The sequence below is a fragment of the Lepus europaeus genome, chromosome 3 (genome assembly GCF_033115175.1).
Source record: "Lepus europaeus isolate LE1 chromosome 3, mLepTim1.pri, whole genome shotgun sequence".
NCBI classification, from domain to species: Eukaryota; Metazoa; Chordata; class Mammalia; order Lagomorpha; family Leporidae; genus Lepus; species Lepus europaeus.
Genome location: NC_084829.1, coordinates 121,042,469 through 121,114,557, shown reverse-complemented (window position 1 = coordinate 121,114,557; position 72,089 = coordinate 121,042,469). Strand labels below are relative to the sequence as shown.

The following is a 72,089-nucleotide window of genomic DNA, read 5'->3' as shown; positions in this document are numbered from 1 at the left end:
TTTTCTTGTTACACTATGGCTCTATATTAAGTGGACTGTCTGCTTTCAGTGGAGCCTTAGAGGCTTGAGATGAGTGTGGACTGAGAGCTGTGTTTGGTTCCTCAGGGTTGAGGGTGTGTCAAGGATGACACTCCCAGGTTAGGTGTGGTAAATCTCTCTTTCTTTTTTTGATTCAAAAGGGAAGTAATTCCGCACAGCTGAACGTAATTGGAGGTAGTTAGCAGGCAAATGATATACCCACAGGAGCCAGAGATCGGAAGCTCTTTCCCGAGGGCCACACAGGGAATCTCTTTTGCCCTCAGTGTGGGCTCCAATTCTCCTGCAGTCTCCCACTGGGTTGCCAAGTTAGATGCTAATCTCCTGTTATTTCACCCCTCCCCACAGAGTCAGGTTTTTCTGCTAGGCTCAGGGCTGGTGCAGACCTGAGGTCGCCCTGCTTATGACGTATGTCCAAAATGGCGCCTGCTCTGTCTTGCTCGCCTTTGAGAGGTGAGCGGAGAGAGAGAAACTTGTGTCCGTATCAGTCACTTTTTTTATTTTTTTTTCTCTCTCTTCTAGTTAGCCTGGTGAACTTTTCCCCACGGAGTTTCAAGCCTCGTTCCCTCTAGCCTCCTCTTTCCGCTTGCCTGCTGGTATCTCGGGCTATGGAGGTTCGGCTCACCTCGCGTTCCAGCGCTGGTGCGTTGAGTCTGCCGCTGGTGTCCCGAACTTGGGCTCCCACGCTCTCCACGCAGGTCCACTGTGAATCACTAGTTCCGGAAGAGTTTCCTCTGCTGTTTCATCCGCTACTCTTCCTTGACCCTGCAGTATCTCCACTTATATTGAACTTTCTCTCCCCCCGGACTAAGTGTGCTTCCTGCCTATTCCGCCATCTAGTAGTTATCTGATTTCAATAGCACAAGTTACTTTTGAATTTCAGTGGCCTTTTCCAAATCACTCTTGTTAAAGTAGTTTAAATTGGAGTAATATGAACAAATTAGCAATTCTGACCAAAGCAGGAAATGAGAGTGCTCTGCTAGCAGTATTTAGTTTCTCTCAATTTAATAATTTATAATTGTTTTAATTTGCATTTAATTACTAGTGAAGTTGGATTTTTCCTTGTGCATTTTTCCATCTATATTTCACATTTTTCGTTCACTTGTATAGGCTTTGCCGATTTTATATGTAATTTGTAATTATAACAGCAATACTTGGTCATTGTTTGAAGCCAGTAAAAGTTTGAAAGCAGTATTAGTATTTTGATGTTTTGCTTTTCCAAATGTTTTTGGTTCCAAGCTTTTTTTTTAGGTATCACAAAATATAGCTCACTCTGTATTTACTGTATTATAGCTTTGTAAAATCATTCATGTTTTCTACATATAAAATCCTATTATTCATGACTGTAAATCATTTTACTTCTTCCTATCCAGTTTGAATTTTTTAAATTTCTTTTTATTGATTAATTCTTTGGCCAGGACTGTCAGTACTATATTGAAGAGAGGCTTGAAAGTTGACTTACTTGCTTTGTTTTAATCTCAAGAGATAGGGTCTCAGGATTTTACCATTGAGTATGTCTTCTTTTCTTGGTGAAATTTTATTGCTTGGGGCTATGGTGTGATAGGCTTCAGCCTGAAGTGCTGGCATCCCATCTCCCTCTGCCTATAACTCTACCTCTCAAATAAATAAATAAGTCTTTAAAAAAATATTGATTGCTTTTCATTTTATTTGAAAATCAGAAAGAGAGAGAGAGAGAAAGATAAAGAGAGAGAGGTGTCTTCAATCCATTGATTCCCTCCCCCACCATCACAACAGCTGGAACCAGCACAGGTCAAATCCAGGAATCATGAACTTAATCTGGGTCTTCTCCATGGGTGGCGGGGACCCTAGTGTGCATAAGCAGAAAGATGGATTACAAGCCCAGCTGGGACGTGAACCAGGCACTCCAATATGGGATGCAGGTCTCCCAAGTCACATCTGATCTGCTGTACCAACATCTGCCCAAGTATGATACTTTCAATGGGTGGGTTTTTCATATACGGCTGCCATCATGCTGACAAAATTTCCCTTCTTGTTAAGCTGGTTGGTTGGCCACAGTAAATGCTACTGACTGGGTGACTCAACAAGCAGAATTTTACTTTCTCATAGTTGTGGAATTTGGAAGTCTGATATCAGGGTGCCAGTATAGTGAGCTGCTGATGAGGGCTCTCTTCCTAGCTTGCAGATGACACTTTCTTTTTGGCCTCAGGTCATTAAGATAATGACCAAACTGTCTGGTGCTTTCCATCATGATCTCCTCTGAGTCTAGCTGGTTTTCAGACACCATTTCCCAATGCTACTATGTTGGAAGTTAGGGCTCCAACATATGAATTTCAAGGAAGACACAAATCAGATCATTGTCCCTTTTGTTCCTAATTAGCTGAAGATTTTATCATGAAAAATTGTTGGGATTTATCAAATGTATTTTCTGCATCAATTATGATGACCATGTGCTTTTCCCTTCATTCTGTTAAAGTGCTTTATTACACTGATTGATTTTTTGTATGCTAACCCATCGTTGTGTTCCAGAATAAAGAGTACTTGGTCTGGATGTGTAATCAGCATAATATAATGCAGGATTTGTTTTGCTGGTGCTGAAGAGTCCTACATTAATGATCTTAAGTAATATTGCTGTGTAGGTTTTTTGTTTTGTTTTTTGTTGTGTTGTTTTGTTTTTGAAATGTCTTTGGCTTTTTAACCAGAGTAATGTTGACCTCATAGAGTGAGATAAAAAGTATTTCTTTCTTTCTTTTTTTTTTTTTGAAAAGATTTAAAACTGTTTGTGTTAGCTTTTTAAATGTTTGCTACAATTCACTAGTGTAGCAGTCTGATCCAAGGCTTCTCATTGGTTAGAGACTTTTGATGAACAATTTAATCTCCTTACTAGTATAAAGTCTATTCAGGATTTTTATTTCATGTTTCCTTCTCTGCAAATATTGTATTTCTAGTAATTTGTCTATGTTTTCTAGGTTATCCAACTTGTTGAAATATGTTTACTCATAGCATTCTATTACAAATCTTTTTATTTTTGGAAAGTCAGTAGTAATATCTCCATTGTATGATTTTACTAACTCTAGTCTTCCCTATTTTTATTAGTCTAGCTAACTCTTTGTCAATTTTATTGATTTTCTGAAAATCCAACTTCATTGGTTTCATTAGTCTTCTCTGTTGTTTCTCTATTCTGTACTTCATTTGTCTTTAATTTGTAGAATTTCCTTCATTCTGTCTGCTTTGAATTTTGTGTGTACTTGCAAAGTTAGCTTGCTAATTTGAAATCTTTCATATTTTTTATATATTTATAACTATAAATTTTCCTTTAGCATTGATTTTGCTGCATTCTATAAATTTTACTGTGTTGAAATTTTCACTTTTACTTATCTAAGTATTTTCTAATTTTCATTGCAGTTCTTCTTTGATTCATAGATTGCTTAAGGATATATTGTTTAAGTTCCACAGTTTTGTGATTTTTCCAGTTTTCCTGCTCTTATTACTGTTGTGGTTAGAGAAGAAATGTCATGTAATAGCTATCATTTGAAATCTACTGATATTGAATTTGTGGCTTAAAATATGGTCTATTGCAGAAAATTTCCCATGTACACTTGAAAAGAATGTGCATTCAACTGGTGTTCAGAAGAATGTTTTATATATATATATATATATATATATGATTGATTTAGTAACCTTATTTTTTAAGTTCTAAATTTCCTGACTTATTTTTATTTGGTTATTCTATCCATTATGTAAAGCAGGTTTTGATATCTCTGATGGTTATTACAGAACTATCTGTTTCTCCCACCAATTCTTCCATTTCTTGCTTCATATATGTGCAGGTTTATTATATACAAAAATATTTATAATTGCTATAACTTCTTGTTTATTGAACTTTTTATTAATATATAATGTATTTCTTGAACTCTTGCAAAGTTCTTTACATTTAGTCTTTTTCTTATATTAGTATACACATCTCTGATCTCTTTTGGTTGTTATTTGGATGGAATATATTTTCTATTATTTCATTTTGAACTTATTCACATCTTTGTTCTAAAATGAGTTGTGTAGGTAGCAAATAACTGGGCAATTTTTTTTAACTTTTATTTAATGAATATAAATTTCCAGTGTACAGCTTATGGATTACAATGGCTTCCCCCTCCCATAACTTCCCTCCCACCCACAACCCTCCCCTCTCCTGCTCCCTCTCCCCTTCCATTCACATCAAGATTCATTTTCAATTCTCTTTATATACAGAAGATCAATTTAGTATAAAGATTGCAACAGTTTGCACCCACATAGAAACACAAAGTGAAACATACTGTTTGAGTACTAGTTAGAGCATTAAATCAAAATGTACAGTACATTAAGGACAGAGATCCCACATGAGGAGCAAGTGCACAGTGGCTCCTGTTGTTGACCCACCAAATTGACACTCTAGTTTATGGCGCCAGTAACCACCCTAGGCTGTCTTCATGAGTTGCCAAGGCTATGGAAGCCTTCCAAGTTTGCAGACTCTGCTCATATTTATTGGGCAATTTTTTAAAAAAAAATATTTATTGAAAGAATTGAAGAGAGAGAGAGAGGGACACACACACACACACACACAGATTGATCCTGCATCTGCTGCTCATTCCCCAAAAGGTTGCAACTGCCAGGGCTAGGCTATACCAAAGTCAGGAGCCAGGAGCTTCATCCAGTCTTCCTACATGGATGCAGGGGCTCAGGCACTTGGACCATCCTCTACTGCTTTCTCAGGGACATTAACAAGGAACTGGATCAGAAATGGAGCAGTCAGTACCTGAACTGATACCCATAAGAATACCAGCATTTCAGGCAGCAGCTTAACCCACTATGCCACAAAACGCGCAGTTAGGCCATTTAAAAAATTCATCCATGTCATTTCTGTCTTTTGATTGAAGAGCTTAATCTATTTATGTTTATTTATTTATTTATTTTTATTTTTTATTTTTTGTTTTTGACAGGCAGAGTGGACAGTGAGAGAGAGACAGAGAGAAAGGTCTTCCTTTTGCCGTTGGTTCACCCTCCAATGGCCGCCGCGGTAGGCGTGCTGCGGCCGGCGCACCGCGCTGATCTGATGGCAGGAGCCAGGTGCTTCTCCTGGTCTCCCATGGGGTACAGGGCCCGAGCACTTGGGCCATCCTCCACTGCACTCCCTGGCCACAGCAGAGAGCTGGCCTGGAAGAGGGGCAACCGGGACAGAATCAGTGCCCCGACCGGGACTAGAACCCGGTGTGCCGGCGCCGCAAGGCGGAGGATTAGCCTAGTGAGCCACGGTGCCGGCCTTTATGTTTAAATAAATATTGACCTCTGTCATTATGCTGTTTGTTTTCTGTATGTCTTGTAAGTTTTTTGTTCCTCATTTCCTTCTGAACTGTGTAACATTGTGTTAGCTTTTTTTTTAAAGATTTATTTTATTTATTTGAAAGAAAGAATTACAGAGAGAGGTAGAGACAGAGAGAGAGGTCTTCCATCTGCTGGTTCACGCTCCAGATGACTGCAATGGCTGGAGCTGCGCCGATCCGAAGTCAGGAGCCAGGAGCATCTTCCAGGTCTCCCACGTGGATGCAGGGGCCCAAGGACTTGGGCTATCTTCTATGGCTTTCCCAGGCCTTGGCAGAGAGCTAGATTGGAAGAGAAATAGCCAGGACTAGATCCAGCACCCATCTGGGATGCTGTCACTTCAGGCCAGGGCTTTAACCTGCTTTGCCACAGCACTAGCCCCAGCATTTTTTATGATCAGATAAGATGTTATCTCCCCTCCCATTTTCTTTGTGTATGCTTTTATAACGATTTTCTTTTTTGTCACCTTGAATTTACATTTAATAGCCTAAAGTTATAAATTAAACTTTAAATTTGTGCTGACTTACTTCAATACATACAAACATTCTACTCTTTCCCAGTTCTGTCTCCACCCCTTTTAGTTATTATTAATACAAAATTGCATCTTTATACATTGTTTCAAAAACATGAACTAATAGTTATTGGTTAACATTAATCTCTTAAATTATAAAGGAAATGAAATATAGACTTGCAAACCAAAGTTATAATAGCACTAGCTTTAAACTAATTTTAATGCCTCTTAAATTTTGGACTTATAAATCATTGTTATAACAACACTAGATTTTGTAATTATTCTTGGGTTTACCTTTTCTGAGATCTTTATTTCTTCATATGGCTTTGATTTACTATCTAGTGTCTTTTCATTTCAACTTATTGGACTCCCTTTACTGTTTCTGAGGGACAGGTCTCTAAAAATAAACTGTCTCATTCTGTGCTCATCTGGGAATAAATTAATTTCTTCCCTACTTTTGAAGGACAGTTTTGCTTGGTGCAGGATTTTCAGTTTAATAAATAAATAAAGAAAGAAACAAGCAAGCAAGCAAATTACATTGAGCTGTAAATCCTCTGGAAGTTGCATCAGCCTAAAGTGACAGGGGTGGGAGTGGGGCAGATGCCTACCTCTGTCTGCATCTCTAGGATCAGAGCAGCTGACTTCTGATAGTTGGAGGACGGTGTCCTTATTGCCTACACTGACTTCTGTGGACTATGTAAATTGCTTCAGAAACATGTTTGTGGCTGCTGGCTACAGGGGATAGGTAGCTACTACAGTACTACAGGGGCTAAAGTGGATTGAAATTCACTTTTTTTTTTGTCTAGGCTATCAGTGAAAGTTGTAGGCTCTCATAGACTCCAGGCTTCCAAAATGATGACATCAGAAAGATTCTGTCAGTGGATTTGTTATCCATACTGATTTGTTATCCATACTGTCAGTGGATTTGTTATCCATACTCCTGATGTTTCCTCTTCTAACATCTTTCCACAGCCATCCTCTGTGGCTGGCTTTTTAGCTTTGTCTGCACTATTTGTGGGAGACATTTTTCTAATTTGTTAGTTGTAAGATTTTTGATGCACACAATTTATAAAGTTACTAATATGCAAATTATTCATTTCTTTTTGCCTTCTTTCATTGACTTTAACCTTAAAATGACACTACTCATCTTAAAATTAATCAAATGGTAGCTTACATACTTTTTTTTTCTAATTTCTATACTTTAAAAGAAATTTAGCTATTCAAATCATCTAGAATCATATTCGCATAGGGTGTAAAGTTGAGCTAAACTGATTTTCCCAGTAGCTACCAAATTAACCTTTCACATTTATTGTATAATCCTTCCTTAACAATGCTATTCTTTTTGTCTCACATACACAAATACATACACAAATCTTTTGGAGTATTATTTTTTATTGTACTCAATTTAATGTGGTAATCTCTTATATTATTAATTGATGCACTTCTTATTTCTGTTCTTAGGATGAACAGATTCAAGATGGGAAGTTTGGAATTATGCCTACTGGTTTGAGAACCTTTAATACAAGCACTGCATAGATTTAACATTGAAAGTTGACATCTTGTTGTCCATCAAGGACAATTTTTTGCTTCTTTTCTCATTAGATATTTCTCTCCTTGCTTTTTGAAAAATGTTATTCCATCTTATCTGAAATAGACTTCATTTCAGAATTCTAATTCTGTAACATCTGAGTCTCCCTTTTAGTAGTTTATCCCATACATAATGATTAGGCTTCTTTTTATAAAAGATTTATTTATTTATTTGAGAGATAGAGTTACAGAGAGATGGAGAGACATAGAGAGAGGTCTTCCATCTGCTGGTTCACTCTCCAGATGGGTACAATGGCTGAAGCTGGGCCAATCCAAAGCCAGGAGCCAGGAGCTTCTTCCTGGTCTCCCACGTGGGTACAGATGCCCACACACTTGAGCTGTCTCCCACTACTTTCCCAGGCCATTAGTAGAGAGTTGGATTGGAAGAGGAGCAGCTGGGACATGAACTAGCGCCCATATGGGATGCCAGCACTGCTGGCAGAAGTTTAACCTACTAAGCCACAGTGTCAGCCCCACAATTAGGCTTCTAATACTAGCCTTTGGTGTTTCTTAATACTGCATATATTCTTCCTAAACAAACTTCCTTCTTAATTATCTGATGATCTACTAAACACGCACATTCATTTTCAGCCATATAGCACTTCCCTAAATTTCAAAGTCATATATTTCTTTTTCTTTCTTTCTTTCTTTTTTTTTTTTTTTACAGGCAGAGTGGACAGTGAGAGAGAGACAGAGAGAAAGGTCTTCCTTTTGCCGTTGGTTCACCCTCCAATGGCCGCCGCGGTAGCGCGCTGCGGCCGGCGCACCGCACTGATCCAATGGCAGGAGCCAGGTGCTTCTCCTGGTCTCCCATGGGGTACAGGGCCCAAGGACTCGGGCCATCCTCCACTGCACTCCCTGGCCACAGCAGAGAGCTGGCCTGGAAGAGGGGCAACCGGGACAGGATCGGTGCCCTGACCAGGACTAGAACCCGGTGTGCCGGCGCCGCAAGGCGGAGGATTAGCCTAGTGAGCCGCGGCGCCGGCCCAAAGTCATATATTTCATATAAATACTTCAATTTAGCTTTGCCATAGACACATGAGACTAAACAGTTCAAAGGTCATCTCTCCTTGTTCCTCCAATCCTTAACACCAAAGCAGAAACCTGAGGGACACATTAAATTTCTTCTTTTCCCAGATCCTTTTTCGCTTGTGTTTTAATCCCATCCTGAGAATCCTTCTTCATGGAAGTGCCTCCTGAATTTCTCCCAGTAGGAAACTGGTGTAGTGAGCACAATTAAGGACTGAATACAGTCTCTACTATTAACTTGGAACCTTAGGTTTCTAATCTATGTAATTTCCATCTAATTCTCAAATATAGGTCATAAGAACCCAGACAAAACATAGTGTTTAATAAATATTAGGTGCTCTGGCAATAAGTATATGAATTAAGTGGTTTCTGTTTAAATCTGGAGAGTTCTCACTTGTCTTTTGGCATTTAATTCATTTTTCCCCTTCAAATTTGTGACAAACCCTGTAGGCTCCCAGAAAGGCATTAACAACACAATCCATGAAAGAAACCCTCTTTGTTCATATGGAAACTATCTTCTCTGACCTCTTTATTTACTGAAACCTAATAGGGCTACATCACATCTGAGGCTGTTCTTTGTAAACGGGATGATTTTAATCCCCTTGGTTTCATAGTGTGACCTAAAGTGTTTTTATAACTCACATTGAGAATGGTTTTACTGAATTCTTGTACAACATGAGCCATATAATAGGTTCTATGAGTTCACCAAGAGGTTACTGCTGCCTTTCTGCCATAATTTTTTTTGGTGCCTTTTTTTGGGTGAATTCTATATATGAACTGTAGATAATTTAAAACTAGTTTTTATCATAATTGTGTTTGGTCTCTAGATTCAGACAGTATAGATAAAAACTCAGCCTACCACTTAGTTTTTTGATTTTATATAAGTCACTTTTATTTTCTAAGAATCCATTTTCTGGCCAGCGCCGTGGCTCAACAGACTAATCCTCTGCCTAATGGCGCCGGCACACCGGATTCTGTCCTGGTTGCCCCTCTTCCAGGCCAGCTCTCTGCTATGGCCCGGGAGTGCAGTGGAGGATGGCCCAAGTGCTCGGGCCCTGCACCCATGGGAGACCAGGAGAAGCACCTGGCTCCTGCCTTCGGATCAGCACGGTGTGCTGGCCGTGGCTGCCATTGGAGGATGAACCAAGGGCAAAGGAAGACCTTTCTCTCTGTGTCTCTCTCTCATATAAAGTTGGGATAATAGCAAGATAGTTGGAAGAATTAAAAAATATAATATATATATTAAATATTTAGCCCAGGTAAAGTTACATAGTAGTCAGAAATTACCATTAAACTATTATCTCATTATTAAAAATAAAAATTAGTTTGCATTACTTACTTTTATATACTAATATATAGCAGTAGAAGTGAGAACACTATGTTAAGCTATCTTATTCCATTTTCTTGAGATCTAGATAGCACCATCTAAGGAGAGATTATTTTAGTTATTATTGTTAAACAGCATATTATTGGCACTTAAAAACTTGAAAACCTTTTTGTTTCATTTATATACAGATTTAATTTTCATTTACCATTTATTTTAGATGCAAGCAAACTTATTTCAGTTAGGGAGAACAGCTAGACCAAGATTATTTCTTGTGGATTTTCTAAAGAATTTCTCATGTAGAAAGAAAACAATAATGCATGGACATCTGGTAAAATTCTAAGCCTACAAACACATAATTTAAACATATTTTTTTTCTACAGGGAGCTATAAAATTGCCACACACCCTACATCCTCCCATTTCTCATGCATAATATATTGGAACTTTCTAAAAACCTATTTCACTAAGGACAAAATAAATGAATAGCACATAATGTACTGTTTTCAAAATCCAGGCTTTTCTTTTTCTTTAGTAACTCCAACCCTAAATAGGTACACCCTTTTGTGCCTCTATAAAATATGAAGTTATGGATTTAAGATTTGGGGATATCATGTATCCTTGGCTTGGTTAGATGAGAAACCATTAAAGAAATTGTGGGTGAGGAATGCATACTCTTTAGAAAAGTCTCTCTAATTATAGGGGTCCTAATTATAGGAACTTACAAAATCCTGGTCTGTGGATTGTCTAGAATAGAGAACCAGTGGTAGATGCTGAGTATATAGGAGTATATAGGTGCTTATCAAGAAATCCATGTCTCTAAACCTCTGTGTGATCGGAATCATTTGCAATGAAACAAATTGATTTATGTAAATTATTTAACAGCTACAATCTCAATGGATTGTACTGTGTTCTAGATCACTAGTTCATGAGTATTAATCAAACACAGAAGGTGGAGACTAGTGCTTTAAAAAACACATATTTTGAGGCCAGGCTCTGGAATTCTTAGTGCAATAGTGATGGGATTTGCTTGAGCATTTGTGCCTCTGTTTTGCAGCTCCTTGGGCTACATCTGCTTAAGTCCTCTTCTAGCTGCTTTCTAGTTCTTATTCCTCCAACCTCTTTTTTTGTTTTTTACCATTACTGAAAACACAAATCATATTTACTTGAAAGTCTAAATAAAATCACTGTAAAGAGATTTTCAGAATTTCTCTTTTTTTTTTTTTTTTTTTTTTTTTTAGTTTTTGCATTGTTTGTGTTAATCATTAAAATTTTCTTTCAAACCCAGTGCCGGTGGGTAATGAGGTTTTATGTGGATCTTGCATAACGATGGAGGAAGCAGGGTATCAGCTGTGACTTGTTATCAAGAATCCAGTCTCAATAATTAAAATTTACTTAGACTGATTTATCCTCCTTACCTAACTTCCATTCCTGTCTTCTAACTGTGCTCTAATGTCATTATTTCCATCCACCTCTGGGAACCCCTACACATTATCTGCCTTCACTTTGCCTCTGCAGTGTTGATCCTTTATCTTGGAGACCAGTCCCTCTTGCTGGGTCTATATCATCTGTACTCTCATCTCTTATATCCCTGTACTCTGCCCTCAGTTCAACCAGTTTTTTTTCTCTCTTCTACTTTAGTATAATTTTTTAATGAAATAATCTATATATTCTATCTCAACTATATCACTTCCCATTTACTTCTTGTACAACTAGAATATAATGTCTGTTCTCATCTTCTTATTGAGCTTCTACTCTCAGAAGTCAACAAAATATCTTCAATACAATAAGCAACTGTAGACACATTAATCTCTGTGGCCAATTTGTGAGCTATTTGAGACAAGAAACTATTTCTTATTTGCTTTTACAGCCCAGACACCAAAAACAGTTTCTGACACATGATAATCACTTAGCAAATATTTCTGAATCAAATAATAAGACTTTCTGAGAAATAAAAATTTATGATACTCTAGTGGGAAAGAAAAATAGAACTGAAATTGTTTTTTAAATCCTTAACAAATCTTGTGAAATAAGTACTATTATCTCTGTTAGGAGGTAAAGAAACTTATCAAAAATAAAATTAATATTTCTTGAATGCGTTTGTCAAAGCTCTACACTATGGGGTTTACAGACACTGTCTCATTGATCTTCCCAGCAATCCGTGGTTTCCAGCACTATGATTGTGACCTTACAGATGAGAATCCTAGGACTTACAGGTTAAGCAACATGTTCAAGATCACACAGTCATGATTAGCAGCAGTTCTTGGATTCATATTCATATCTGATTGATTTGAAAGCTGGTATTCTTTCCTCTCTACCTTTCAAACATGATTGGTATCATATGCCAGCAACTTTCAAACATGGGAATGTTATTCCTGGGAGCACCTGTGGACGTCCCAAGGGGCTCATTGGTGGGGAGAGTTATCTCTGGTCAGGGGTGCCATGTGGGTTCTATTTCTGCTTACACTTTCACATCCACTGTTACAGATGGGAAAAAAAAAAACAAATTGTTTTTCCTACTGTCACACAATCCTTAACACAACAATCTGATATGGGAGTATTTCCCCATCTACCAAGCAATTCTGCTGACACCAACTGCGTGTTCTGTAATGTGACTATTTTGCCACTGTTGCCTGGAAATACTCAGATTCCCACAAGTGGAAGGCTCAGTCCAACAAGTCTGCATGCTCCCCCTCCCCCCACTCCTCGACTTCAGATGCCAATTGAAAAACCTAAAACTTCTGACTGATCAGCTATACATTAAGGTTGCACAACTCCTTTGTTAAGTTCAATGACTGTGGCTCACAGAATTCAGGACACACTTTACTTACACTTACACATTGATTACAAAGGATATCACACAAAACACAGGTGAACTGCGCAATGGAAGAGATTATCAGAGCAAGGTCAGGGGAGAGGGTGTGGAGAGTTCATGCCCTCTCCAGGTGTGCTGCTCTTCAGGAACCTGCACATGTTCAATAACTTGAAAAAAATACTCTTGTATCTTTAAATGAATATTCATGTTGAAACACTATAACATATAATTCCATTTTACAAATTAAATGTGAGTATGAGAGGCTGGCACTGTGATACAGTGGGTAAAAGCCCTGGCCTGCAGTGCCAGCATCCCATATGGGCACCAGTTTGAGTCCCAGTTGCCCCACTTCCAATCCAGCTCTCTGCTATGGCCTGGGAAACCAGTAGAAGATGGCCCAAGTCCTTGGGCCCATATACCTGCATGGGAGATCCGAAAGAAGCTCCTGGCTCCTGGCGTCGAATCAACCCACCTCTGGCTGTTGTGGCCAACTGGGGAGTGAACCAGCAGATGGAAGATTCTCTCTCTCTCTCTCTCTGCTTCTGCCTTTCTGTAACTCTGGCTTGCAAATAAATAAACAAATCTTTAAAAAATAAAATGCTGAAAAGATAAAAAAGAAGTATTGAATATTTGACACAAATTAACATGAATGATATATATGTGAATATGAAGCATAATAATGACAATGAAACGTTTATGAGCCCACCACTCAAAATTTTGTTAACAAGAAATCTTTATTAAATATTTTCAAATTTACTTTAAATATTCCATTACTATGCTTCACTAAATAGGTACAAATGTGTTTGTGCAAATTACATTAAAAATCAAAGTACAGCTTAAATGTCATCAATTACTCCTGCATCATAACATATGAGAACACTTGAATAATTATTCTGCCTTAGCCACTATCTTAATTCCAGTGAATACACTGAGCATCTATAGAAATATAAACAAAATTGGTCTGCCACAAATAGGTACAAGTATTGGGGTGCCATTGAAGCAAGTTAACATCTAGTGATTTTGGTAACTACAACAATCACTAATACAATTCAAGAAATAATATCTAAAGGGCTTATCTCTTCCTTTTTCATGCTAGATATATACTGCAGAAAATGTATTTGGGGCCGGTGCCGTGGCTCACTTGGCTAATCTTCCACCTGCGGCGCTGGCACCCCGGGTTCTAGTCCCAGTTGCTCCTCTTCCAGTCCAGCTCTCTGCTGTGGCCCGGGAGGGCAGCAGAGGATGGCCCAAGTGCTTGGGCCCCTGTACCCGCATGAGAGAGCAGGAGGAAGTACCTGGCTCCTGGCTTCAGATCAGTGCAGCGCCAGCCATAGCAGCCATTAGGGGAGTGAACCAACGGAAAGAAGACCTTTCTCTCTGTCTCTCTCTCACTGTCTATAAATCTCTCTCTGTCTCTCTCATTGTCTAACTCTGCCTGATAAAAAAAAATTTAAAAATAAATAAATAAATAAAATGTATTTGGGAGGAATACAGGAAACAGGCACAACTTGCTACGCTCTTCCTGGCACACATAAAAAATGTAATTTTCAAAAACTAGTTCCTTACAAATCCAACAATAGTTTCTTTAAAAATGTGAAGTGTAACCCCTCCTTTAAGAGATCATTATAAGCTGGCGCCATGGCTCAACAGGCTAATCTTCAGCCCAGCGGCGCCGGCACACCAGGTTCTAGTCCCGGTCGGGGTGCCAGATTCTGTCCCGGTTGCCCCTCTTCCAGGCCAGCTCTCTGCTGTGGCCCGGGAGTGCAGTGGAGGATGGCCCAAGTGCTTGGGCCCTGCACCCGCATGGGAGACCAGGAGAAGCACCTGGCTCCTGCCTTCGGATCAGCGCGGTGCACCAGCCACAGCGTGCCGGCCGCGGCGGCCATTGGAGGGTGAACCAACGGCAAAAGGAAGACCTTTCTCTCTCTCTCTCTCTCTCTGTCCACTCTGCCTGTCAAAAATAAAAAAAAAAAGAGAGATCATTATAAAATTTAAAAGGTTAAATACTGCCACAATTAAGAACAAAGTCATTTGTTCCAGTTTAAATATTCAATTTGCTTGCGCAGCAAAATTAAAATATTTCAGAGAAAATCTACTGGTCAACATTCATTGCAAGTCACAAATCAATATATACATTATACTGTAAATCATATCATCACCTTCTAATTTTATTTGCATTGATGACACATACAACATTTACTGATTACAAGTCTACAGATCGGTTTGTTGATAGTGGCCAAGCTTTCCCAATAGGCTTTTCTGGAGGGCTTTGTACCATACCCCTTTCTCTTTCTGATGATTTTCTAAGGATGTTGTTATTTATTCCAGGAAAAAAAATCATATTTATAACAGACCTTAACTTATCACGATTAGACAGGGGCATCCCAGAGAATTTTAATTTGGCAATCAGACGCCACCTCCTTTCTGCAGACTCTAATAGACCCAAGCTAAGCATTCATGGAATCTGGATGCCTCTTCATTTGTGAGATAGATTGAGATGTTAATTCCATGCCTGATGTTGAAACTGCATTGTTTGACAGTCCACATGATGTAGAGTTCTGTTCCCTAGGACCTGACTTGGCACATAAGTAGAAGAACCTTTGGCTGTACTTTTTACACAATGGGAAGGGCATTGTCACAGCTTACCGATTTCAGCAGAGGAGAAGCAGAATCACCCAGATGAATTGCCAACTTAAATCTAACAGCTTCTCTGCTGTACTCCAACAGAGAATTAATTCTTGACAGACTGACGGACAGGAGGACGCTGAAACTCAAGAGGTGACTTCACTCTTGTTGTATTCAGTTTGTTTAAAGAAAGCATGTTAAACCACCGTATGTGATCTGAAATCTTTCCATGCTCTGTCACTTCTAAACTTTCAGAAACCATTTTACCACTTGTGTCTCCCACTGACTGCTGCTTGGGAATTCTAGGTTTTGACATTTGTTCTCTTAGGCATTCTTTACTGTGAAGAAGAGGATTCACCCTATAGGCAGTGTTTTTCTCTTCAATCATATTCTCATTCTCTTTTAACCTTATATTTAGTTTTTCCCTTGGAGATTGCTGTTTCTGTGTTTGTTCATCACTGGTGCATTCTTCTTTACTTAAATTATCTTTTGCTGTGTTTGAATGAATGTCTTTTTCATCTTCTACTTTCATGTGAGTTGAGCAACACTTTACAGCTGCTTCTCTACCAATTTTTTAGTTTGATGTGGTGAGACGTCTCTTTCTGGAAAATGGCTTTCATCTTTACCATTGTGGTATTCATATTTTCCTTTGATTCTCTCAAAGTCACATCATTGGTTTCAAATAGATTTTTCTCTGGATTATGTTCTATGTAAGATGTTTCATGTAATGTTCTTTACATTAGTTATCAATGACTGCCTGAGACTTAACACATTAAGCTTACTTCCAGATTCAGAAAACACTCTGAATTTTCACCAGAGTATCTGTGATCAAATCATTTTCATCCCCACTGAGGAAACTTTCTGCCATTGTGTGTATTGTGTACACACACTGGGACGGGTGGGTTCACATGATGTAGCAGGTGACTTCTCAACTGTAATACTGGGATCCAAAGAAGAGTTTTCCACTTCAAGAGTTCCCACTATTGGAGAAGCTTCTTGTGCACCCATTTCTTGAAAATTTGAATTACTAGGCCCTGTCCAAGACATCCAGTAAGTACTTCCATCTATATACTCTGCAGTTAGTAAATTTTCCTCAGATTTATTGTTTTTTAAGATCATTCTTTGGAAATATTTCCTTAATATCTGGGCAAAAAGGCAGACCTGTTTATACACATTCAATTTTATTTTTAAACTTTATTGATTTGCAAGTCTCTAACCAAAATTTCATATCTGTTGGTACAAGAGTCTCCATTTACATCTTTGCTATTTTTCTCCAGACTAAATTTCAAATGAAGAGATCTTTGAACTTTTTCTTTTCTACTGATTTTAGGAGTCAAGCAGCCTGCACTTCCTGATCCCACCCAGCAGATGTTTTTACCTGCAATCCTTTTAGTTTGCCTTAGTATATCCATACTGATCAAATGGTTTCTACCAACAGTGACAGTAGAGAGTGAATTATGAGATGACTCTCCCGGCCTCGTATCAGGCCTGTGTAGAACTGCTACCAAAGAGATTACTTTGCAACAGCTCAAGTTGTGCTTGATGGACTTCCTTTTCTTAATTGAGAAACCATGAGAAGAATCCACTGGCAATTTATGTTTAGCATGTGGAGTGAGAATCACTGGTGACACAGATAGCTGGGTAATTCTTTCTGGTTGAGGTACGAAAGAGGGTGTTCTGGCAGACTGAAGTTTATTTAATGCCCTATTAACAAAATCTCCCATGCTTTGTCTTTGCTTATACCCATCAGGAGTTTCACATTTACCTTCTTCAAAGCCTTCCAGTGATGAAGTAGCACAAAGAACATCAATATCCAGCATTATTGGTACCTTTTCTATAATAAAATTCCTCCAACATCAGATGTATACCACCCAACTTTAAATGATAGAACACTACTTATCCTGTGTTAGCTTCCCTCACTCCCACCAAAATCTTTCCTACTTTTCTACCTCATCACCTGTCACTCTCAATTTGATTGTTCAACACCTTGTAGAAACTGACCAGGTATTGGTATCTGTGTAGGTGGTGAGGCAAGAGCTGTGCCATGCTCGTCACAGTAGCATTTTAAGAGTGTTTCACAGTCACCTTGAGTACTAACACTGGTTTTACTGCCAGTTTACATCTGATGACCTGTGGCTTGAAGAGGCAAAGTCTCTTAAGGCCACACAGTGGATGAGTAAGTGGGGAAACTGGGCTTGCCTTTAGAGCTCAACTACTTCTAATGCTGCTGTCCCTTTCCCAGACTCCTCATGGGCCTAGTAACAACACTGGTTGAACAGAGTCTCACTCAGTAGACACAGCTATCTCTTTGTCTGAAGGTTACTCCTCAGTGCTAGGTATAATCTGTTCCTGGCCAGACATCTTTTGAATCCGTTCTTCCTCTGTCCAGGCAACACTTTCTTCTTGTTTTACCATTTCCAATTTTTCGTTGAATGACACTGCTTTAAACTCTCATGTTGCGAGGTGAGCATCTGGCACAGTAGTTGAGATTAAGGTGCCCCTTGGAATGTCTGAATTTCATGTTGTAGTGCCTGGATTTGAATGCAGTTTGAATTTCCTGTGTTCCTGGCTTTAGCCTGGCCCATCCCCAGCCGTGGCAGGCATTTGGGGAATAAATCAGTAAATGGACGATCTCTTTCTCTCTCTCTCTTCTGTTCTTATAAATAATAATAAAAGTACAATTACTATGTGTCAGTTAAAATAAAAATACATTTAAAAGGAATAAAACTCACATTTTTATCCTTCTAACCTAAATGGCTGTGTTCTATCGACTCAAATGCATTTATTGTCTTTTAATGAAAAAAAGAATAACTTTCAAATCCCTATTGCTTTCCTAGATTACTTAGACTCCAGTACTGCCTGGAATAGAGTGGAATCTGCTGTCAAATGCAGGTAAAAAGAATGAGATATTATTACTCAACATTTCATCTTTTCCTTCTTGATTCTTTCTTCCTCCCAGATAGCTGGTGTCCTTTTCTTTAAGTCCAGATAAAATCAGCCTTACCTGGCACGACAGAGGAAAAACTCTTCCCCAGAGGAAAACTGAAGTCTCCACTGACATAAACTTAAAATTTGCATACCCTGAGTTCTGTTTCAAGGGATACTGGTTTTTCCATGCTGAAATGACAGTGAGTGCTAGAGTTTTCATGCATCTTTTGAAATACATATGTACATTTAAAAACATTTGTAATATTTATAACTTAATTTAATTATGAAAATAAACAGGTAACTAAAAGAATATGGAAAATTTTGGAAACAATTTCCTTCCTTCTTATCTTTTTCTCATTTTACTTTTATTTTTATAAAATGGGGATCATATTTAATATTTTTGGAGAGACTGTTAAAGGGAAAAGAAGTCCCATAGAGATACATTAATAAATGTGCCATGTAAACTTAAAATTCTTTGAATGAAAAGAAGTTTTGAAAATGTAAGAAGACAAATAAACAACAGACAACTTCTTAAATCTTACAGATAAGAGTCATAACCCAAATATGTTAAGAGCTCTCACAAACATGTACAACCTAGTTCAAACCAGCAAGAAACATGAGCAAACATTTCATTATAAAACCATATTTTAATAATATTGCATAGCTTCTATTTTTAAATTATTGTCAGTTAAGTCTTAAAAAGATAGTATTTAATTTGTAATTCAGTTTTTAAAAATGTATCAATTTATTTGAAAGGCAGAGTTACAGAGAGACAGGGATAGGCAGAGAGAAAGTGAGATCTTCCATCTGCTAGTTAACTCCCCAAATGGCTGCTATGAATAGTGCTGGGCCTGGCAGAAGCCAGGAGTCTGGCTACTGAGTGACAGGGTCTTAAGTACTTGGGCCATCTTCTGCTGTTGTCTCTGGTGCATTAGAAGGGACCTGGATCAGAAGTAGAGCAGCTGGGACTCAAGTAGACAAACATATGGGATGCCAGGGTCACAGGTGGTGGCTTAACCCTCTGCGCCACAATGCTGACCATAATTTATAACTCTATTATTATAGTGATATCTTTTAATATAGTTTTTTAAAAGTTGCATTAGCGACTGAAATTTCAAAATAAGTGAAAAGAAGCTATTAGTTGGTAATAACCATTGAATTACACCATTTGAGCAGTTAACTGCTGAGTGCAAGTTGACAAGTTCCTTGATATCATGACTTTTTTTTTTGTCATCAGCATCTGGTTCATGTTTTGCAGATAATATGTCAGAGAAAATGTAGAAAACTTAAGTTTATCTTTCTTTTCATTAGTATTATGTAAACCAAAGTGTATTTTATAAAATCAATTTGTAACGCTGTCACCATGGAAATAGTTGCTGTTTTACTCTTTGCTCAAAGGAATTTCATATTTCAGCCATAGCACACCAGGCAGGGAGTGCATTCAGCAGTATCTGGAAGTAGGGCATGATGCTGCTTACGGGTTATCTGATCAGACTTTTGCTAGCTCATAAGTAATATGTAAGAGTACACCAGGGAATAGGAAAGTTATGAAACGAGGCAGAGTAAGAAAAGAATAATGGAAAGGGAAGGAATGACCAGAAATTCATTTAAAATGGGGAAAAAATTAGCAAAGCAAGCAAAAAGAAAGAATGAGAGCCAGGGAGGAATATTAAACTGTACAACTTTGGCATCTGCTCTACTTTATTGACTCACTCAGCAGGTTCATGTCTTTCTGGACCTCAGTGCCTGGGATTACAGCTGTTCTCAGAAGCTGTGTGAGTGGGAACCGGGAAAGTACCGAAAATATGACAGCATTGCGGACATGCTAGCATCTCTGTGTCAAAGGTGAAGGCTGGTACTGAGGTGTTGCCATTATGTTGTTGCAGCTATCCAAGGATATTTGTGATTAGATTTTATCGTGATCTGGAAAAGAAATCGGAACGCCTTGCCCCTTTAAGTGTGGCCTAAGCACAGTGACTTCTCTTCAAAGCAGTATGGTAGGAAAGACAAAAGAGTGAAGAAGCTTGAAAAATTCTATCTTAGATACATAATCAAGATTAGTGTCAACAGTTCTAAGCCCCATTGATGGCAGGTATTCTGGTAGGATATGATAAAACAAAACTTGACCTCAGTACTCTTTCCCTAAAAACCCACAGATGCAGTCTAGCCATGGGAAAAGTATCAGACAAACCTTAGTTGAGGGACTTGTTACAAAATATGTGACCAGTATTCCTACAAACTTTCAAGGTCATCAGAAACAAGGGAAGTCTAAAAACTGTCACAGCTGAGAGATGTCTGATGAATGAGATATGGTTTATTGGATAAGACCCTGTGAGAAAGGAAATCATTAGGTACTAATTAATGAAATGTGGATAAAGTATGATTTTTGGTTAATAATAATAATAATAGAGGAAAGATACTTGGGTTATATAAAATATTAGAAAAGTTTGTTCTGGAAAGCACTGAAATTGAGTTCCTATTGGATGGCCTGTCTGCCTTTTGGGTTACGTTATTTTTCTTCTTCAAAAATGTTTCTGCTACCTGAAAATAGGAGCAGAAGAAGCAGATTGTGGGGTCTTGCTGCTGAAAAGGAATCTATTTAGAATACTGGTATACAAAAAGCTATATGGGGACTGGCACTATGGCGTAGTGAGTAAAACCGCTTGCAATGCCAGCATCCCATATGGATGTTGGTTTGAGTTCCAGCTGCTCCACTTCTGATCCAGCTCTCTGCTAAGCCTGAGAAATTAGTGGAAGATGGCCCAGATCCTTGGGCCCCTGCACCCGTGTGAGAGATCCAGAAGAAACTCCTGGCTCCTGTCTTCAGATCAGCCCAGCTCTGGCCGTTGCAGCCATTTCGGGGGTGAGCCAGCTGATGGAAGACTCTCTCTCTCTCTCTCTCTCTCTCTCTCTCTCTCTCTCTCTCCCTCTGCCTTTCTATACTTCTGCCTTTCAAATAAATAAATAAATCTTTAAAAAATAAATAAAAATAAAAAGTTTAAAAAGCAATATTGGGATTTGTGATGATTCTTAACATCTGTCCGCATAGCCAGCTCCTGAAAGAATTATTTCTGGGACAAAGCCAAACATTGCGTTTCAGCATTAACAAAAGCGGGATAAATTTCAACATATGGATTGGATGCAGACTGGAACCAAGATGGCAGCTGAGGAAGGGCTTTCAGTGATCACCTTTCCACCAAGTCACCAGTGTGAACAGCTGTGCACACATCAGGTCACCTTCACAAGAGCTGTGGAGCCAGGGTAGACACCACCAGAAGAAAAGAATTGCCCACTTACCCCTCCCCGAGATCCAAGGAGCTTGCCTTGGAGAGACACCTCCTGCCGCAGTGCCAGAGAGTGAACTGAGGATGTGAGGGCGATCTGGCTGCAACATCTGTCACCCCATTGATTGCCAGGGTTGATTCAGCTGATCTGGCTGGCTAGGTGGGTGTTCCCTTCCTCCCTCACTCCTCCACATGTGTCCCTCCTGAAGCTGTGCGCTTGGTCTAAGAGGATGAACTTCCTCTCTAGAGGAGGACCGGTCTTCGGTCAAGGGTATACAAGTGGCTGCACTCCCGTACTAGAACCTCCAAACAAGCTCTCAAGAGAGTGAACTGAATCCCAATGCCAGGCCTACTGTGAAAAATTCAATCTAACTGAGCCCTCTCTATCTGGGTCCCAGGCCCATACTAGTGAAGTGAATATTTGGAACTTCCATGAGCAGGTGGCTTCTGCTTCCCTCCCCAAAACATTGGCATAAAGTGAAACTCCAGCTGACCAGAGAATCCTGGAGAGGGAGCTTAGGAGTGTGACTCATAGACCAGAGGCCTCTACCATACAGCTGTTTCTCCCAAACTGAGCCTCTGGACTAGCCCTACGTCAGGTGGAGATTTGCACTTCAAGGAGTCAGACTCATTTTGGCATTTGTCACTGCCAGCTTCTAGTGGGCTTGGCAGATACTCCTGATAATTTGTAGGGACCTGTGATTGTGGGTCTCAGGTATGACTAGCCTGGAACATGGCTGGCTGTTTTAGGTGCTGTCTTTATTGCTCTTCTCCAACCTTAGACAGGCAGTAAATAGACAGGGAACTGTGTCTTAGAACTCAGTGTTGGATTGATAAAGCTCAACACTGGTCAGATCCTAATGGTTTCCAGCCTAAGGCAAGTGATTGTGGGACAGAATCTCTAGACCAGCAGAAGTAGCCAGTAGAGACCTGTGCTTTGTTGAAAGAGACCTGTTATGGCGTGTATCAACACAAGCGTCTTACAGGTCTTGGATGTACCCCTCAAAGTAGTACAAGACCTGTTTGTGAGATTTAGGTGTGACCTACCTTGTACCTGCCTGATTGTCTGAAGAACTGCTTCCATCACCTCTCCTACAATCTTGGGCAGACAGCAATCACAGGAGTGTTTTGGGACCCAGTACCATTCTGACAAAACAGCGTTGAGCAGATCCTTATAGTCCCTGACTCTGGGCAGTTCCTGCAGATAGAGCCTCTGGAACTGCCTCAATACCCAATGGCGTTCCATGGTCTCAGCTGAACAGTCTTGTGCCACAGCCAGCATCATCAGTGGCTGATAGATGTGGCATCTGACAGTGAGTCCAGCTTAGTAGCAGACAGAACATAGCAAAGTGAGCTTTGTTCTATGCCCAGGCTGCCCTGGCCTTGTTAAACTGAGCACTCTAGATGTGATCTAGCAACATGACATTCCTGGGCACAGGACAAGGATTCTATGTCTACCACATGCACAAAAAGAGGCTTGTGGGAATGGACTACTCTTTTCAAGTAGTCTCCAGTTCACACATTGGCTGCAGATTTTAGGTCAAATTTAAGCTTAAGAATACTTGTAAAACTGAATCAGTAAAATGTATCAGTAGTAAATACCTTGCTCACTGCACATTGGAATGCAATCTAGAGCTGAAATAGCAGATATATATGGATGCTCAGAGAAAAACAAAGATTGCCTAGAATTCCTAGAAGAGACACAAACCAAGTTTACTCAAACTAAACTTCTATGCACAGATGATACATAAAAAAGCATCAAGAACTTCCAGGGAACCATGACTTCACCTAAAGGGCAAAATAAAATGCCAAAAACCAAGCATCTAGAATTTGAAGTTTACAAATGCTCAGCTGAAGATTTCAAAATAGCTGTTTTAAGGAAACTTAATGAAATGCAAGAGAACACAGAGAAATGATTTACATTCTTTTTTTTTAAACTTTTATTTAGCAAATATAAATTTCCAAAGTACAGCTTATGGATCACAATGGATTTCCCCCCCCCCATAACTTCCCTCCCACCCACAACCCTCCCAACTCCTGTTCCCTCTCCCATTCCATTTACATCAAGAATCATTTTCAAATATCTTTATATACAGAAGATTGATTTAGTATATATTAAGTAAAGATTTCAACAGTTTGCACCCACACAGAACATAAAGTGTAAAATACTGTTTCAGTACTAGTTATAGTATTAATTCACATTGAAAAACACATTAAGGACAGAGATCCTACATGAGGAGTAAATGCACAGTGACTCCTGTTGTTGACTTAACATATTGACACTCTTGTTTATGGCGTCAGTAATCTCCCTAGACTCTTGTCATGAGTTGCCAAGGCTACGGAAGCCTTTTGAGTTCGCCGACTCCGATCTTATTTAGACAAGGTCATAGTCAAAGTGGAAGTTATCTCCTCCCTTCAGAGAAAGGTACCTCCTTCTTTGATGGCCATTCTTTCTACTGGAATTTCACTCACAGAGATCTTTCATTTAGGTCATTTTTTTGACAGAGTGTCTTGGCTTTCCATGCCTAAAATACTCTCATGGGCTCTTCAGCCAGGTCTGAATGCCTTAAGTGCTGATTCTGAGGCCAGACTGCTGTTTAGGGCATCTGCCATTCTATGAGTCTGCTGTGTATCCTGCTTCCTATGTTGGATCGTTCTCTCCCTTTTTTATTCTATCAGTAGTATTAGCAGACACTAGTCTTGTTTATGTGATCTCTTTGACTCTTAGACCTATTAGTATGATCAATTGTGAACTGAAATTGATCACTTGGACTAGTGAGATGGCATTGGTACATGTCATCTTGATGGGATTGAATTAGAATCGATAATATCCTATCAGAGATTTGATATAGAAATATGGGAATAATTAAACAAAATCAAATCCTTTAATTGAAAAATGCAATAAGTGAAATTAAAAACATGATAGAAGGCACTGATAGCAAAATAATCAAAACAGAAGAAAGAATTGGTGAATGCAAACATAGCCTGGTTCTAGTCCTGGCTGCTTCTCTTCCTATCCAGCTCTCTGCTGATGCCCTGGGGAAGTAGTAGAGGATGGCCCAAGTGCTTGGGCCCCTGCACCTGCATGGGAGACTAGAAGAGGCTCCTGGCTCCTGACTCTTGGCTTCAGATCGGCCCAGTTCTGGCTGTTGCAGCCGTTTGGGAAGTGATCAGTGGATGAAAGACCTCTCTCTCTGTCTCTCCTTCTCATTGTCTATAACTCTACCTCTCAAATAAAGTTTAAAAAAAAAAAAAGCTCATGGGAAATATGGGACAGTGTGAGAAAGGCAAATATTGATGTTATGAGATTTCAAGAAGAACTTGAGAATATAAAAGGGGTAAAAAGTATATTTAAACAGATAATGACATAAAATTTCCAAATTTGGAAGAAAGATACTACTACCCAGGTACAGAAAATTCAACCGTGGTTATTCAGAGTCAAACCAACCAAGTCTACCCCAAGACATATTATAGTCAAGCACTCCAAATTTAAAAAGATGATTCTATCAGAGAAAAGGAGCAAATAACGTAAAAGGCTCACAATTTGTTTGATTGCAGAATTCTCAATAGAAACTTAACAGAATGGGAAAGATTTGGATAAGATTTTTAGAGTAGTGAAAGAAAAAAATTCCAACCAAGAATACTGTACTCAGCAAAACTGTCCTTCATTGTGGAGAGAGAAATGCATTCTCAAACAAAAGCTGAGAGTTCATCACAACCAGATCTATCTTATGAGAAATGCTAAAGGGAGTTCTTTAATCTGAAAGAAAAAGACACTAAGAAGAAAATATAGAAGATAGAAAACTCATTGGTAAAAGTAACTATATAAACAAATTCAGAATACCCTAATATGACAAACATGATGTATAAACCATTTACATCTTTATTGTGAACACTAAAAAATTATAATCACTAAATTAAGATAGTAAGAGACAGGCAATACTGAAAGAGATCAAATACAATGTCAAAATTTCAAAGTTGGTGTGGAAGAGATCACAAATATATAGTTCACCATTAGGCTTTCTTAGTTTTTGTCTCTTTCCCTATTATTATCATCAATGTTAAGTTGTTATTATTTCAGATAGTTTGTTACAGCCAAGAGAAGTTTTTAATAAATTGTATAGAAACCAAAAAGCAAGAAGATAAAACAGACTTACCAAAAATAAAACAAGGGATCTGAGTACACCACTAGAAAAAAATCACTTAACCACAAATGAAGATTTTTAAGAGAGGGGGAAAGAGAAAAATGAACTACAATAAAAATACAAAACAAGTATCAAAATGGCAGTAGTAAGACCTTAACTCTCAATAACATCAGTGAACTAATCTCTAATTAAAAAACATAGAGTGGCTGAATGAATTTAAAAACAGAAACTGTATGTTGCTTATAAGAAACTCACTTCACCTATAAGGACACATAGACTGAAACTGAAAGGATGGGACCAGATATTCTATGCAAATGGAACATTAAACAAAGTAGGAGTAGGTATATTTCTGTCTGATAAAATAGATTTTTAAGTCAAAATTGGTAAAAAAAAAAAAAAAAGAGACCAAAAAGGTTATTATATAATGACAAAGATTTCAATGCAGCCAAGGAAATAACACTTCCAAATATACATGCACCCAATGCTAGAACACCAAATACATGAAACAAAGATTATAACTAACAGGAAAGATAGACCCCCATACAATAATAGGAGGGGAGTTTAACATCCCTCTCTGATGGCCGGCGCCGTGGCTCAACAGGCTAATCCTCTGCCTCGCAGTGCCGGCACACTGGGTTCTAGTCCTGGTTGGGGTGCCGGATTCTGTCCCGGTTGTCCCTCTTCCAGGCCAGCTCTCTGCTACGGCCCGGGAGTGCAGTGGAGGATGGCCCAAGTGCTTGGGCCCTGAACCCCATGGGAGACCAGGTTAAGCACCTGGCTCCTGCCTTCGGATCAGCGCGGTGCGCTGGCCGCGGCGGCCATTGGAAGGTGAACCAAGGGCAAAGGAAGACCTTTCTCTCTGTCTCTCTCTCTCCCTGTCTACTCTGCCTGTCAAAAATTAAAAAATAAATAAATAAACATCCCACTCTGAGAAATGCACAGTTAGATCATTATGGCAGAAAAAATCAATAAATATACAGCAGTTTAAATGGACCTCAGATCCAACTAGACCTAACAGATATCTATATAACTTTCAATCAAAAAGCCACAGAATACATATTCTCAATAGCACATGGGATATTTTCCAAGATAGAGCATATGGTAAGTCATAAAGCAAGTTTCAGCAAGTTCAAAACAATAGAAATCATAGCAAATATCTTTTTTTATCACAATGCAATAAAACTAGAAATCAATAATAACAACAACAAGAAGTTGGGAAACCACTCAAAAACAAGGAAATTAAATAAATTACTCCTGATTAATCAACAGATCAAGGAAGAAATAAAGGAGGAAATTTAAGAGTTTCTTGAAATGAATGAAAGTGGAAACACAACATACAAAAACCTATGGGATACAGTACAATATATCAATCAATGCCTTCATTTAAAAAAAAAAAGAATAGAAAGATGCCTGTATTAGACTTGGTTTATTACTTTAACTAAAATGCCCAAGAGTATCCTCTTGGGAAAGAAAAGTTTTATTTGATCTTACAGTTTGAAGGTTACAGTTCAGGTTGGGTGGTCCCATAATCTGTGGATACCGGTCATGGTGGATATGGATGACTGTTCATACGGTGAGCAAAGGACAGAGGAAGAGCCTTGGCCAAATTTGAACTCAAATAATAGTCTACTTACTCAAGAGAAACCACTTTCTGAGGGTATGCCCCCAGTAACCTATAAACCTCTTATTGGCTCCACCTCTTAGCCATTGCAATTCGATCAGTTCTCCAACCTTAATCCATCAGCCATTAACATTAAGACATCAGAGTTTAAACATCTACATGAGTTTGGAGAGACAAGTTTTCTCAACCCATAACAGTCTCAAATAAACAACTTATCACTACTCCTTAAGGAACTAGAAAAACAAGAATTAACCAAACCCAGAACTGGTAAAACAAAGGAGGTAATAAAGTTCGGAGCACAAATAAATGACATGGAGACTACAATAAAAAAAAAAAAGACAGCAAAATGATTCAATGAAACAAAGAATTTTTCTTTGAAGAGATAAGCAAAATTAATAAATCCTTAATCATACTAACCAAGAAAACAAGAGAAAGGATTTAAATACTTAGAATCAGAGTTGAAAATGAAAACATTACAACTGACACCACAAAAATATACAAGGATTGTTAGAGGTTACTCTCAACAAATATATGGCAACAAATTTGAAAGCTTAGATGGAATGTACAGATTTGGAGGTACATATACTTTACAAAGATTGAATCATGGGGTCAGCACTGTGGCAAAGCAGGTAAAGCTGCCTCCTGTAGTGCCAGCATCCCATATTGGCTCCAGTTCGAGTCCCTGCTCCTCTACTTCTGATCCGGCTCTCTGCTATGGCCTGGGAAATCAGTAGAAGATGGCCTAAGTGCTTTGACCCCTGCAACCACATGGGAGACCTGGAGGAAGCTCGTGGGTCCTGGCTTTGGATTGGCCCAGCTCTGGCTATTGTGGCCATTTGGGGAATGCACCAGTGGAGGATGGAAGACCCTCCCCACCCCGTAACTCTATCTTTCAAATAAAAAAATTTTTTTTTTTCAAAAAAAAGATTGAGTCATGAAGAAATGGATTACCTAACCAGACTAATAACGAGAAGTGTGACTAAATCAGGAATAAAAAACTCCCATCAATGAAAAGCCCAGAACCAGATGGCTTCACTGTAGAATTCTACCTATTAAAAAAAGAACTAACACCAACCCTTCTTGAATTATTCAAAAAATAGAAGAAAAGAGAGTTCTTCCATACTCGTTCTGAGGCCAGGATTATCTTGATACCAAAACCAGACAAGAACATAATAAAAGAAATGAAAGCTATAGACTAATATCTTGATGAACATAAATGTAAAACCCCTAAACAAAACACAAGTAAATCATATCCAACACCATATTGAAAAGATCTATCAGCATAATCAAGTGGGATTCATCCCTGAGATGCAAGGATGCTTCAAGATATGCAATAAACAGTACAATATACAATAAACAGTACAATATATCAATAAACAGTACAATAAACAGTGCAGTATATCAACAGAATGAAGGACAAAAATCATATGACCCTCTCAGTAGGTGAAGAAAAGGCATTTGATAAAATTCAACATTCCTTCACGATAAAAACTCTGATCAAATTATGTAAACAAATAACATTTGCCAATGTAGTAAAGGCCATACTCAACAAGTCAATAGCTAACAACATCTTGAATGGGAGAAAAGCTGAAGTCTTTCTCTCAAGGTCTAGAACAGCACAGAAAGATGCTCAGTTTTATTCCTTTTGTTTTAACACAGTCCTGGAACTCTTAGCTAGAGCAGTTAGGCAAAAGAAAGAAATCAAGGGCATTCAAATTGGAAAGAAAAAAGCCAAACTATCACTGCAGATGACATGATCCTATATTTAGGAAAATCTAAAAAGACTTCACTGAAAAGCTATTAGAACTAAGACACAGATTCAGCAAAGCTTCATGACACGAAGTCAAGGTACAAAAATCAGTAATGCATACATCAATAGTTAGTTAATCAACTGAAAAATAAATAAATTTCCAACAGCTAAAAAAACATGCAAAAGAAAACTTGGAAATAAATTTACCCAAAGAGGTGAAGGATCTCACAATAAAAATGATAAATCACTGATGAAAGAAGTCGAAGAGGCCGTAAACAAATAGAAAGGCCTTCCATGTCCATGGACTGGATGTTAAAATGTACATACTAACCAGAAATTTACAGATTCAATGAAATTCCTGTTAAAATCTCCACATCATTTTTCACAGAACTAGGAGGAAAAAAAGGCAGCTAATTTTGTGTTAAAAAACAAAAAACTCAAAATATCCAAAGTGATCTTGAGCATAAAGAACAAAGCAGTAAGCATTACACTAGCTGATTTTATAGTGTATTACAAAGCTATTGGGAAAAACAGCATGCTATTGGGAAAAATAGATTCATAGGTCAATGGAAAAGTAAAGAGACCTTAGGAGTAAACCCATATATCTACAACCAACTGATCTTTGACAAAGATGCAAAAAACACACATTGGAAAGAAGAGAAGCTAGCATTGTGGTGCAATGGGTTAGGCAGCTATTTCTGTTACCACTGGTAACTCCTATTGGAGACACTGATTCAAGTTCAGACTTTTTTCTGATACAGCTTCCTGCTAGTGTATGCAGGAAAGCAGCAGATTATGGCCTCTGCTGCCCATGTGGGAGATGCAGGTGGAGATGCTGGCTTCATCTTTGCCCAGTCCTGGATGTTGCATTCATTTTAAGACCGAGCCAGCAGATAGAAGATCTCTCTCTCTCTTTCTCTCTCTCTCTTTCTCTATTCCCCTCTGTGTCTTCTCCTCTGCTTGTTGCTCTCCCTCTCAATTAAATAAATAAATCTTAAAAAATAGTTTTTTTAAAAAATAAATGGCTCTGGGAAAATTAGATATCCATATGCAGAAGAATAAAACTAGACCCCTATCACTCACCATATATAAAAATCAGCTCAAAATATATTAAATACCATAATGTGTGACTTGAATATTTGAAACTATTGGGAAAAAACTCTAGGGAGAACATTTCATGACAATGGAATGAGCAAGGATTCTCTAGATCAGATACCAAATACATAGGAAATAAAAGCAAAAATAGACAAATGGAATTTCTATTTTTTTTTTTTTTAATTTTTGACAGGCAGAGTGGACAGTAGAGGGAGACAGAGAGAAAGGTCTTCCTTTTTGCCGTTGGTTCACCCTCCAATGGCCGCCGCGGTAGGCGCGCTGCGGCCGGCGCACCGCGCTGATCTGAAGCCAGGAGCCAGGTGCTTCTCCTGGTCTCCCATGCGGGTGCAGGACCCAAGGACTTGGGCCATCCTTCACTGCCTTCCCAGGCCATAGCAGAGAGCTGGCCTGGAAGAGGGGCAACCGGATTAGAATCCGGCGCCCCAACCGGGACTAAAACCCGGTGTGCCGGCACCACAAGGTGGAGGATTAGCCTGTTAAGCCACGGCGCCGGCCTAGACAAATGGAATTTCATCAAACTAAATCGCTTTTGCACAGTAAGGAAATAATCAATAGAGTAAAAAGACAACATACAGAATGTAAGAAAATGCTTGTAAGCTATACATCTGATAAGGTTAATATCTGGAATATATAAGAACTCAACTAAAATGACAAAAAACTCCAATTACAAAATGGACAATAAGTCTAAATAGACATTTCTTGAGGGAAGATATACAAATGGCCAAAAGATACATGAAAAAATGTTCAACATCACTTATCATCAGGGAAATGCAAATCAAAAACCACAATGAATTATGCCCTAACTACAGTAAGATTTGTTATCATCAAAAATATGAAATGTAACAAATAATAGCAAACATCTGGAGCAAAGGGAACCCTTGGGTACTATTGGTGTGAATGTGAAAAACAACATGAAGTTTCCTCACAAAATTAAAAATGGATCTACCATATGATGCAGCAATCCCATTACTGGATGTATAACTAAGGCAAATGCCAGAGATATTGTACTCTCATGTTTACTGCAGCATTATTCACCATAGCCATCCACCAATGACTAGTTAAAGAAAACATGGGACATATGCACAATGGTATGGTACTCATTCATAAAAATAACGAAATCACCATTTGCAACAAAACAAATTAAATTTTGAAAAAAGTAAAAATTTTAAGTATAGTTATCAAACCTGGGATCTCTCCTGTACATAGGGAGTTGCCAGCAGTCACAGAGTTGTGTTTGCACTCTGTTATCTAATATTATCTGATCCTAAATTTTTAGTTGTCATTAGGAAGCTGACTTTGAGTTTCACAGCTGTGTTCTGTTTCTTTTTGTAACAATGAAATTATCTGTTCTTATATGATTCTGGGAGACAATATAAATTCTACCTAAACTGGCAATTACTTAAAATAAATAAGGCACAAATAGAAATTTAATATGCTTTCTATTAATAACTATTAATTCAAGGTTAGCTAATGATTGAAAAATAATAAAACTTTTTACACACGAATGTTCTTTCTCTCACTGTGCCTTTGGGCATACTAAAACACTTCCTAATGAAAACTTGCAAAGATTTCTTTTTCATTCAGCAATGTTAAGTGGAGAAGTCATTAATCAGAGAACTGTTGACTTAGCTGCATACACTGGCTGCAGTGTAATTTCTTTACAAGCCTGCACATTGGTCCCTTTTCCTGTTGCTTCTTGGATGTTTTCCTCTCCTGTGACAGCACGGTGATTCATTTTTACACTCTCTAGTATAAAAAAGGCAGACACATATCTTTGTTGTGGATGATTTGGCATTTTATGGATAATATTGAGAATTTAGAAATAACCTGAAAAGCATTGTTTGATAAAATATTAAGAAATCAGAATACTTGGGATGGAAATTATAAATATATTCCATACTTTTCCTTAAGATCATAAAGATCAATTAGATCTTTTATATGTGGATGCATAACATACAAGGAATATAGCATCCAAATTTTTCCTATTTGTTATTTCAATTAATAATCCTAAGACATATACTTGCAGTCAATGATTTTGATCATATGGGCTTTCTATTTTAAAGTGGAGATCCTGGAGCTTAAATTTAAAGTTGAAAAGATCCATTATTAGAACTAAAAACAAAACATATAAATAATTTTAAAGTTGAAATAAAACAATGTGATAAAAACAGAAAAACACTTCATTGTGAAATTTAATAAAAAATTTTACAGTATACAGTGGCATTTTAAGGCAACAGAAAGGGCAAATATAGAGATGGGAATTTGGCATAGTGTATAAAGCTGCTGCCTGCAACATTGGCATCCCATATGGGTGCCAGTCTTAGTCTCAGGTGCTCCACTTTCAGTCTAGCTCACTGCTAATCACTTGGGAAAAGCAGTAGAAGATGGCCCAAGTGTTTGGCCATTTGCCACCCATGTAGGAGATCTTGAAGTAGATTCTAGTTCCTGGCTCTGACCTGGTCCAGCTCAGGTCAATGTGACCATCTCAGGAGTGAAGCAGCAGAAGAAAAAGCTCTCTCTATCTCTGTCTCTGTCTCTCTCTGTCTCTGTCTCTCTCTCTCTCCCCATAACTCTGCCTTTTAAATAAATTAGTAAATCTTTTTTTTAAAAAAAGACCAATATAATATTAGTAAAATGCAGAAATCTGTTTTAAAAAATTCATGGAAGGGGCCAGCACTGTGACATAGTGGGTAAAGCTGCTGCCTGCAAATCCAGCATCCCATATAGATGCTTGTTTGAGTCTTGGCTGTTCCACTTCCAATCTAGTTCCTTGCTAATACACCTAGGAAAGCAGCAGAGGACAGCCCAAGTCCTGGGGGCCCTGCCACATTGGAGACCCAGAGAGCTCCTGGGTGCTGGATTGGATCGGCCCAGCTCCGGTGGTTGTGGCATTTTAGGGAGTGAACCAGCAGATGGAAGATCTCTCTCCCTCTCTCTCTCTCTATTTCTGCCTTTCAAAAAAAATAAATAAATAAGTCTTTAAAAATATAAATCCACGGAAAATACATATAATGCAAAAACTATGCTTGGATTTCAAATTGTTTTACACCAAAATAAACGTATCTTTTAATTTCATTTCTCCATAATTGTCTTTGTTCTCTCATGTATGTCAGCATAACGCTGGGCTGTGACACTAGACCTCTCGGGTCTCTACAACTAAGGGGAAAGGCTAAGATGGGCCCTGTTCTCAGCTTCTGCAGGGCTTAAGAAACGGCTGCCCAGTCTTCAACTCTTTTGATGGTCAGTTCATTCCCAGGAGTTCTTTCATCTTGGATAAGAGGCAGGAATTTCATTATCACATGGAGTCAAAATCTGTCTCCTTGAAATTTATGTCAATTTTTCTTGGTTTTGTCTCAAGTGACTAAATCCCACAGATACAAGATAGTGCCTTTGAGGATCATGTGGAGTAATCTGTAAATTTCTGAGTATTGGCCGGCGCAGCAGCTCACTAGGCTAATCCTCCGCCTTGCAGCACCGGCACACCAAGTTCTAGTCCCGGTCGGGGTGCCAGATTCTGTCCCGGTTGCCCCTCTTCCAGGCCAGCTCTCTGCTGTGGCCCGGGAGTGCAGTGGAGGATGGCCCAAGTGCTTGGGCCCTGCACCCGCATGGGAGACCAGGATAAGCACCTGGTTCCTACCTTCGGATCTGTGCGGTGTGCCGGCTGCAGCACGCTGGCCACGGCTGCCATTGGAGGGTGAACCAGCGGCAAAGGAAGACCTTTCTCTCTGTCTCTCTCTCTCTCACTGTCCACTCTGCCTGTCAAAAATTAAAAAAAAAAAAAATTCGGAGTATTTATTTCTCTTTTCCTTCTTTCTTGAACCATGGGTTTGATTACATCATGTCCCGCCTCAAAGATTTCCAATGATTACTCCATTACTTCAAAAAGAAGTCTGATTTCTTTGTTTTCTGCAGTGAATAGTAGTTAATATCTCTCTAAAACATTCATGATGTTTGCATTGCTAGCTTTCTTGATGATTCAACTCTTTATCCCTTGACTTTATTCACATATATTTCCATGTCTTCTTACTCTGCTGAGATACCTTTGATAGTAGGAGCTCTGTTTGATATAATTTTGTATTCTTGCAATTTCAATTTTTCATGATATTCTGTAGCTATTCAATAACAAAAGAAGAAGTTGTGACCTCAAAAAGTTGACATGCTTCAAGTAGGTGGTTTGAATCAGAACAGAGCACAATAAAACCAGCCTTTCTCTTCTCTTTGATGCTAAGTGAAGTTCTCTTTGCTGTTTTAGCAGCCAAGTCACGCTGCAAGTTCATTCCGACCTTGCAGTCAACTCTAACTGCCAAACCCTTTCACATGAATTGCTGTTAATCCTGTACGTGTGAACTTATTTTTTTTTTTAAACAGAATGTAGAACTCCACATTTCTAGATCTTAAATTTCTTCTTATTTGTTCTGGCTCATGCTGTTGTTAGCCTGTTGGGAATATATTTGAGTCCTGATTCCAACATTTCTCATATTAGCTGTCTCTCCTTGTCTTCTATCACCTAAAACTTCAACAGTCACGTCTTCTCTTGCTTCATCCAAGTGTTAATCAAATGCTGAACACTTGCCTGACTGAGGGTAGAGGCAGGGGCCTGTTAACAGAGAGGGACATTCTGATGGTAGAAGTTTGGCTATCAATGTTTGTTTGGTACAGGTAGTCAGTCGATATGATATATACGATTATATCACCAGGTTTAGACATTTTTAATTTTTTCATCAAACATCAGGAAAGATTTTATTGAATGTCTTGCAGAAGTCATAACACACCATGGAATGAAATGTAATTTTTGAATATCCATTTATTAAATTAATTGAAAGCATTTTTCAAAAAGATTATTTTATTATTTTAATTTAAATTTTTCATTAGTTTTTAATAGATTCAACATGACTTGCAGATGCAATTCTAAGAATATAATGATATGCTCTACCTTCATCCCCCTCTGTCCTTTCCATTCTCCTTCCTTCTCCCTTTATTCCTGTTTGGTTTTTAGTTTTTGAGATAACATTTTTTTAACATTTATTTAATGAACATACATTTACAAAGTACAGCATATGGATTACAATGGCTTTCCCCATCCCCATAACTTCCCTCCCACCCGCAACCCTACCCTTTCCTGCTCCCTCTCACCTTCCATTCACATCAAGATTCATTTTCAATTCTCTTTATATACAGAAGATCAGTTTAGTATATATTGAGTAAAGATTTCAACAGTTTGCACCCACATAGAAACACAAAGTGAAAAATACTGTTGGAGTACTAGTTATAGCATTAAATCACAATGTACAGCACATTAAGGACAGAGATCCTACATGATTTTTTTTAAGAATTGATTAATTTTCTATGCAATTTCCAATTTAGCACCAAGTTTTTTTTTTCATTTTCAATTATCTTTATATACAGAAGATTGATTCAGTATATACTAAGTAAAGATTTCATCAGTTTGCACCCACACAGAAACACAAGGTGTAAAAATACTGTTTTAGTACTAGTTATAGCATTACTTCACATTGGACAACACATTAAGGACAGATCCCACATGAGACGTAAGTACACAGTGACTCCTGTTGTTGATTTAACAATTTGACACTCTTGTTTTTGGCGTCAGTAATCTCCCTAGGCTCTAGTCATGAGTTGCCAGGGCTATGGAAGCCTTTAGAGTTCGCTGACTTTGATCTTACTCTGATAGGGTCATAGTCAAAGTGGAAGTTCTCTCCTCCCTTCAGAGAAAGGTACCTCCTTCTTTGATGGCCCCGTTCTTTCCACTGGAATCTCACTCACAGAGATCTTTCATTTAGGTCTTCTTTTTTTTTTTTTTTTTTTTTTTCCCAGAGTGTCTTGGCTTTCCATGCCTAAAATACTCTCATGGGCTCTTCAGCCAGATCCGAATGCCTTGAGGGCTGATTCTGAGGCCAGAGTGTTATTTAGGACATCCGCCATTCTATGAGTCTGCTGTGTCTCCCACTTCCCATGTTGGATCATTCTCTCCCTTTCTGGTTCTGTCAGTTAGTATTAGCAGACACTAGTCTTGTTTGTGTGATCCCTTTGACTCTTGGCGTCAGTAATCACCCTTGGCTCTTGTCATGAGATGCCAAGGCTATAGAAGCCTTTTGAGTTCACCGACTCTGATCATATTTAGACAAGGTCATAGTCAAAAGGAGAGAATGATCCAACATGGGAAGTGGGATGCATAGCAGACTCATAGAATGGCGGATGTCCTAAACAGCACTCTGGCCTCAGAATCAGCCCTTAAGGCATTCGGATCCAGCTGAAAAGCCCATGAGAATATTTCAGGTATGGAAAGCCAGGACACTCCGTCAAAAAAAAAAAAAAAAAACCTAAATGAAGGATCTCCATGCGTGAGATAACGTATTTTTAAAGATTTATTTATTTATTTGAAAGTCAGAGTTATACAGAGGGAGAAGGAGAGGCAGAGAGAGAGAGAGAGAGAGGTCTTGCATCTGCTGGTTCACTCCCCAGCTGGTTGCAATGGCCAGAGCTGTCCCGATCTGAAGCCAGGGGCCAGGAACTTCTTTCGGGTCTCCCACGTGGGCGCAGGGGCCCAAGGATTTGGATTGTCTTTTATTGCTTTCCCAGGCCATAGCAGAGAGCTGGATTGGAAGTGAAGCAGCTGGGGCTCAAACTGGTGCTCACATGGGATGTGTGCATGCAGGCAGTGGCTTTACCTGCTATGCCATAGCGCCAGCCCCGAGATAACATATTTTAAACTTATATTATATTATAAAGGCAGAATACTTCACCAAACAAGAAGTTTAATCAGGGGCCAGCGCTGTGGCACAGCAGGTTAATGCCCTGGCCTAAAGCGCCAACTTCCCATATGGGAGCCGGTTCGAGACCCTGCTGCTCCACTTTCAATCCAGCTCTCTGCTGTGGCCTGGGAAAGCAGTGGAAGATGGCCCCAGTTCTTGGGCCACTGCACCTGCATGGGAGACCCGGAAGAAGCTCCTGGCTCCTGGCTTCAGATCAGTGCAGCTCCAGCGGTTGTGGCCAATTGGGGAGTGAACCATGGGATGGAAGACCTCTCTCTCTTTCTCTCTCTCTCTCTCTGACTCAGACTTTCAAATAAATAAATAAATCTTAAAAAAAGAAAGGCGTTTAATGAGTAAAAAGCAAAAAGACCCTAAGTGAATGGAAAAATGATCATTTCAACCATGTACAGTAAAATAAGTAATCACAGATCATTAAAACTATAGTAGTATAACATTCTTAATCATTGGTTTGACAAAGGTATAAAACAAAATTTTGCAAAACTACTTTTGCAGCAATACTGATACACACAGACATTTCTTTTTCTTAAATCTTTGTTTGTGTTTTATAAATTTTAGCTCCCACATATAAGGGAGAATAAGCAATCTTTATCTTTCTGTGTCTGGCTTATTTCACTCAACATGATATCCATCAGTTGCATCAATTTTGCTGCAAATTGTATAATTTCATTCTTTTTTATTTCTGATTAATAAACCATTGTGTATATATACCACACCTTAATTTTCTATTCATCTGATGGTGGACACTAGGGTTGATTCCAAATTTTGGCTTTTGTGAACACCGCTACTGAAAAACATGGTGGTGAAAGTATCTCTTTGATGCATTGTGCTTAAGTCTTTTGGGTATGTACCCAGTAGTGGGACTGTGGGATCCTATGGCAGGTATATTTCTAGTTTTTTAAGATATGTTCACTTGTTTTCCTTAGCGGCTACACTAATATACAGTCCCACCAACATTGTAAAAGTATTCCCCTTTGTTCATATCCTGACCAGCATTTGTTATTCTCTGTGTTTTGGATTTTAGCTTTCTGACAGGGTGAAATGATATCTCATTGTGGTTTGAATTTGCATTTCCCTGATGGTTACTGATGTTGAGCATTTTTTCAAATACTTTCTTCTTTTGATAACTGTCTATTGAAGTCCTTTGCCTATTTCTCAACTGGATTGGTTGTTTTTGTTGTTGTTGATTTTTTTAAGTTGCTGATACATTCAGGATATTAATCCTTTGTCAGATAGTTAGTTTGCATATTTTTTCCCATTCTATTGGATGTCTCTTCTCTCTATTGATTATTTACTTTGCTGTCCAAAAGCTTCTCAATTTGATATAGTCCCATTTGTTTAGCCTTGCTTTTGTTGCTTGTGCTGTGGATGTTTTGTAGAAATCAGTACAAAGCCATCAGGTCCCAGATTTTTCCTTGATGAAGACTTTGGATTACTGCTTCAATCTCATTGCTCATTATGAGTCTGTTTAGGTTGTCGATATCTTTTTTATTTAATCTTAGTAGATTATATGCATCCATGAGTTTTATCCATTTCTTTGAGGTTTTCTACTTTATTAGTATATAGTTCTTCATAGTAGTTTCTTATGATCTTTTGTATTTCAGTGGTGTCTGTTGTAATGCTGGCAAGGATATGGAGAAAGGGGAACAGTTATACACAGTGGGTTGTATGTAAATTAGTGCAGCCATTGTAGAAAACAGTGTGGAGATTTCTTTAAAAACTAGAAATGACTTGCCACTAGAAATGACAATCCCGCTACTGGGTATACATCCAGAAGGCTTGAGCACAACATATCAAAAAGAGACCTGCACCACCATGTTTATAGAAAAAGTGTTCACAAAAGCCAAAATTTGGAATCAACCATGGTGTCCATCACCAGATGAATAAATAAAGAAAATATGGTATATATACACAATGGAATATTATTTAGCTATAAAAAGAATGAAATTCTACCATTTGCAGCTAAATGGATGCTTATGGAAGCCATAATGTTGAGTGAAATAAGCCAGACTCAGAAGGACAAATACTGCATGTGCTGCCTTATATTTAGGAGCTAAAATTTTTAAAACAAGAAAAAAAGAATGAAATATCTGTGCAAACCATTGTTGCTACAAATATAGTTTTGTGTAACTTTGTTTTGTGCCTTTGTCAAACCAATGGCTAAGAATGTGTACTTCTGTAGTTTTGGTGATCTGTGATTGCTTTGAAATGTACTGTAAATGAGTGAAATGGTCATTTTTCCATTCAATTACTGTTTATAGTCATGGTCTTTATTCCCACTGAACTAAGGTCTTTTTGCTTTCTATTTGAACTTCTTATTTGGTGAAGCATTAAGCCTTTTTGCTGTGATGTGGAGTTGAAATATGTTTTCTCAAAATCTAAAAAATAAAATAAGAAGACAGAGAGAAAGGGAAAAGAAAGGAGGATAGGAGAGAGGAGGGAGAGGGAGGAAATAAAGGAGGAAGGGAAAGTTATTATGTTCTTAGGATTATATCTAAAAATCACATTGAATCTGTTGAAAACTAAAAATTTTTTAAAAATTTCTGCTGAAAAAAAGAAACTATTGTTAAAATCGTTAAATGCTTAATTTGGTCTCAAATAAATACTTAAACTAACTCACAATGTTTCATTTTGTTGATTTTTTTTTTTTTAGTTTCAATTTCACCAATTTCTGCTCTGATACTTATTATTTCTCATCTCCTACTGATTTTAGGTTTGGTTTGTTCTTGCTTTCTAAGTCTTCAAGATGCACTATTAGATCTTTAATTTGAAACATTTCTCTTTTTTAAACATAAGCATTTAATGATAAAACTTCTCTCTTAATACTGCTTTTCTTGTGTCTCACAGGTTTTTATATGTTGTGTTTTCATTTTCACTTAAAGTCTACTGAAAATATTATTGTATTTATTAAATGCCTACTGAATTCCAGCTACTCTTCAAAATATGGCAACAATTTATCAGTTGTTATCATTATTATTCTGATTTTAAAGATAAGAAAACAGAGCCTCAGAGTGGTACAATATTTGTCAGAGACGAGACTCCCAATATATGGTTCAGCTAATGCAATGGCAAGTCTATTTTTGACTTTTGTCTTTGCTTCAGTTCCCAAAATTCAATTCATAGCTAGTCCTTCTGGCTCAACCTTCAGTGTCTATATCCCAAATACGATCTCTTCTTTCATCTCCAATACAGCGTTATAGTCCTAGGGACCATCATTGTTTCCCTGGACCATGAAAAGGTTTCCTGTCTGTTCTTTTGTTTTCTTCACTTCCTCCTTAAATTCTCTAAAAAATAGCCAAATAATCATCTTTTAAGATTTCTTTTTATTTATTGGAGAGAGAGTTACATAGAGAGGGAGAGATAGAGAGAAGATTTTCCATCTGCTGGTTCACTCTTCAAATGGCTGGTGCTCAGCCAATCCAAAGCCCTAAGCCAAGAGCTTCTTTTAGGTCTCCAAAGTGAGCACAGAGGCCCAAAGACTTGAACCATCTTTTACTGCTTCCTCCGGCCATCACCAGAGAGCTGGATTAGAAGAGGAGCCACTGGGATACTACTGGACATCCATATGGAATGCTGACACTGCAAGCAGAGGTTTAGCCTATTATGCCATAGTGCTAGTCACCAAATAATCTTTTCAAATCCTAAATAAGATTATATCATCTTTCAACTTAAAACACTCTTCTCTGACTTCCTGTTGTACAAGCATGAATTTAAAATACATTGCTATGTATGTCCCTAAATAAATTTGTCCTCGGTTTATTCTTGCAACTCATCTCCTATATTGCTTTCTCTTTCTTAAACTGTTGTGCTACGCTTGATTTTCTTGATTTTCCTTAAATACTACCAAGCATACTTTATCTTCCTAGAAGGCAATTATAGCATATCTTTGTGCAACTTGTTCTATATTATATTGCTGTTTCAGTTCAAATACTACTTTCAGGTAAGATTCTAATCTCCCCATCTAATATCGCTGCCTCCCAGTTGCTTTTTGTTACATTGGTTTGTGTAATTTTATTCATATACCAGGTATTTAGTTAAAATTGTTATATTTATGGATGATTTTTTAATAAAATATTTCTACCTTCTTTAGTATAAGCCCATATGAGCAGAGAACACTACTGTTTTTTCATTGCTATTATTCCCCAAACTGACCTCATAGAAGACTTTGAAAAAATACTGGTGGAATCAATAAAATAATCCTCTGATTTGATAATAAAGAAACCAAAATAGGAAAATTTTTTTTTCTAAGAGTCAACCTTTTTACTTAGATCCTAGGACTCTCATAATAACTTAAATTAGAAAGAAGGATGGGGTATGGCATAGCAGTAAAGCCACCTGAGACACCAGCATCCCATATGGGCAAAGATGTATATTCTGGCTGCTCTCTTTCCAATCCAGCTCCCTCTGAATGACCTGGGAAAAGCAGAAGATGACCCAAGTGCTTGGGACTCTGCTACCTGAGGGAGACCTGGAAGAAGCTCCAGGCTCCTGATTTTGGCCTGGTTGTTGTGGCCATCTGGGAAGTAAACCAGTGGATTGAAGACTTCTCCTCTCTTTCTCTGTCTCTTCCTCTATCTGTGGAAGTCTGACTTTCAAATAAATAAATGCATCTTAAAAAAAAAAAGAAAACAAAACAAAAAAAGTAGAGGAGCAGAAATGGATAGGGTAGGATCATAAAAAAGAAGAGCACATTTTTTTATCAATGACTCAGGAGTAGAAATGAAAATAAAATCATATTGACCATATTGAGACGGAATGTCCTTGCACATATCTGACAATATTTTTCAATTTCAGGATGTATCATTTCTGGCACAAAAATTAGAGTAAATAAGTGGAAGTGACAGTGATGAGTAGCAGGGTAATCAAGCAAAGGGCATTGGAAACATTGTGCCGCTTCTGATAGGCAAGGTTTTAAAACTGCTCTTCAATAACTATGCAAATTGGCTGAGATTCTGTAAGCACTTAACAGGCATTAATATCAGTGACAGCAGCTTTCAAGTGACTTTCTATTATACTAATTTTTAAAAATAGCACAAAATCATATTCTCTAATTCCAGCAATTAAGGAAGACACTGTATTATATACCACAAGGGTTTAACTTACATTTTTTTAGACAACCTACATAACAATGTTTTTTCCCTTAAAAACAATGCTCCCGGCCGGCGCTGCGGCTCAATAGGCTAATCCTCCACCTTGCGGCGCCGGCACCGGGTTCTAGTCCCGGTCGGGGTGCCAGATTCTGTCCCGGTTGCCCCTCTTCCAGGCCAGCTCTCTGCTACGGCCCGGGAGTGCAGTGGAGGATGGCCCAAGTGCTTGGGCCCTGCACCCCATGGGAGACCAGGAGAAGCACCTGGCTCCTGCCATCGGATCAGCGTGGTGCGCTGGCCGCAGCGCGCCAGCCGCAGCAGCCATTGGAGGGTGAACCAATGGCAAAAGGAAGACCTTTCTCTCTGTCTCTCTCTCTCACTGTCCACTCTGCCTGTCAAAAAAACAAAACAAAACAAAACAAAAAAAAACAAAACAATGCTCCCAATCAAGTTAACTATATGTAAATATACATAAACCTCAGACAAAATTTTGTAACAAAATATTCATTAAACTTCCACATATTATTCAATATATGATTTATATATAAGGGTTTATTTTATTAGACAATAACTTTACTTTCATTAGAAACACTTTAGGATAACATTTGAATAATTTTTTTCCAAAATCTATTTCACTGTTCAAAATATACTATTATATATTTGCTTCCCAACTTTGTTCTGCCTATTTTTTCTGAATTATCCTTCCCCTTTTTGTAAAATGTTGTAAATACCCCAAGGTTCAACTCATTTGTCACCTCGCCTGAGATTTCTCTGACCCCCGCCCCCCCCAACATATATGCGTCAGATTGTTTCCTCTCTCTTATTCCCAGCGTCCCTTTCGGTACCTCTATTATAGTACTATACTTAGTTTACATTCTTTAAGTGTTCCCCAACTCCTCTAAGAAGACAAATGCACAGATTGTATTACTCATGTTGCGCTTCTCGGGACCTCTAGCAGTCTCTGGAACATAGCAAATGTTCAAAAGCTATTCCTCCCTTTCTGCCTCTGTTTTTTCTCTCCTTTATTCTCTCCTTTCTTCTTTCCTCCCTCCCTCTCTTACTCCCTTCCTTCCTTCTTTTCTTCCTTGAAGGATTTCCTCAACAAATAATTTTCTAGAGAATAATAGAACTGAAGCTTCCCATTATTTATAAAGCAACACTTCAGTGATGTAATCACAGCTGTGATTAAGAAAAACTGTCCTATAGCCTAATAATGAAGAGTAGAAATGCTAAAAACAAATAAGTAGGGCATTTGGCATAATTAGTTAAGATCATACTTGGGATGATTGCATCCCATAGTGGAGTATCTGGGTTTAAGTTCTGGCTTTGCTCCTGATTCCTGCTTCTTGCAAATATAAACCCTCGAAGGTATCAGTGATGGTTGTTGTACTTAAGTCCTTGTTACTCACATGGGAGACCCAGAGGTCCTAGTTTCTGGTGTTAGCTTGGCCCAGTCCCAGCTCTTGTGAGCATTTGGAAAGCGTAGATAATCTCCCGCTTTCTCTCCTTCTGTCAAATAAAATAAATAAAAATCAGTTATTGGTAAATGCTGAGCATAAAAATGAATAGATAAATAAATAAATACCAAACACTTGAAAGTGTATGCATCAGAATGACTGGGAGGAATCTCCTGTTTTGAGGTCGGGGTGACTCTGAGAAGAGGTGACATTTGAGCTTAGGCCTGAATGGCAAGGAGAAACCAACAGTGCCAAAGTCCCGAGGAAGACGTTCGGCAGGAAATCTGGTGAGTGAAAAGGCCCTGCAAGAAGGAACCTGACTTGTTTTAGGGACAAAAGGAAAGCTGGAAAAATTCTACTGATGTCCATCCATCTGGATTTCAAAGCAAGGGATATTTTTCAGGGACATCTACCGACCAGTTTACCTGGGACTCAGACAAGGAAGTATCTTGTTTTTCTAGAACATAATAGAACCGAAGCTTACTTATATCCCTTAACCCTTACTAAAGCAGGTGAAGGTGAACTACTAATAAAACAGAAGATATTGCTTTATTTATCATAATGAATAACTGAGGATAAAACAAAACAAAAATCTGCATACCCATTGAGATAGAAGAATGGTTATTTAAAAAACACTGAAATAAAGATTAGCATGCATACAATTATAGTAATACCCATTGCTCCTTATTATTACTGCCATCTGTATACACCTGGACTGGTTATTGCAATTCTTGGTGGTTTTTAGCTCCTTATTTATCCTTCCCAGTGCTATTACTATTTTAGTTCTTGGCCATTTCAGGAAACATAATGGTCATTCCTCCAATGTGTCACCTCATGGACATCTGAGCCAGAATACCAACAGATACCAACAGCAAAGTCCACTGACAGGGTTTTCCTCAATGCCATTTTACCAAACTCTCCTACATCTATTTGAGAGTGAGCTGCTACAGTCCCTTCTGAAAGCATCATTGAAGTACCCGTGACATGGTTTTCTGAGTTTCTGAGTTTCTGAATTTGTGTTTTTAAAGATATAAGGGAATTTCTGATGTTATCAGTGGACTACAGTTCCTAATCCTAATATAAGAGAAAAACTCACACTTACTTAGCATGGAAACATTACAAAGAATTTTTACAGTATCCTTTTTAAGGTGATGAAAGTGAATGTCAAAGGTAGTCTCTGTCCAGATAAGTTCTTTTCAATCCTTATTAACATGTGGAGCATGGTAATTCTTTGTTATAAGGACTGGCCTGTGTGTTGTAGGCTGTTTAGCAGGAACCTTGACCTCTACTCATTAGATGCCAGAAACTCACTCTTCTGTTAGTGGTGAAGGGAAATACACCAATCATTGCCAAATATCTTTGAAGGGGTAATGAGGGGGGAGTGGTGATAGACATTTCCCTGTGTTAAGACTTACTGATCTTTTGCCTATTTTATTAGGAAGAATTTGAATATACCTTATAAAAGATATTTCCTGATCATAAAAGAAAAGAAACCTTATGCAAATATACTGAAAGGTAAGTTTTCTTTACTGTAATGATATAGGTCTCTGAAAATTCTGGCTAGTTCATGGTATAGTCAAAAGGCTGGTGATTAATAACTTTGCTGGAGTTCTAAATCTAAAATCATGTCTATGTTGACAAGCAATACAATGACAAGTTAGATTTCCCAAAGAATTAAAAAATGTATTTCTTGTTTGTAGTAAGTAGAAAATGAAAGAATTGTCAGAAAAAGAAATGCAATGACCAGATCACTCAGCCCAGCCCAAATAAACAATTGTATTTCCTCTCTTTTTCTTAAACAAACAAAACTCAAACAAAAATTTATCTTTGCTTCGCTTGGAATTCTATCGTGGTGCTCACATCACACAGAAAAAAGTGAAATGTTGTGAACAAGCAGCCTCAGTAGGGGGAACATAAGGCATTTATTACAAACGAATTCCAAATAATTAGTGGAGGAGATCACGAAATGTTCAGAAGGAAAAGGGCTGAATTTCAAACAGGAGGGGTCTGAGCCATTAATGGGCAATCTGCACGACTTTGGTTAATCCCCTGGGGCTCCTGTTACAGGTGGTTCATATTTCTAAGCAGTGAAGTATGCAAGATGAATGGAAAATTTCTCCTTAACATTTTCCACTACCCAGACTTCACATGAAAAAACGTATACCAGATCAGCAACTGGTTTATTATAACTTCTAATTCAGAGACATATCACCATTCAGTTAGCCCCGCCCCTTGCTACTCACCAGAGATTTTCCTTTCTACATTTCCCTGGTGTCAGATTTCTTTTACAGAAAGATTGTAGCTTTTTTTTTTTTTAATACAGAGTAGGAAGTGTTATTTAGGTTTGAGAACAGTTGAGCACTTGAGCCAATGTGCATTAAGTATGAGAAGTTTTCATATTTAAAAAAAGCTACATATATACATATATTTTACATAGCAATGGGCTCTAAACTTTGCAGTACAGATAAATTAGAGAAGTTCAGATTATCTTTCCTGTAAATATCATCTGAATCAGTTAAAAAGTATGTAGTAAAATGCTTTTAACTTCCTCAAATAAATATGGCAAAACATGTGTTTAGATGAGGTAGATTGACAAATGTAGAAGTACAACAAAAACCAAAACAAATTAAAATGTCAGTGGTATTTTGCCTGCCCCTAAACTACAGAAAGAAGATAGTATGCTGGCAATTTTGTCTTTCATCTTTAAATATGCTCTGATGTATTTCTGTGAGCTCCTAACACAGTTCTGATTTTGCAAAAGTTTGTCTCATGATTTCATTAAAATTCCTTCTCACCTCTGTCTTCCTTTCCTGAAGGCAGAGCACTCTTTGTTCAGTACAACTTGTCCTAAACATCTTCCCCAATTTTAATCAAGCAAAAGCTATTTCTGTCCATTTCTAAATATATTGAGGTCAGCAGCTCTGCTTAATTCTCTGGAGATGTGAATGAAGCATCACCAGGGCCTTAGCACGGATCCTTAGAGAAAATCTCCTGGAGGTGGGATGTACCTTTGAAAATGGATGGATGGAGGGTTTTAGAGAAAGAAAGAATAAATGTGGTATTCAAGCATCTGTTTCTTGTGTTTGAATCAGCTTCTTTCTTCATCTTCTTCTTCTTCTTTTTTTTTTTTTTTTTTTTTTGGTAAGATCAACCTTGAGTGTTTGTCATTTTGGGTTAAGAATGTGGCAAATGCAGACGGAGTTTCTTTAAATGCAGGATGTACATGATTGTGGTAGCAACTTGTACGCCAGTATCTGAACTATTAATCTCCCCTTCAGTTTCTGTGCTTCCAAGATCCCTTGCCTCCATTGCTCCCCAGAATTTTTTGGCTGATATGCAAATTCTATTGCATTACTCTCCAGCCTTGCTGTTTTCTGTTGGCTCTCCTTTGCCTCCAGAATAAAAGCCAAACTTCTCAGCATGGCAGATAATTAAGTTTTTTCATTCCGTGACCCTCATCACATTTCAGCCTCATTTTCTGCAAAGTCTCAGCTATTTCTCTGTATTCAACAGTCCATATACTTGAAATTTCTCAAACAGCCCTCTTACACTATCTCTACAACAGGAGCAAATTCTGTTCTGAGTGTTTTATGTAGATTACCTCTTTTAATCCAAAAATGATTTCTTGAAGTACTGTTATTCATATTACTAAAAAATAAGGAAACTGAGGCACTAAGTATTTGGCCAACTTTCAAATCATTCAGATGGAGGTGTCAGGTAGAGCCCAGGTTTCTAATCCAGAAACTGATCCCAGGATTTGTGTTTTTCCTCCTCCTTTTACCCATTGTCTATCTGACACAATTGAAATTATTCTTCAAGATGTGGCTTAAGTTTCAATGTTTCCTTAAATTTTACTATGAGCCTCTGACACTGAATTAGTTACTAAGTCCTCTGAGCTGCTACTCTCATTTAACTATTCTTTATATATTATGTCGCTATGATTACATATGTAATTAATTATTTGCATAATTCTAGTTAATTCAGACCTGGATAAATGTCTAATTTTTTTTTTTAACTCAGCACACTGCACTTGTTTTACTTAGTGAATGAATCAATAAATAAAGAGCTAAAGGTGGCTACATAACCTTTTGCTGAATTCAAACCCATTGCAAACTATCGTAGAAAATGTGGGTGATACAATTATGATGATTTTAATTCCTGTTGTTTCTTTGGCTTATTTGCATACAATCTTATTTTTCCTTAGGAAGAAAAGTCACAATGGATTAGATAAATTTTTCATATTTTAAGAATCTATAATAATAATAAATCTTCATGAATATAAAATATTATCTGAAATTAAGGACATTGTTTTTGTCCTTTAAAAAAGTTATATATATATTAAATAAGATATATATATTAAATAAGTTATATATATTAAATAAGATGTGGGTAACTTTACCTAGATAATACATGAAATATTATGCTATAGAAGAGTACGTATTCTTATCTTCTACATTAGGCCATCCAGGGGAATCAATTTACAGCTGAATTTCCCAGGTAATGGCAACTTGATGGACATGACTGAGAAATGTACTTTGAATTACAATGCTAACAACTTCAACAATGGTTCCTTGTTTCATCGTGCCCACTGTGGGTGATTTTAGGATAAATAGTTTCTGGCTTAAAATGTACACAGCATCATAGATCAAAGTCAACACTTTGAACTGCATCCAGAAACACCCTGGTAGCCAGTGCAAGCTGTACTGCATGGGACGTTAATATGATCCATCTGGCTGAAACCCTTCAGCAAGCAAGCTGCTGCTGCACTTTGTAACAGCAAAGATGATCTGGTGGTTTTCGCCGTAACCCCTGCTGTTTCATATTGTTGTAATGCTCTGGAAAACACGAAAATTATGGATGAGAAAGAGAACTTATAACATCTATGTAAATTGTCAATATCTGAAGAAGAGATATTCTGGGTTTTTGTTATTCAGTTAATTGGAAAGAATTATATGATTTAGTATTAAGTACTTGTGATATATGTTAGATATATATCCATGCACAAAAAATGGTTTACAATCCAGGAAATTTCTCTTCTTCCTTGAGTAAAATTTTTGACAGTTAGTGTGAAATGTAAATGATACAAATGTGTTCCAGAGGTAGTTGATATTCACCACAGAAATTTAGTCATAGTATAAATATTATGACATATCTAAGCTAATAAAAGAAAAAAATTATTACTCTTTTAGTGTATATTGCCTATATAACGTATGGGTGTTCAGGAATAAGTTAGAAGTAAAATGTAACCTATTTCAGGATTTTAGCCCCACCCTTGAAGAATTTATTTGAGATTGCATAATATACTATTTTCATTCAAAAATTATGTTGTTTTTCTCAAACAGAATGCTTTTTAAATGAGAAAAGCAATATACAAGTAAATACTTTTACAAAACTATATTCACTGTATAATTTCCTTGAATAAAGTTTTGCCAACATCTTTCTCCTTAGCTTAATGCACTACTGAAAAGGATTAGTGAACCTGTCTAGTGGAGATAAAGACAATTTTATGAATTTTTACATAAGGGAACACACAAACCAACTCTAAAAAAATAGAGAAAAAGAAAAGGCAATGCATTTTTACTAGTTTGCAAGAGATCAGAAAAGAAAAAATTTTTTTTTTTGTTTCTAAGATTTATTTATTTATTTGAAAGCCAGAGTTACACAGAGAGAGGAGAGGCAGAGAGAGAGGTCTTCATTCTGATGGTTGACTCCCCAGTTGGCTGCAAAGGCCGGAGCTGCGCCGATCTGAAGCCAGGAGCCAGGAGCTTCTTCTGGGTCTCCCATGCGGGTGCAGGAACCCAAGGACTTGGGCCATCTTCTACTGCTTTCCCAGGCCATAGCAGAGAGCTAGATTGGAAAAGGAGCAGCCGGGACTAGAACTGGCACCCATATGGGATGCTGGTGCTTCAGGCCAGGGCGTTAACCCACTGTGCCACAGTGCCGGCCCCAAGAAAATCTTTTAAAGTATTTATCTTCTTTCTAAATTACAGTACTTGAAAATAACAAATAGAAGGAAGGATAACGTATGTTAATGCAAGTGTGCCTCCCAGTTAGTTGAGAGAAGTTGGTAGAATCCATGGGAATTTTCAGCCTCCATCGGGATTTTCTCAAATCCTCCATGCCTTCTCTTTGCTCATCGCCCTTCTTCCACCACTTAAAACAATTTTAACAACAGAGGTACTCCTAGGAAACTGGATAATGGGAAAGGGATTGATCACCTATGGGCAAAAAGCAGAGGCACTTAAGGAGAGTTTTTTCAGTAGGTATGCCCTGGGGGCCTGAACACCAGTACTCTCTCAGGGTTTATTCTAATGCTCTTTTCTAGTTACTGCAATTCAAATTCAAATAAAACTCCTGAATGGGATGAATGGACCTGAAGTCCCTAACCCTGTAAGCCTAGAAAGTCCATGTTTCTTATAAGGATCAGACTAACTGGAGAAGAATTCTCTCCTGTCATTGCTGATGTCTAGATTGTCACTCCCTTTCTCATCCTCTTAATACATTTCTGTTTATTCTTTAAAGCCTCACCTAAACACCTTTCTGAAACTTCTCTCATTTTCTCAGATTGTCTTGACAGTTGTCTCCATTGATTTTGTATTTACAAGATGGGAACAAAGGTCAGCCCTTTGACAGCGTGATTGCAGTTGCTTTTCATCTATTCCTCTAGTACCTTTCTGGTTCAGAGTAGAGTCTTACTTGGTAACTTTTTGATTGTATTTATTGATATGAAATATAAATGTGCCAAACCACCACCTGTGTTTACAGAGTCTTGGGAATTTTTCATTCTTTTTCACAGTTGGAAAATCTTGAAGAAGAATGTACATTTGTACCATTGATAGCATGCTATGTGGTGTGCTGTTCAATTGACAACCTTGATCTCAGGACCATGGTGTGTCTTTTTTTTTTTTTTTTGGTGCATACATTTAATAGTATACATGGTTCATACAGAGTATATACAGTACTGTAATGAATGTTAAAACATTTGTGACAAAAAATTCCAAGACCGTTCATTAACAGTAAGTAGGGTTAAATGATATTTGTCCCAGTAAACCTGGAAATAATTTAACAGAATTTTGCTCTTTTAGCCAGTATTTAGTCTGAACACTGCAGCAACCTTGACCGAAGTATTAGATATGTTTTTGGCTCTACCTGATGTTCTCTTGGTTCAAGTATCTGTGCCTCAGCTGATGTTATGGTGATTAACTCTGTACACTCAAATCAACTTTCTGTTCATGTGTTGCTATCAGGTTCCAGGTGCTACAGGCGCACTCGGAGCCCAGGCACATACAATTTGAAAGTGCAAGGGGTTTGTGGCCTATCAGACAAAACTTTGCATGATGAGCGATTACTCCTATAGAAAAACTTCACCTTTCTTCCCCCGTTGGGGACAGTTCTGAGATGCAACTATGCATATGCTGTCTCTGAAGACAGTTTGGTAAACTGAAACAATTAATTCTGCTTGAGCTCAAACAATGACTGGTTAGGGTATGTACCCTTTCTATTTGTTTTCTCTCCTCCACACCTTATTCTTTCTTTCCTTCATTCCTGCTTCCCTATGAATGCACCCTACATTACAATATCAACACAGAAATACCTAATATTTTGCCCTAGACTGTTTCTTTCTAGAGAATCTGGACTAAGATAACATATGAATATTTATGAAACACTTACTAAGAATTAGTACCAAGTGTATTTAGGAATATAAAATTAATAAGGCATCATCTCTGCTCTTAAAGAAAACCTGATCAGTTGATGAAATGGTGCAATTCCATCAAGATACATTCAAAATTAGACTGCACCACAGTTTTAATAGCTATAGAACCTTATAGGTTTCTGACGGGGGCGGGGGATATTGAGAGATCCGTCTGGTTATTCAGTGGCAACTGGGTCTTAATATACCATCCTCAAATCTTCATTTCTTCTGAGAGCTGTGCATTTTGAACCAGCTGCCTAAAAGGGGAATGACATTTTTCTTTATCAAAAAAAATTTTTAAAAAAATTTTTAAAGGATAATTTCCAGAGAGACAGAGAGTGAAAAACCTGCCTTCAAGACTTAGAATTTTGGTGTTTGACGAGGAAATTTATTAGATATTTCTCAAAATCAGAAGTCCAGCTGTAGATTCTGCATGTTAAATATAAGCAGGTCCAGTTAGACAAGTAAGTCACTATTTGATTTCCTTAATCTGATTAGTGTCCTAGTATTAGTTAGCTTTTTGGTACTACAGTGATATACTTGAGAAAAATAACTTTATAGAAAGAAAAGGTTAGTTAGCTCACATTTTTGGAAGTTCAAGTCCAACACTGGGCAGTGTAAGGCCATCACAAAACACACCAAACACTGGAGTTAAAGGAAAGAGTTTATTAAGGGGGACATCTGACAGGCAGGACGGAAAGGGCAAGAAGAGAGAGAAGGTGGTTGAGAGAGACAGAGAGAGACAGAGAGAGAGAGAGAGAGAAGGTGAAGAACAAGAAAAAGAGATCTGGAGAGAGAGCATGTGTTTGGGAAGCAGGTCCTAGCAGGTCCTATTGTACCTTTGCTGGGGGGGGGGGAGCGGGGGCAGGAAAGTAGCAGCAGCAAATCCCACTAGGGTGAGGGTGGAGCTGACATCTGTGGCTGGGCAAATGTGGTCTCCTGGCTTCCAGCAAAGGCGGCAGGGGCTAGAGCCTAGGATGGTGTCCAGGGTATAAATCACACCGCAGATGAGACTGTGCAGTTTTACTAACAGGCATCCCATTGTTGTGGGTGAAACGTTGGCAGAGAACGATGACCTCAGTTCTTTGTCTAACATGATAGAAGAATTTTCACCCAGACAAGGCAGAGAAAAAAGCAAGATTTACTTAAGTCAGAACTTCCTTCACAGAAGCCTGTATTGTGAGGATCTGAATCTTTAAACACACTTTTGGGGGACAAAAAAAATCAGAACAGAGCTAGCAATCAGTTAGGCAAGGACAAAATCCATCAAAAGGCCAGATTTGTAATCATGCCTGTACTATCCACATTGCTCATGATAAGACAAAAAACCATCAGAAGGGTGGGATTGGTGACTTCTGTTTTCACAGTAAACTGGGAACTTGGAAGGGTGGAATCACCACTCCCTTGCTATTCTCATGATAAAACTGGAAGCTCTCAAGGAGTGGGATAGGCACTTAGATCTTCCTAAAGATAACTTTTCAGGGGAAGCAGTCATTTTGTGACCTCTTAGAGGGAGTCCCCTTTTCTCATTTTCTACCAGGACCAACCAATCTAACTGCTTATTGACAGTGCAACTCCTCACACAATTGGTAGAGCAGCAAATGGGGGCCATGGAATGCGAATGGAAGAAGAACCACATGGAAGCAGAGAGAGAGAGAGTGGCTGTGCCTAACTCTGAGAATTATCTCTAAGGGCATGTGCTCAATGACCTAAGGGCCTCCCACTAGTCTTACTTCCTATACAATATATGTAGATTAAATTTCTACCCTCTTAACTCCATTCATGCATGACTTTGAGAGACATTATTTTATCACCTTGGTGGACGTTATTGATTGAATCCTCAGCTTCCTTTGGAAACTTTAGAGTTATATCTATGGAAAATCTGAGAATTTATCTAAAGACTTCCTTTTTTAAAATGGTATTTATTTGAACATTAGAGTAAAAGAGAGAAAGAGAGAGAGAGAGAGAAATCGAGAGAGAGAGTTCCTTCTGCTGCTTTGCTCTCCAAACTCCCACAGCAATCAGGGCTGGGCTAGGGACTCCATTGTTGTCTCCCACAAGGGTTGCAGGAATCAAAGAGTACTTGGGCATCATCTTCTGCTTCTAAGATACATTATTGGGAAACTGGATCAGAAGCAGAAGTGGGACTTGGTCCTAGCACTTTGATATAGGATATGGGCATGCCAAGTAGCAGCTCAAGCCACTGCAGCACAAAGCTGGGCCCCTCTGAAGACGCCATGGTTATTCAGGAGTCTTGACTGCCTCTTAATTCCTTTTCCATTTCTTAAGGTAATACCACCGTTATCTGGGCAGTTTAGGAATAGATTTCCTCCAATAACTCAACTTCCACACAGAATAAGGACATTGTAACAGACAATGAGCATATGTTTGAAAGGGTCCCCAAAGACTGTGTGGTCTGGAAAGTTCCTTAATATCCTGCTTTCAGCTTGGTAAATGCTGACTGACTGCAGCCATCACCATGGAGCTAGGGCAGCCCTGGAATTACATACAGGGCAAAAGCTTGTTATTTTAGCCTCATGTTTTAATTTTCACTTGCACTTGTATCGGTGAAGGAAGTTGTAATGTCATCAGGATAAAAACATGCTAATAGAGAAGCACATAAAATATTATTGCATATTTTTCATGAATGAGGAGTTGTGTAAGCACAAAGGGAGATTAAAAGAAGGGTAGAATGTGGCCTACACTCAAATGTCTTTAGTTTTCTTTTTAGAGACAACCCCACACTCTTAGAAATTAATTCCTGAATTATCGTAGTTATTTTTATGTATGGTGGGCTGCTTTCCTATGATGAGTCTAAAGCTCTTTCTTTTGAGTAATATGTTTGCAACATGCTTTTCTCCCATTGTCACTGAAAAAGACGCAGGGAATTCTTTTTTTTAATTTATTTTTTATTTTTTTTTTAACTTTTATTTAATGAATATAAATTTCCATTGTACAGCTTATGGATTACAATGGCTTCCCCCTCCCATAACTTCCCTCCCACCCGCAACCCTCCCCTCTCCCGCTCCCTCTCCCCTTCCATTCACATCAAGATTCATTTTCAATTCTCTTTATATACAGAAGATCAATTTAGTATAAAGATTTCAACGGTTTGCACCCACATAGAAACACAAAGTGAAACATACTGTTTGAGTACTAGTTAGAGCATTAAATCAAAATGTACAGCACATTAAGGACAGAGATCCCACATGAGGATTTGTTGTTGACCCAACAAATTGACACTCTAGTTTATGGCGCCAGTAACCACCCTAGGCTGTCGTCATGAGTTGCCAAGCCTATGTCTTTTATGACGCAGGGAATTCTTAAACAGAATAAAGCAGTAGCAAGGCAGATAGATCTTCCCAAAAAAAAAACTCAGCAGTAGGTTAACACCATCTTTCCTAAATAGTAAAGTCAGATATTTTCAAAGATTTTGGAAGGGAGGGAGAGAGATGGGAGAGAGGAAGACAAAAAATGATTTTATTCAATTTCTCCAATATTTCATATAAAGTCAAACTTAAGGAGAACAGTAAAATCACGAAGAATCTAAATGTACAGCTTTTGTTAAATATAAAAGGGACAAAAAGTTCTGTTTAAAAGCTAATGTCTTTTGCTGACAGTTAATCCAAACATCCAGTCTAAAATATGGGAAAGCAGCCCTCTTGGGTGAATGTGTCTGTGAGGGAGTAACGCTGGCCTCTGTTCTCTACCTTGCTGCAAACACACTCCATTGTCTGCTTCTCTACTGAAATGTAGAAGCCAAGGATGCAGCTGGAGGGCTGAGCTCATTTCTTTTGACTACCACAGGGTTAATGAAATTGAATGTTGTCCTGATAGCCCATAGCACAGTCTTTTACAGAATTGGACTTTTTTTTTTAGATATTTGAAGATTTTTGTTTAGCACACAGAGCCTTTCATTAACAAGTAATATTGACATTCATTCCCCCACACCTGTATAGAGAAAACCAGAACTGGCTTTTATTATGATTTATTTTATTATGTTTTATTTTATTTGAAAGGCAGAGTTACAGAGAGGCTGAGGCAGAGAGAGAGAGAGGTCTTCCGTCCACTGGTTCACTCTCCGGATGGCCGCAAAGGCCAGAGTTGGGCCCATCTGAAGCCAGGAGCCAGGAGCTTCTTCCAGGTCTCCCACGCAGGTGCAGGGGCCCAACGACTTGGACCATCTTCCACTGCTTTCCCAGGCCATAGCAGAGAGCTGGATCAGAAGAGGAGCAGCTGGGACTATAACCAGTGCCCATGTGGGATGCCGGCACTGCAGGCAGTGGCTTTACCCTCTATGCTAAAGTGCCAGTCCCCAAGAACTGGGCTCTTTTGACTGTCACTACCCTTTCTGTGTTTCCACAGAGGGAGCTGCAAACATTGAATCAGAGGTCCCATTACAGAAAGAAAATGGTCCCACACATGTTCCTACCTGAAGGAGGAGCTGATGTGACTCACAAGGGACTACCTGAATGAGAGGGATCCTTCTACCTCGGTAATGTCTTCGGATCCCTGGCCCTGAAGGAATTGGTCCCTAACTAGCAGCTAAGCTGATCAATTTAGGCTTAGTTCATGGAAAGACCAAGGAGGGGGAAGATTCTGAAAATCAGTGCTATGATAGGACAGGTTCTGTGCTTCTCAGTGTGATTCTCCTCCTCTCCATCCTGGTGACTGAGAGCTGGGCATCCTGTAGCTATGCTTTATTAGAAGTCAAGAATTGTGCCATTGTGCAAAGATCCTCTTAGAGCCTCGGGCTCCTCCAACTCCCCATCCATCACTTTTTGACAGTTTGATTGAAGCAAATCGTTTCATGTTACTGATTTTTCAGTTTTTTGATCCAGAAAATGAGAAAATTTTCCAGAAGTTTTGCAATGATCAAATTCCATATTACTTATAAAAATGACTCATTATCAAAAAAGAGACTACATAATTATAATGGTAACATTTTAGGAAAGATTAACATTGACCAACGCCTTTGGTGAAAGTACTGCAAGGAAATACCTGCTGACTCCCCAGAAGAACGCAACTGTATTGCCTTTTCATCAAGTGTGACTAGGGAGCATTGCACAAGATAAACAAAAATTCTCTTTTCTGCCTAATTGGGCCCATAGGCTATAAATAGAAAGTTACTTCCCCTGAATTGGAGCTGATAGACAAGGAGCAGAGCAATTTGTTCCACTTTAATTTTATGTCCCATAATAACAATATTGCAACCGAAGTACCAGAAGTTTTGGACGTGAAATGTTTATACTTTCGAAATGCTTAACGACCTTTCCTGCATAAAATGGAAAGGATATCAACCTAGAGAAAAAATAACAAATGTTCAGAGAGGAATGTGTGAAATATCTTTTGCAGGTGCATAGTTCATAATGCTTCCTGTCATTCATCCAAAATATTTCTTCACTGAGAGGTACTGAAGAAAAATAAAGACAGATTCAGTCACGGCTTCCTGTCTCAGGAGGAACTTAAGTTTTCGTTCACGTTACAGAGTAATAAAATAGCATTTCAAAAAGTACCCTGACACAGGACTCAGGGAGGTAGTCACACAGTTCCAGAGTTTTGTAACTTTTTAAGATTGAAATAGTTTTAACACTATCAGGGATCTAACATCAATATGCTCATTTTTATAGATTATACTTTTCTGAAGATGTCCTGATAATGTTAGCCAAACTCTTTTCTTGAGAGTTGTCTCTTTCCCCGGAACAAGTAGTCTGAACCATTTCAGGGGGGCTTATCAACTGGGGTCGGGGGAGGGCATTACACATAACGAAGTCCTGTAAGCTGGGGCTCAGTCCTGGGAGACACAGAGGCTCCTTTGGACTTAAATCTGTACCTGCCTTCTGTCTTTTCACAGTCTTCTCCCAAAGGTCCCAGAGTCATTAGCAATATTACTCTGGCTCTCCCCGCCCATCATCACTTCCCTTCCACCTTGCTCTGGTCTCTAAACTTGCATTCTTCTCTCATCATCTTCCACATTAGATTCCACTAATTTTCCATTAGACTGAAAAAGCAATGATTTCCTAAGCTTTCTATAATTGAGAGCAATGTGAAGATTTTTTTTTTTAAAGTACAAGGGGTTGTTTTATTTTATTTTAAATTTTTAAAGATTTTTTAAAATTTATTTCTTTGAAAGGCGGAGTTTCAGAGAATGAGGCCTCACACATGCACACACACACACAGAGGATGAGAGAGACAGAGAGAGAGAGAGAGAGAGAGAGAGAGAGAGAGAGATCTTCCATGCACTGGTTCACTCCTCAAATTGTTGTATTGGCCAGGGATAGCCCTTGGTGAAGCCAGAGACAGGAGTTTCATCTGGGTCTCCAATGTGGGTGCAGGACCCCAAACACTTGGTCTATCTTCCAGTGCCTTCCCAGGTCATTAATAGGAAGCAGTGCAGCCGCTGTTACTCAAGCTGTTGTCCATATGGGATGCTAGTGTGGCAGGGGGTAGTAGTTTAACTCACTACTTCACAACACTGGCCCCAATAATTTTTTTAATGTACAGGAATAAACATTACTAAGAAGACTCTCAGGCAGTTTGAGAGACAAGGGAGATAGTAATCTGAGTCCCTGAAATGATTGTTCTTGGGTGACAGGAAGTAATAAAGGTCTGACAGAGCATGGAATTGGAGGGAGGCATACATATTAGCTGTTGAATTGAGCATATATTGGTCTGTGTCACTCAGGTCAATTTTAAAGAGAATTCTTTGCAGTGACAAAAAAAAATCTAGCAACAAAGAAGGAGAAACTCAGATTTCATTCCAAATATAATCCCCATTTCGAATCCTACAAATGATTTTTTAAGTCCTGGAACAATTTTAAGATGGCTGTCTCCACTTGGAACTACTTGTGTGACCCCAGGCACAGCATGAGAACTATATGAATCTCTTCCTTTAGCTAGATAATTAAGCTCATGACATGAATGCAGAGTTGTGAGGACATGTGAATAAAAAGTTTAGGAAGTGTGGGGCAACACCTGTGAAAAGCATATTTGAAACTGTAAAGAAATATGAAAAGATTGGCTTCCTTCCATACTTTCATTCCATCTTTCCTTCTTCCTCTTCTTACTTTCTTCTGTGTGACATGTGTTACTTGTAGTTTTTGGTTCTAAATTAACCCTAAGTGCTTCAAGTATTGAGTTAATTTACACTTTGCTCCACTAAATGTATGCCTGAAAATAAAATTTCTTTAGTTCTTTAATTTTTAAAAATATTTATTTGAAATGCAGAGTTACACACAGAGAAAAGAACAGAGGTTTTCTATCTGCTGATTTACTCCCTAAATGACTGTAATGGCTGGGGATAGTCCAAGTCAGGCTTCATCCAGTTTTTCCACATGGGTGCAGGGGCCCAAGCACTTGCCTTTTCTTCTGCCACTTTCCCAGGCTCATTAACAGGGAGCTGGATTAGAAGTGGAGCAGCCAGGACTTGAATCAGTGCTCATATGGAATGCTGGCATTGAAGCTAATGGCATACCATGCAATGCCAAAATGCCGGCCCTTATTTAATACTTTTTTAAAAGAATACCTCTATCATTACTGCCCTAAATTCCCTCAAACAAACAAACAAACAAACAAACAAAAAAAAACAAAAAAAAACCTCTTTTTTGAGCCCAAGTATAAATAAATGAGAAGTATTTGGATTAAATTTCCCTAAATTTTACATAAAACATGATTTTTAAATTACGGGAAAAATTCTTTGGCAGAATGAATGTCATATTCGCAAGAAAAATTGGATGTTCTGATCTTAAACGTTGCTGAGTTTATATTCTTGTTTATGAGAAATATTTAATATCAATTTCAGGATGCAAATTATACTAGTGAATATGCATAAACTACTTTCTGTATGAAATAGGCACTGCCTGGTGAGAACTGGAAATTCCACCGCTATGCCCAACCCAAAATGAGCAGACACATAGCAATAATAAATGGATCAAGAAGTAGTTTTGGTGGTTTTTTGCAGCAGGTTGAGCCTCCGCCTGTTGACATCAGCATCCCATTTTTGCAGAGCCAGTTTGGGTCCCAGCTGCTCTGCTTCCAATCCACCTCCCTGCAAGTGTGTCTGGGAAGGCAGCAGAAGACGGCCTGGGTACGTGGGTCCCTGTCACCCATAGGAAAGACTAGGATGGAGTCCCTAGCTCCTACCTTCACATGGCTGTGTGGACATTTGGGGAGTGAACCAGTGGATGGAAATGATCTCTCTCTCTCTCTGTTTCTCTTTCACACACAGAAACACATGCACACACATACACAGTTAACTACTTTTCAAATAATTAAGTAAATCTCTAAAAAATTTTTTGTCTGTGTGCTGTTAAATAAAATACTATATTTTGACAAACAATTTTATCTGTATATATCTAAATAAAATACTATAAGGGTCTTCCACTTACTTTTGTTTCAGAAAACATTGTAATAAAGTGGAAAGAATATGTGATTTGGAAATTAATATACCTATACTGGAATAGTCATGCCATTTTCTAGCTTGGGGGCAAATTATTTCATCTTGATACTCACCAGTTTTCTTATATATGACAAAAATGGTAATATGACTCTAAAAAAGTGTAGTTAAGATTAAATATTTAAAAGTTGACATAATTCACTCTTTTCCCTGAGTAAACAAAATAGACATAGGTTCTGATAAAACTCCAATACATTTCAGACAAGGGGAGTCCTGCATAATGAAGCACTAATCCTTTGAAGTGTTATTATGTATGGATTAGTTTTGACTAGATAACATCAAAAGTGCCAGCATAAAATATAAATTCTAGTGAGAAAATGAAAATTTAAGGTCTATCAAATTCCCCCAAATTTACTTCTCTAAGTAAACAAACTGGTCAAATACAAATACTACTCATGTTCATTTCATGAATGAAACAGAATGGTCAGTTGTAATATTGCTTTTCAATTATTAACACTTTAAATTATTGTGTTTATAAAAAAACTTGAATTTTAAAATATATAAAGCAATAAAACCAGTTCTGAATAATGACACCAAATTATACTGATGTTGAATGCTCCATTAAACTGAGTTAAGGAGCTATATTCAGTCATATGAAAAGGATTTTCGTTTTTGCTAATGAGTGTTTCTTACCACAGCAAAGCAATTCTGTCCATAGTTTAATTGGCTCAAATCTTGCTTGAGAAATGAAGGTATAACAAGTTTCTAATCCTATTCTTTATCCCTACCATTAAATTCTTACTCCTCATCTCCTCTTCCTGGGTGTCCTGGCCTCTCAGCTTCTCCTACAATGTTTCCCTGGTTTGAAATATTTTGTATCTTTGAAAAAAATCAACAAACTATTCTCTTATTCCCTCACATCTTTCAATTAGTGTAGAATCTTTGATCTTTGAACCACTGTAACCTTCATAAATTTTCTATTTTGTCTTGTAGCTACTCTTGCTGCAGCCTTGAGAACCCTGTCAGTGGGTCTCACCTTGGCATCGCCCTTCTGTTTCTATAACAAGAGTCTAGCAAAGCTGCCATGTGAAAGCATGCAGAGTTAAATTGTTCTGGTAGGGGTAAGAGGTGCAGTGGACGTTAGGACATGGGTTGCAATAGTTTCTAGAGCAGGAGGCAGGTTCAGCTCACATGTTTGAGTAAGCCATGTTAGCTACAAAGATAAAGTCACACATGCAAACAATTTGTTTCATCACAGATCTGTTTCATTTGTCCCATGCATATTTATTCAAAATCTATGCATTTCCTCTCCTATTTTATGTTACTATTTAAGTTATAGCCAAAAACTGGCTTGAGAAATAAATATTCTGGTGATTTTTTTTTTCTGGAAAGGATATACTGGCACTGCTACATTAGAAATAAAAGCAACTGCTAAGATACAAACCACAAAACGTAACAATTTTTTTTTTTGACAGGCAGAGTGGACAGTGAGAGAGAGAGACAGAGAGAAAGGTCTTCCTTTTGCCATTGGTTCACCCTCCAATGGTCGCTGCAACCACGAAATGTAACATTTAAAAAATACTGATGGGACAAGGATTTGGTGTAGAAGTTAACATATCATTTGGGATGCCTGCAGTTTATTGGACCAGGTTTGAATCCTGGCTCTATTTCCAGGCCATCTTCCTGTTACCGAGCACCCTGGGAGGCAGTGGGTGATAGCCCAAGTAGTTGGGTTCTGGCCATCCACAACTGGCTCTTGGGTTCAACCTGGCACAGCCCTACCTGTTGTAGACATTTGGGAAGTAAATATGCAGATAGATGGACTCTTTCTCTCTCTGTGTATATACATATATGTGTGTGTGTGTATTTCTATATATATTTCTCTGTTTTTCTGCCTTTCAAATAAGTAAAAATAACTAAATAAATTTTTTAAAATTCTGCGGTAGGATATTGCCACTTTAAAACTATGCTCCTCATTGCTTAGGGGTTTTTCTTCTGAATTCATATTTGTAAGACAATCCTAAAATGAATGTTTCCCTAATATATGTTTAAACTTCTTTTTTTAGTAAAGATTTATGTATTTGTTTGAAGGCAGAGTTACAGAGAGGCAGAGGCAGAGAGAGAGAGAGAGAGAGAGAGAGAGAGAGAGGTCTTCCATCCACTGGTTCACTCTCCAGATGGCCACAATGGCTGGAGCTTCGACAATACGAAGCAAGGAGCCAGGAGCTTTTAGGCAGGAGTAATGCTTGGGGTCTACACTGTACGAATTGAATAAGAATCTAGTTGTTATAATAAGAATCCATGGGGACCGGTGCTATGGCATGGCAGATAAAGCCGCTGCCAGCAATATAGGCTCTGGTTAGCGTCCAAGCTGCTCCACTTCTGATCCAGCTCTCTGGGAAAGTAGTAGAAGATGGCCCAAGTACTGCCAGCAATATAGACTCTGGTTAGCATCCCAGCTGCTCCACTTCTGATCTAGCTCTCTGGGAAAGTAGTAGATGACCCAAGTACTTGGGCCCCTGCACCCACACAGGAAACCCAAAAGATGCTCCTGGCTCCTGGCTTCGTCTTGGCCCAGCTCTGGCCAGTATGGCCATTTGGGGAGTGAACCAGCGGATGGAAGACCTTTCTCTCTGTTTCTCTGACTCTACCTTTCTGTAACCCTGCCTTTCAGATATGTAAATAAATAAATCTAAAAACAAAACAAAAAACTCCCCATGTGAGTTTTAAAAAGAGTTGAAAATACTGTGCATCTCAGGCTATTAAATAAGATATATATTCTCTTTCTTTTTCAAGAATTATTTTTATTGATTTGAAAGGCAGAGTTAGAGAGAGAGGTAAGGGGGAGAGACAGAGATGAGAGAGGGAGAGGGAGAGGGAAAGGGAGAAGGAGAAGCAGAGGGAGAGGAAGAGAGAGAGAGAGAGAGAGAGAGAGAGAGAGAGAGAGAGAGAGAGAGAGATGTCTTCCATTTGCTGGTATACTTTCCAAATGGCTGCAATGGCCAGAGCTGGGACAGGCCTAAGCTAGGAGTCAAGAGCCCCTTCTGGATCTCTCAAGTGGGTTCAGGGGCACAAGAACTTGCGCCATCCTCTGCTGTTTTCCCAGGCACATTGGAATGAAGCGGGATCTGAAGTGGAGCAACCAGAACAGGAACTGGTGTGCATATGAGAGGCCAGCACTACAGGTGGGAGCTTAACCTGTTACACTGCAATGTTGGCCCCAAGTTTTATATTTTCAAAGCACTTAAAATAATGCCTAAAACATAGCAATTTCTCAATAGAAGTTTGCTATTAATTTGCATTATATGTTTGTTGAGAGTATCTATGTTGTCTCAGTGATAAACTTCAAACATAAGACACAAGTACTAGATGAAGAATTATTGAAGTGTTAAGAAGTATCCTCATTGTCCTGACCCCACTTGGATCATGCCAAACACAAATATTAGAGTTTCCAACTATCTATCTATCTATCTATCTATCTATCTATTTTGAAGGAGTTACAGAGAGACAGGGAGAGACAAAGAGAGATCTTCCAGCTGCAGGTTCGCTTCCCAAATGACCACAATAGTCTGCGCAAGACTAGGCTAAAGCCAGGAGCCAGGAGCTTCATCTGGGTCTCCTATATGATTGATAGGGACCCAAACACTTGGGTCATCTGCTGCTTCTTTTCCCATGTCATTAGCAGGGAGCTGCATCGGAAGTGGAACAGCCAGCCAGGACAGGAACCAGTGCCCATATGGGATCCCGACATTGCAAACAATGGCTTTATCCACTATGCCACGACACCAGTCCTGAGATTCCAGAGATGGACGTGATGGACTGGGCCACTGATCAGTAAAACTTACTGTCTAACTGAGAAGACATGATACATGCTTTTGATAAGCATAAGCTTGATTAAGGATTTGTGGTAACGAAAACAATTACTCATCTTGTTTTTACTAGTTTTTAAAGCCCCCTTAGATAATTATTCTTCTAAGTTTTTAAACTTATTTTTAATCATGTTAATACCACAAAATAATACCAAAAATATCTTGACTTTTTTCCTCTATGCCCAATATAATCCCTTCACCAGATTCATACTCTTCAGGGTTCTTCTAGACCCTCTTCAATGCATTTGTACCCACATATGTGGAATTTTGATTTTGTTTAAATTTTACATAAATTATATAATATAGTGTATGTTTTGTAACTGGATTTTTCATACAATACTGTTTCTTGACAGTATAGATGGGGTTGCCTCATTCTTTATAACTGCTACATAGTTTTCCATATTTGTATAAACCATAGATTATCCAAGCTCTGTCCTATCAATTAAAATTTATGTTGTTCCCATGGATTATAATTCTTAGCAAAAGGTAGCAATAAAGCTGATCAAACTGTTAATTTTTTTCATCTAAAAAATAAAGTCTAGTGAAAAAAGTAAAAACACCACATTAGGTTAAATAATTTTTCTTAAAAGAATATAAAGTAAATCTCCTACCCAGTTGTATGAGTCTATTATTTTATCTGGGACAAAGTTAATAGAAATGAAACTTTTAAGGGTTCTATTGCGGTACAGTAGGGGTGTGTGGCAGAAGGCACTTGAATTCACCAGTGGCTTTCAGTGAGGACCTCAAAATGTATCCCATGTGTTATCTGCCTTTGAAAATTGAAGATGGACCTTCTTTTCAATTAACTCTGTAGTAATGGAAAGAATCTTTACTCAATGGCCTAGTCTTTATTTTTGCCATGGACTCAGTTCAAATATTAAATTTGGGGAGGTATAACACATAACAGGAGAGAAAGAGATCAGGCTACATTTTAAAAATATATATATTATTTTATTTTGTGAGGTGACAGTATGAAAAGTCAGGGATATGTTAAATGTAAGGTGTTTATGAAATATAGAAGTGCAAGTATTGACTAGGAAGTTGAGAAGAATTTAGGTCCATGATCTGAGCTATAAACATAAATCCAGGAGCCATCAGTTTCCTGATAGAATATAAAGCCGTGAGGTTGGATTGGAAGTGAATAGAGATAGAGAAGAAAATTAAGGACTCAGATCTGAGCCCCTCCAACACTAAAAAAATAGGGAAATGAGGATTTCCAAGACCATTGTCTAGGTAGAAAATGCACCAAGACTTTCCTAGGTATCCAAATGATCTGCTGCAGCCACCAACAGCACTGCCGTCATCAGGACTCCCACGACCACACGACTGTTTGTATGTGAGCTGGATCTGCCATAGGAGTGCTTTACAGAGCACGTTTGCACCTGACTTCCTTCATATTTGTGGAAGTGTAGAATTTTTCTGGGTGGAGAAATTCCTTAGTGACTTCCACATCATAAAGACTGTCTTATTCTACAACTGTCACATATTGGTCCAGAGAAGGCTTTGTTCTGAATTAACATGCTTCATATAAAGATGCTACAGAAGGTGGTGCCACAAAAAAAGAATCTTTTCTCATTTAGGTGAGAAATGCCAATCATATTCTATAGACATGACATGCTGTCAGTGGGGAGGAAAAGAGTTAAAATATGGTCCTCAACCTTGAGATATCAGGAATTGATACATTCATATACAAGGGGTAAGTCATAATAAGTGGTCACGAAGGCTACTAGGGATGAAGTAGAGTTCATGAACTTCATGCTTGTATATCAGTCTGGCTGAGGCAGAATATGTCCCGAGACACAGCTTTGTGTTGGCTGGGAGACAAATAAGAGGTGGCTTCTATGGAAGGAGACTGAATGGTCCAACACTGGGGGAGACTTTGTATGGCAGTGGTTAGGGAGGGAGCATGGTCTTAAGTGGTAGAAGAATGTAAGAAGTCTGGAAACTCTGGGCAAGTGTCTAAAGGGTTTGGACTAAAATGTCTAAGGTGAATCTCAGCTGCACCTCATTTCTTCTGCCTCTTTCAAGGAGCAAAATTTGGGGATTCCTGGATGCCAGGACACTGGGTGGTATCACATCAGGCTGGAGATTGAGACTGAGCAGCTCCACTGACTTTCTGGGTCATTCCAGAAGCTCTGGATGTGAATGGAACAGGGAGTGACTTTCAAGTACTTCTTGCTTTCTTTGCTCCACCCCACTAGTGTCGGATTAAACCTCACTAGGAAGATGTGCCGTGAAATTTTTTAAAATATTGTTTTTCTTTTTTTTAAAGATTTTTATTTATTTTTTTATTTGAGAGGTAAGGTTACAGACAGTGAGAGGTTGAGAGAGAGAGAGAAAGGTCTTCCTTCCATTGGTTCACTCCCCAGATGGCCACAACGTCCAGAGCTGTGCCGATCGGAAGCCAGGAGCCAGGAGCTTCCTCCGGGTCTCCCACGCGGGTGCAGGGGCCCAAGGACTTGGGCCATCTTCTACCACTTTCCCAGGCCATAGCAGAGAGCTGGATTGGAAGAGGAGCAGCCGGGACTAGAACCCACGTGAGATGCCAGCGACGCAGGCGGAGGATTAATCTACTGTGCCATAGCACCAGCTCCAAAACATTGTTTTTCATATGCCAGATGCAACTGACATATTGTATTTATTATTTATTTATTTATTTTGCTGACCAATTATCATTCATTCACTATCACAACCTACATCTGTTGAATATCTACTCTGTGGAAGATACGACTCTGAAGACACAAGATGGATGGAGCTCAAAGCCTGCCTTGTCCTGCTCACATCATGTAACGCTGTGGTTGGAACACCTTCTGGTGGGAAAAAATCATTTGAAAAACATCATGTGCCCCCTCACCCTTCCCCCTCATAACCTTAAAGAACACCTGTATGACTCAAAGAGAAAGTAATGGTTAAATAGTTTGTTAAAAATCAAGGTGTTCTTAGGCAGGCCTTTCCGGTAGCGGTTAAGTCACTGCTTGGGATGCCCACATTCCACACTCTAGAGGCCTGTTCAAATGTGCTTCTGTTTCAGATCCAGTTTCCTGCTAATGTACACCCCAAGACACAGCAGCTGATAACCCAAATACCTGGACCCCTGACACCCAAATGGGACATCCAAGGTGAAGTTTTTGGCTCCTAGCTTCACCCTGGCCCAACCCTTGGCTATTGCAGCCATCCGGGGAATGAACCAGCAAAAAGAAGATCCCTGTCTCTCTGCGTTTCAAATAAATAAATTAATTAATTAAAAAATCAAATTGTTATTTTTGCTTCTGTCAGTCACAGGACTGAAATAGGCCACGTGCTCACCCTGAAGAACACTGGCCTACAGTAAAGCCTAGGGCTAAAGTTATTTAGTTGCATGATTTTTTTCCAACAAGTGGTGGTTTCCACTGAGCAGGAAGGAGGCATAGACCTTTGTTGAGATAGGTAGTTGCAAGAATTTCCTGGTCAAGAAATTTTGATCAGAACTTTTTCTAAAAGTCTTCTTTGAAAAGAGTAAATTCAATTCAGAACATATCTGAAGTGCCACCATTGCTACATAATTAAAATGTTGCCAGAAGAAGTCTCAAGAGAATTCATGACATGAAGCCATAGTCCCAATTTTATTTTAAAGAGCAATGGATATAAAATTTGTTATTTACCGTGTTTCATAGAGATATGTGCCCCATGGAGATATGTGCCCTGTGGGAGACCCGGAAGAAGCTCCTGGCTCCTGGCTTCAGATCAGCGCAGCCCCAGCCATTGTGGCCATCTGGGGAGCGAACAGGCTCCTGACTTCTGCCCAACCCCAACCTGCCATTTAGGGATTGGACCAGTGCATGGAATATTTATCTTTCTCTGTCTCTCTTCCTCTCTGTAACTCTTTCAAATTAATAAAACAAACCTTTAAAAAAGTCAAGGGTAAAACTAAAGTTAAAAAAAAGAAAGGCATCCATGGAAAACAAAAGAAATAGACATTTAGGATTTCTGTGACCTCATTTTATGGTTGTCATCTACAGATGCTCAGCTTTTAATTCTGTTTGAATGTGTTGTTTAGCTTGTTTGTTCTCTATTTTTCATTTCTTTACTATGAATGAAGACTGCTATTCTAATCCCATTTTCTTCTTCCTGGTATGATGCAAAGATAATATGTCAAATGGCAGCACATGGAAAGCTGCTAGCAGGGAGCCTGCGGAAGAATTTGCTGCCTTTACATGCACCAACAGTTTTCCAGCTCTTACCAGGGCCCTGGAAAATGTACTAATGTGTTTTCTGCTCTCAATAATTTTTCTATCCCTTCCTTTATGAAGGAGATGGGAAAGGATAGCATTCTGGGGCACCGTTTGCCCCAGGTTGAAGATTATGTATCATTTATAAGGACTGATTCTCTGTTGTGTAATTTCAGTTCAACCCTGCACAGAAAGTGTTTTCTATTGCTTTCTCTGGCTAGATAAGTGTACTTCTTTTTTTGTTTTAAAGATTTATTTATTTATTTGAAAGTCAGAGTTACACAGAGAGAGGAGAGGCAGAGAGAGAGAGAGAAAGAGAGAGATCTTCCATCTATTGGTTCACTCCCCAGATGGCCTTAACAGCAGGAGCTGAGCTGATTTGAAGACAGGAGCTAGGAGCTTCCTCTGAGTCACCCACATGGGTACAGGGGCCCAAGTATTTGGGCCATCTTATACTGCTTTCCCAGGCCATAGCAGAGAGCTGAACTGGAAATGGAGCAGCTGGGACTTGAACCAGCGCCTATATGGGATGCTGGCGCTTCAGGCCATGGCATTAACCCGCTGTGCCACAGTGCTGACCCCAGTTAAGTGTACTTTTAAACTTCCTTTGGCATAGTTTTGAATGTAGAGAGCCCAGAGAAAGCACGAGAAAGAGTCATTCTTGCTTCTAGAACTATCCTTTGGGGCTGTGGGGACAAACCGAGTATGTAATCTTGAATTCAGACACTGGAGAAACTACTGCCACTAAGATTGGCTTCTAGTTGTTCTTGATTGTGTGGCAATAGGCTTGGGGGACTGGGCGTTGATTCTGCACGTCAGTGGATTGGCTTACTGTGGATCCTCAGGATGGACACCTAATCCCATCCCTTCTTTTGCCCTTGTTTCCTTTGATTGATACCAGTTGAACACTTGAATTTTGATCTTGTTTGCCTGTCTCCGTTATGATGCATAATGACTTACATATGTTTAAGTAGAATACTTATGATAAAACCACCTGGTTGTTTTAAAAATTACTAGGATTCATTTTTCCCTTGTTGCCTTTTTGATTTATTGTCTAAAAGTAGTCTTGCTATTGTGACAAATTTTATGAGGGACTGTGTGTACCACCAAATAACCAATACTATCAAAATACTATCAAAATACAGGAAAAGTAATTAAAACTTCTCAAACGAATAGCAATCCTTAAAAAGAAAGTAAAATGATCTGTGTTATCTGTATTATATTAATTGGGCCAGAAAATGCATATAAAACTTCTCATGAAAGTGGAAAACAGAGCAAACATCTGGGAGATTTCAGCTGTACAGTAAAATTGCAATCATTGGTTACAGAGGCTTTTCTTGCCCCTTGCTTGTAAACAGCCAAATAAGCCCATGGAAAAGTATGTAAATAGGACAAATCACCAAATCCAAACTAAATACCCCTTGTCAGGATGAAAGAATAACTTTTGGAAAGACATTCAGAAAACTGTTGAAACAAAAAGAAAGTTTCCAAAATTTGAACTTTAGAATATAACTCCTAAATTAGCCCCAACTACCACGCTGACCTGGTAGCCTACTGTCTTCCTGCACTGGTTCCTCCAGCTTCTGGAATATGTGTGGGCTTCTTACGTGCTAGTCCCAGGTCTTTGTGTGCTCTTTGACTATATATAAACATGTCTTTCTCCCACAATTCTGCAAATATCAGCTTAAATATCACTTTGTCACCTTAGTGCTGAAGTGCTTTTCTTCAAACTCTTATTTCTCCTGATATATTAGAGTGCTTGCTTGCTAGTCACATATCTGCCCTTTCCAGAATTTTAGCTCCTTGAGAGCAAGCACTTCGTTTTATTCAGTGATAAATTTCCAGAACTGGGGGCTGTGACTGTCACATGGAAAATGCACATTGGTATTTGTTGAATGAATGGGTGACAAAATGAAAGAATAAGAAATACAGTGTGTTGGACATGAGATGTACTACCCAGTTCTCTCTGTGAGGAGGGAGGACGTGTTACCCCTCAGCCTTCAACTGTTGGCCCTTCCAGGATCACTCAGCTACCACAGAGCATGCTCGGCAAGGTCACACAGATGATGACAGGTTGAGGCAGAGGTGAAAAGGCAGGATATTTGGGTTCAGAGTGGGAAAACTGATCAGCCATCTCAGCCCCAGAGCCTTCCGATGAGGTTGGCCGAGGATACCAGTCTTCATTACAACGTGATTTCTCATGATACTTCATTTCCCTTCCCCTTCCAGGGAGATTCCAGGCGCACTCCCTAGTAAACATCACCGAACAGGAAGTTTACTTCTGGGAAACCCAAAAGCAAGAGAGAAATACAAAAGTATCTTCTCTCTTTGTCTCTGTCTCTGTCTCTTTGTTTTACAATGTACTGCTTCATTTCACAGAACTGTATCTTTATCCAAAAAAAAAAAAATTCCTTGTTCTTGGTACTATTCTGGGCACAGATACACTGCAAATTAAAACACTAAAAGTTCTGTGAGCTTTATATTCTAGAAAGAAGAAAAAATATAAATAAACAAACTATAATCTGCAGTAGTGATAAGAGCTAGGAGCAAAATTATTTAGGTAATTGGATAAGAGTGATCAGCTGTTTTTAAGTGGGTGGTCCAGGAAGGGGCCTCTGAGATGAGAACTTCGAAGTTGAGTTCAGATGATAGGAGGAGACCGACCTACTTCGGTCTTAGGGAAGCACGGTCTTCATTCTGGTACTGGAGTACATACAAAGGTTGCAAAGTTTGGTACAACACAGCCTCTGTTCTAAGAATATCATCCTCTAATTCAGAGTCATAAATAATTTTTGACATTTTAATTAGGGGAATATGGACATTTTATTGTCCTCTTGATTTTACTAACTATAAAAAAATCCTTATTGAAGACAAACTTTATGCTAGGTCTTTTAAACATTGCTCATATTCTAACAGAAACAGAAAATGAGACAAGTATAATAATAACATTGTTATGAATATCAATTAATTAAATGAAGTTAATAAAACCAAGACACATGGGCCAGGGTTATGGGTCAGTGGGTTAAGCTACCACTTGTGAAAGTGGTATACCGTATCAGAAAACTGGTTTGAGTACTAACTGCTCCACTCATGCCCCAGCTTCCCACTAATGTGCATGAAAGAGCAATGGAGGATGACCTAAGTGCCTTGGCCACTGCCACCCACCTGGGAGACTCAGATGGGATTCCTACCTCTTGGCTTTGGCCTAGCCCAGATCTAGCTGTTGCTACCATTTGGAGAGTGGGCTAGCAAGATGGAAAATCCCTTTTTTCCTCTATCTCCTTCTGTCTCTCTATCATCCCCATACCCATCTTTTTGCTTTTCAAATACATAAATCCTTTTTTCCATGTTTATCCTCTTTATTATGTGGTAAGCTCCTAATCTTATGATGATTTCTTTTTTATATTCATTTTATTGTTTCTTATAATTTTAGTTTTTAACAGATTCAATGTGCTTTATAGATACAATCCTAAGAACATAATGGTATTGCCTTCCTTTCTCCCTCCCTCTACTTCTTTGCCTTCCACGCTCCTTCCCTCTTCCTTCTTTTTTTTTTTATGAGATATTTATTTATTTATTTATTTTCAAGTAAAGTTAGAGTCAGAGGGAGATACAGCGAGAAAGGGCTTCCATTCTCTTGTTCACTCCCCAAATGACCACAACAGCCAGAGCTGGGTTGATCTAAGGCCAGGAGCCAAGAGCTTCTTACAGGTCTCCTATGCAGATGCAGGGGCCCGAGCACTTGGGCCAGGTTTCACTGCTTACCCAGGCCATAAACAGAGAGCTGGATCAGAAGAGGAGAAACTGGGCCACAAATTGATACCCATATGCTATACCTGTGCTGCAGGCAGAGGCTTAACTTACTATGCCACAGCACAGCACCCCTCCCCCCCTTTTTTTTCAGTTTTTAAGATAATATATTTTGAATTTATATTACAGTGAAAAGGTTAACCACTTCACCAAATAAGAAGGTTAACATGTAAAAAGCAAAAAGACCCTAGTTTAGTGGGAATATAGACAACTATAACTACAATTGAAAGAAAAAAAGACCATTTCACTCGTATCTCATATACAGTAATTTTAATATGATCACAGATCATTAAAAGTTTAGTAGTATAACATTCTTAACCATTGATCTCATAAAGTATAAAACAAAGTGCTACAAAACTCTATTTGCAGCAATACTGGTACACATAGACATTTCTTTTGACTTCTTTTTTTGTTTTTTGTTTTTTAAATTTTAGCTCCCACAAATGAGGGTTAGGCTTATTCACTCCAGTTGCATCCATTTTGCTGTAAATGATAGGATTTCTTTCTTTCTTTCTTTCTTTCTTTCTTTCTTTCTTTCTTTCTTTCTTTCTTTCTTTCTTTCTTTTTTTTGACAGGCAGAGTGGACAGTGAGAGAGAGAGAGAGACAGAAAGGTCTTCCTTTTCCTTTGGTTCACCCCCCAATGGCTGCTGTGGCGGCCACAGCCAGCGTACCACACTG

General features: G+C 38.6%; 1 pseudogene; it reads right to left on the bottom strand.

The window, feature by feature from the left end:
* Nucleotides 1-14,834: 14,834 nt before the first annotated feature.
* LOC133756649 (rho GTPase-activating protein 11A-like) lies at nucleotides 14,835-22,750 on the bottom strand (annotated as a pseudogene).
* Between the last annotated feature and the right edge of the window lie 49,339 nt (nucleotides 22,751-72,089).